Source organism: Peromyscus californicus, unplaced genomic scaffold (genome assembly GCF_007827085.1).
Source record: "Peromyscus californicus insignis strain IS unplaced genomic scaffold, ASM782708v3 Scaffold_12__1_contigs__length_115047231, whole genome shotgun sequence".
Taxonomy (NCBI): Eukaryota; Metazoa; Chordata; class Mammalia; order Rodentia; family Cricetidae; genus Peromyscus; species Peromyscus californicus.
The window spans coordinates 112,948,080-113,020,168 of NW_026294413.1; positions in this window are offsets into that span (position 1 = coordinate 112,948,080).

The window sequence follows — 72,089 nt, forward strand, 5'->3', positions numbered from 1 at the left end:
AGGACAACTGGAGGTAGTTAGGTCTCTCCCTCGACAACGTGGGTCCAGGAATCAAACTCAGCTAGTCAGGTCCGGCAGCAAGAACTTTTATCCACTGAGCCGACTCTCCCACACCGCAGCTTAATGTCCTACTTCTTCGATGTAGCAATCTGTCTCCCTGTGTCCTGTGTGCCTTCATGTTATTCCTCATAATTTTTATTGCTATCAATAAAGTTACAATAAAAATTCTTCTAAAGCATACTTACATTTTTATGCTTTGATTTTTTGAGATAGATTTTTAAGAGAAAATTGTTCAAAGGCATAAACATTTAACATTTTAATAAAGATGATAAGGTTATTTTTCAGCATGTTTTTACCTATCACATAATTTCTAGCAGGATACAATACTGCCTTTTACTCACCTCGTTAAAAACACTGTTCTTATAGTGTCTGTGGGATTTTTCCCAACTTGATGAATAAGAAATGGTCTTTAAAAATAATCCTGAGTGAGGTAACCCAGACCTAGAAAGACAAACACGGTATGTACTCACTCATAAGTGGATATTAGACGTAAAGCCAAGGTTAATCAGGCTACAATCCACAGCCCCAGAGAAACTAGGTAACAAGGAGGACCCTAAGAGGGAAGCATGGATTGCCCTGGGAAGGGGAAATAGATGAGATCTCCTGGGTAAACTGGGGGCAAGGAAGGTGTGGAGGGGCGGGAATGGAGGATGGGAACATGAGGGACCTGGATGGTTGAGTTGGGGAGGGATGGAGAGCAATAAGAGAGATATCTTGATAAAGGGAGTCATTATGGAGTTAGGAAGAAATCTGGTGCCAGGGAAACTCCCAGGAATCCAAAAGGATGACCCCACAATAGTGGAGAGGGTGCCTGAACTGGCCATCTCCTGTAATCAGATTGGTGAATACCCTAACTGTCATCATAGAAGCTTCATCCAGTAACTAATCGAAGCAGATGCAGAGATCCACAGCCAAGCACTGGGCTGAGCTCCAGGAGTCAAGTTGAAGAGAGGGAGGAAGGATCATATGAGCAAGGAAGTGGTCAAGGTCATATGGGGAAACCACAGAGACAGCTGACCTGAGCTTGTGGGAGCTCAAGGACTGTAGGCCGACAGCCGGGGATCCTAGGCCCTCTGCGTGTGGGATACAGTTGTGTAGCTTGGTCTATTTGTGGTGCCCCAGCAGTGGGTGCAGGATCTGTACCTGGTGCATGAGCTGGCTTTTTGGAGCTCATTCCCTATGGCGGGACACCTTGATGGGGGCTTGGTCCTGCCTCAACTTGATATGGCATGCTTTGTTGACTCCCACTTAAGGCCTTACCCTTTCTGAGGAGTGGATGGGGGAGGGGTAGAAAGGAGGTGGAGGGAGGGAACAGGATGAGAGGAGGGAGGGGAAATTGTGGTTGGTATGTAAAATAAATTTCAAAAATTTAATAAAAAAAAGAAATGGTCTTCTTTTTCCCTATTAATTGAGTTTTCCCCCAATTGATGATTTCACACATTCATACAATGTATTGTAATCATTCATATCCTTACCTCTTATTCCTTTCCCATCCACTGACTCCATCCCTCCTTCCCAACCAGTGTCCCTTCTACTTTCTAGTTTTTGTGTGTGTGGAGGAGAAGAGGGCTTGCCATTTAGTGATAGCTGCTGTGAGGGGTACCTTGTCAGTGACAGCTACTTGTGTGGGGGGGGGATCTTGTCAGCTGTAGCTACTGTGTGTGTGTGTGGGATCTTGTCAATGATAGCTACTGTGTGTGGGGGATCTTGTCTGTGATAGCTACTGTGGGGGAATCTTGTCAATGATAGCTACTGTGGGGGGGGGATCTTGTCCATGATAGCTACTGTGGGGGGATCTTGTGTGTATGTAGCTGTAGCTACTGTGTGTATGTGTGTGTGTGTGAAGGGGGGATTTTGTCAGTTAGCGATTGCTACTGCATGTTTAACTCAATATTTTTATATTTCCTGGTTATTTTCATTTAACCTTTTATGAACTACTTATTTGTAGACACATTTTAAGCTGGCCTTGTCTTCCTATGGATTTGATGAGCATTTGTTTATCTTTTTATACATACCATGATATCTCTTACAACATGTGGATATTAGTCTCTCTCACTTGATGATGCTGAGCACCTGACTTAGGAAGCCCCACCCCCAGAGTCAGCAAGATGGCTCGGCAGGTAGAGGTGCCTATCACCAACCTGAGTTCCATCCTTCCAACCAAGTCCTGCAATTTGTTCTCTGACTTGTACATGCGTTCCATGGCAACACACACACACACACACACACACACACACACACACACACACACACACACATTTTCAAAATGGGGACACTGAGATGGCTCAGCAGATAAAGGCCTTACCTCCAAACCTGATAGCCTGACTTAGATTCCAAGAATACACATGTGCTTGGAAAGAAAGAACTGGCTTCCACAAATTGTCCTTAGCCCTTCACATGTATGCTGTTGCATATGTGTGTGTATGTGTGTATGCCACACACAAGCACAAAATAAATAAAGGTTAAAAAAAGGCAGCTCTATCCCAAATTGTGTGGGTTGTCCTATGTTTTTCTTCTTCCTTAAGCTTTTTCTGAATTAAGATGGGTGTTTTACAATAAAGTCAACTTCTTTCAAGTGTTCAGTTTGGTAGTGTTAGGGGCATTGACAAGCTTCTTTATCTAGTCTCCCAAAGAGACCTCCTTCTGACAAAGCAATTGTTCCCTATTTCCTCTGCCCCGTTATTTATCAATGGAGTACTGATCCATTCAGCTCCCTCCTCTCTGTCTGTATTTATGTATTCTGGATATTTCATCTCAAAGACATTACATAGTATGTATGGCCTTGTGTATCTCAGTATTTTACTTAGCATAAAAATTTCAATATTAATCTATGTTGTAGCATGTAACAGCATTTTATTCCTTTTTAAGGCTGAATAACATTCTCTGATATGAATAATATCCTTTAACTTCATTTTGTTTTATAACTGAAATCTATTTTTGCATGTGGTGTGAGACAGAAGTCAAATTTTATAAAGCCACAGACAGAGGGATATAATGTAGATGCCAATACCCAGGAATAAATTGAAATGAATCCACATTCAACAAGTACATTTATGTTTATTTCTTTATTTGCATTAACCTAACTTCTAAGTACTTTTAACACATCTGATAGTGGTACCTGCCAGAGAAGAAGCAAGAGCTTAAGGCAACAACCAACCAGCATTAACCCAGAAGTGTATGCAGCCAATGCTGTGGGCATTGGCAGGTCGGTGGGGTAACATTTAATTAATCAATGGATCAGCATTACATAGCTCCTCTTAAAAGACACAGTATTCTATTTTGAAGCTGTGTGAGCTGGGAGTTCAGAAATAGCATGGGGACTCTAGCTAATCTATTTTCTAAATGTTCATTCCAGAGTGGTGGCAACTTTTGACCTTGATGCTGATTATGATTAGCATAGCAATCACTCTTCTATAATTAAAAGCCAGACGAGAATTCTTTGGCTTGTTTATTAATTCCCTTATGAATCTTGTTTTATTTTCCAACTATGAGGACAAAGTGTTTCATGAGTGAGTGTGGGTGTAAGCCCAAAGATGGAGACCAAGGCTGCCTTAAAAAGTAACCACTGCCTCCTGAATGTGACCTCAAAAGTGCAGCACGCCCCTGCCTCTTTCCCTTCTCACTCTCCTTGGCCAAACACAGCTACTAGTTTTCTAGAAGATTGGAGAGGAAAGCTGAGACTCCCTGCAGGACCAATAGCGGGAGAAACCACTACAGTGTGTGGCCATCCTTTCCCAGCCCTGCTTGTACTTGGCACAGCAGCACCAAGTTCCTGCTAAGTGCCAAGCCTCTGCCTCTCTAAGAACAACTTGAATTACAGCTCGGAATCAAATTTTGAGTTTCCATTTTAGTGAGGCTTATTACTTTCTGGTCACTTGATATACACAGGTACCATGCTAAGTGTTCTTGGTGCCTTGTCATTCAATCCTCCCAACAGCACAATGAGGTACAATTATCATTCCTGGTTTTCAGAGGAGGCAACTGTGGCCTTGAGGTGGGAAATAACTTGTTCAAGGTCATCTGATAATAAAATGGGATCCAGAGAGACTCTCATGCTACCTGGGCCCCTGTAGTAAGTAAGCTATCTGGCTCCCTGAGGTTTCATTTCACCACTTGCTTCTTACAGGCTTGCTTCTCATCATGGATGTTGCTCTTACGGTGATGATGTAAGCATGGCAACAAGATACCAGCAAGCCCACGCACCAGACCCTTCTACACCCTGTCATTTCTGCCTGACTGCTAATGCTATGGGTGACTCTGTCATGATTCCCATTTCACATGTGAGAAATCAAGGCCCAGAGAGGTCTCATAGCAGGAGAGCAGCAGTGGTTGTGGTGGGAGCTTCACAGTTGTGTCAGCTCCCTGTCTCATTACCATACATTGCTTTGCAGTTCACTCCAAGACAGTACACTTCCTCTTGTCTTGTATCCCTGCAGGAAGTGGCTCAGCAGCTCTTCACCTCCCGCTTCCTCTGTCAAGCTTTGTTTTGAAGCTCTTCTCTGCAGGATGTTCTTGTCTAATAATGCTCTCAAACAAATAGCCAAATGAATGGAAACACATGAACTATGAACCAATGGCTGAGGGGTCCCCACTGGATCAGGCCCTCCGAATGGGTGAGACAGTTGATTGGCTTGATCTGTTTGGGAGGCATCCAGGCAGTGGGACCAGATCTTGTGCTCATTGCATGAGTTGGCTGTTTGAAACCTGGGGCCTATGCAGGATTGTTTGGCTCGACCTGGGAGGAGGGGACTAGACCTACCTGGACTGAGTCTACCAGGTTGACCTCAGTCTGTGGCTGTGGAGAAGGCTTTGCCCTGGAGTAGATGGGAATGGGGGGTGGGGGGGTGGGGGAAAGGTGAGGGGGATGGGAGGGGGGAGAACAAGGGAATCCGTGGCTGATATGTAGAACTGAATTGTATTACAAAATAAATTAAAATTAAAAAAAATGTATGGGCTCTGGAGGAACCAAAGTCAGGAAGCACAGAGGTAATTGCACATCCTTGTTTATTGTTGCACTATTTACAACAGCCACAATATGGAGCCAGCCTAGATGCCCATCAGCACGTGACTGAGTAACAAAAATGTGGTGCACACACAGAGCTGAATTTTATACAATCATAAAGAAGACAAAGGTAGCATGACATTAGAGGGAAACGCATGCAACTGGAGACTCAGAAAGATCAATATGTTATCTTTTCTACATGGAACCTAGATTTAAAAGTATATATGTGTTTGTATAAAAAAATGTAAAGGTAGGTCCTGTTAATAGTGCTTGTTGTCTCAGGGTTCCCTGTGATGCCCAATTGCTCTCTGTGAACAGCCATCTAAGGACTAGAAAGGAAATAGAAAGGGAACAGATTGGTTCTTTCTCACAGCTGAGGCACTGATTCAGGAACTCCTTTGGAGCAAATGTCCATCAAAGTTTCTTGTCAACCTTGCTATCTTGAACAAGAAGAATCTACTGACCTGTAAGAATAGATGTCTGAAGTTATGTGCTGAAGTTAGAATAGTAAGTGTTCTGATACATTCCCAGAATGGCCTCACATAGGGACTCCAAAGTACACATTGATTGTCTTGCCTTAAAGTAACCATGTACCTAAAAGAAATAAGAATAATGATAAAACTACCCCAAAACAAAATATACTGAGCACTTATATTCTATTATTTTAAGAACCACAGATGTATTAACTCTATTTTTGGGAAACAAGTGCTATTATTTTCTCTAAATGCAAGCAGAGAAATGAAGAGGAAGGAAGGTTAAATACATCAGCTGCCATACAGGAGGGCCAGGACCAAGATTGTCTGTTCCGGCTCTCTGCACAGCCCACACATTTACACTGTTTGTTCCACTGAAATCCAGGGCTTGAGGAGAAAGAGTTGCTCAGATGAGGATGAATAGGCTTTCGAAGTTGTGCCAGTTGCACCCTGAAGATGCCAATGGCTTCTGCATATCATCCCGTTTAGTCCCTACAGCCACATTTTGAAGACTGTTCTACTATCATCTCACTATAAGTGTCTGAAACTAAAGTTTAGACCAAGTGAGATAGTTGTTCAAGACAAATAGCTGGTGAGTAGGCAAGTCAACAGTGGAGCCCAAGGCCTATCTGGCTGCAAATACAATTTGCAAGACTGTCTTCTGATGTGGTTTTACTGCACAGAGAGAAGAGATGGCTCTTTATGTGGATTGAGCCTCATTAGAAATCTGACTGTTGACCTCCCTCTGCCACCTTGTGATTGTCACATGCTTCCTACCTTGGCCTTCTTGGCTTCTCATTTCTATTAGAAGGTATATTGAGAAATCATATATTTATTCAGATTTTCCACTTATGAGGAGTTCAAAAAAATCCTTCTGATCTCTCCTTTCAATATCCTTTTTCTTCCTGGACTATCAGCCATCCCCAAATTTCAGAATATAGTCCATTCCAGCCTTAACTCTTTGTCTTATCACTAGTGTGTGTGTGTGTGTGTACATGTGTGTACATACATGAGTATGATGATGAGAGGTCAATATTGTGTCTTGCTCAGTCACTCTCCCCTTTATTTTTTGAGAGGCAGTCTCTCCATTCAGATAGACTGGCTGACCAAAGGACAATAGAGACCCACCCGTCTTCAGCTCCCCAATGCTGGGGTTGTCGATGTATGCTGCCACACCTGTCTTTTTATATGAGTTCTAGGGACCAGAACCCAGATCCTTATGTTTATGCATCAAATATCTTACTGACTGATTCATCTCCCCAGAACCTTTGTCTTTAGTTTTGATGTCTAGATAAACTCAGATATCTCTCCTAAGATCCAGACTTCATTTCTATTCATCAGTTGGGCATAACTGATATTTGGGAAATGTCCAACCATTTGGGGCCTTCTCTTAATTTTCTAGCTTCTGACTATGATTTACACATTCCTGGTCATTCAGGCCTAAAACAGAAGGACTTTTATTCTTCTTGAAAATCCAATTCATGTATTTACCTATTAATTATGAATGAAATGATATAGTGATATGGGACTTCACTTATCAAATTCTACATGTTAGCTACTACACCATGGACACAAGGCCAGGTCCGACAAAAGACGGCAAGTGTAGGTCATGGCAATATATGCAACAGTAAATAGACAAGGGTAAGTGAACAAGGGAAGGCTGGAATGGACTATATTCTGAGATATGGGGATGGTTGATAGTCCAGGAAGGAAAAGCACATCGAAAGGAGAGATCAGAAAAAGTTTTTGAACTCGTCCTAAATGGAAAATCTGAATAAGTTTTTCAAAGTAGGGACTAGCAGTCGCCTTCCCCACTTCTCCTTCTCTCACAGACCCAGTAACCACCGTATCTCAAGTACAGAGAAGAGATGGGAACTTGAGAATCTCGCTCTGGTCCCAGGCTGCACCACATGGCATTTAAGTCCTGCACCACCTCATTAAGGTCTCCATCTTTTTATTTTCTCATCTGTTTAACAGCAAGATTCTGAGAGGGTGTAATCGGTGATGAGAAGCATCGTCTTCATAACCTTCAAAAACTGGTTCTAGATTTGCACAAGGACTGGATTATGGGACAGGGGGATAGAAGCAAGAAAGCTAGAAATGAGCCCACTGAGGCAGAGCAAAATGAGACTGGAATCTTCTCCATGACTGAGACCTGAGGTTGCCAAACTATATACAACCATGAGCTAGCTTTGATTCGTTGCCTATTTTTATAAATAAAGTTTTACTGGAACACAGGCAGGCTCATTTATATACATGTTGCCCATGGATGTTTTGGGGTGGAACAGCACAGCTGAGTTCAAAGCATGGGGGCTGAGGAAACCAAATTATATATATTTTTTTATTTGTCCTTTGATAGAAGATGTTTCCCAGCTGTGGTTGCAGACACACAGCATTTCCCACACCAGGCATACAGGTGCTTCTTCCCTGGCCTTTCTACATGGCCACTTTCCTAGGTTTAAGACCTCACATTCAGTAACAGGGAAGTTTGTGGAGCTGAAAAGAAGCCCCTGTATTTGATCCCCACTCTTAGACTCTTTCATGGCGCTACTGTAATCTGCCCCAGATTTCATCACATATGTATCTTCTCCTGGCTGATGGTGGTACCCAGTGGACAAGAGCATGTCTGATCTGTTCATCAGCATGTGTCAAAGAGCCAGTTGTCTCTCCAAGATCAGAGGCCAAAGAAACGTTCTTCTGGAGAAGGGGTGATGAGGGAAATAACATCATGTTGTGGGTCATTTAATAGGTTCTGGATTTCAAAATGAATACTAGAAATATTGAAACTTAAAACAATTGCCCAGGCAACAAAACAGGAGCAGAAAATAACTTTCCAGAGACCAAGGTGTAAGCTGAAAACAAGCAAGTGCTTGACCAGGTACCGGCCCTGAAAAGGAGTGTCCAAATGGCCAAGGAAAACACAAAACAAGCTTCAACTTCACTATTTGCAGAAAGCAAATTAAATCAAGTTCCAAGGCAAACCGCAAATGAAAACACAATAAATTTAGTAGAATAGCTAAAATTAAAGACAGAAAAACTGAAGTATCTACAAGCAGTGGGCAGAAACTGCTTATACTGCCAGTAAGGTATGCTGATGATACGTGGGCTTTGAAAAATGTTTTGGCAGTATCTACTAAATCTGAGTTCATATATGTTCTGTAAGGCAAGATAATTTACACAAGAGTTCACCCAAAACACCATTCAGAATGTTGACAACATACTGTTTGGAATATTCCCAAATACCTAGGAATAAATAAGTAAGTGGTACATTTATCTGTACACACACACACACACACACACACACACACACATTGGGGTGGGAAGAATAGTATACAGCAATGAAAGTGTACTGTCTGGTATCATTCTATACAACAAAATGAATGAGTTTTTCCTTTTTGGTTTTAACAGAAAACACTAGATGTAAAATGAGTACATTTATCTGGATTTAAGACATAGGTAAAACATTTGTACTGTTAGAAATTATGGTAGTGGCCCTCCTTGGGTAGATAATGGCCCTCCTTGGGTAGATAGTAGCCCTCCTTGGGTGGGTAGTGGCTCTCCTTGGGTGGGTAGTGGCTCTCCTTGGGTGGGTAGTAGCCCTCCTTGGGTGGATAGTAGCCCTCCTTGGGTGTGTAGTGGCCCTCCTTGGGTGGGTAGTGGCCCTCCTTGGGTGGATAGTAGCCCTCCTCGGGTGGGTAGTGGCCCTCCTTGGGTGGGTAGTGGCCCTCCTTGGGTGGATAGTAGCCCTCCTTGAGTGGGTAGTGGCTCTCCTTGTAGGGGTAGTGGCCCTTCTTGGGTAGATTGTGGCCCTCCTTGGGTAGGTAACGTCTCTTTTTGGGTGGATAGTGGTTCTCCTTGGGTGGATAGTAGTTCTCCTTGGGTGGGTAGTGTCCCTCCTTGGGTGGGTTAGTAACTAGAAAGAACAGAATGTATGCTGTTGGAGAGCTGTTAGTGTTCTATTTTTTTTCCAGAACACACAAAGAAGTGTGTTCTGTTTATAGAAACATACCAAAATCACATTTGGATACAGAAATATGTTCAGTAGAAATTGGAAGTGGCCGATCATTTCCTATAGGAGAAAGATAAAATGTGCTTCCTGGAAAGCCTTGAATGAAGGGCATCTAAAAATCTATAGGTCTGCTGCTCCCCACGTACAACAGAAGGCCTTCATTGATTTGCTCAATTACTGTAGGAATGGACAAGCTTATTTTGCATCACGGGCCATTAGTGGTTTATAGAACACATTAAGAGCAGCATCCTTGAACACTGGGTAAGTAAAAATAAAACATCAATGCTATTTTATAAGTTTTAAAACTATACTTCTGTAATTCTTCCAGTTCTCATACAGAAACACTACTGTAAGGCTGTATGGCAGGACACCCCATAGCACTGATCAGGAAACTGAGGCCTAAGGGAGCATTCTCTAAGTAGTGGCAGAGGTGGGCTCCAAACCTGTTTCCTTTCCTCCTTTAGACGGGGAAAACTTCCTGGAAACCTTGTGTGACATGAAATTTATATACACATAAATAATATACATGAGAATCAAACCACTGCCAATTTAGTAATGTTTTAAAGCGAGTTTGTATTTTACTATCATAGCTACACATATGCTTGAAAGTGGGCATGAAAATGAACCATGGCACACATTTGTACAGACAATGCTCAGTGTTTATATGAATTCAAGGACATCCAAGCTGTCCAAAGCTCAAGTGTCCCAAGGGTAGAGGTAAGGCACGGTGTGAGGGATTTACAAAGCCCCTGGACCTGTCTGGGACTTTGTTCAGTTTCCCAGAGTCCAGCATTCCCTGAAGATCTCTAGCCTTACTGCTTATCTTTCATCTGACTTGATACCATGAAGGCTGGCACTGCTGTTTCCTCCGGCTCATGCCCCTTCTGTGAGTGGCACTCTCAATTCTCACAGACACTCTCAATTCACATCCCCTTCCTGGACATAAGGACAGGTACAGTAGGGTAGGGTGGGGGAGACTGGGCCAAATAGGGCCGAGTGACAGTCAGAGTGGACAAAAATCACTGGGAAGCTGGAGTTGTCTGTCTCCTGTGGCTGACAGCTAGCTTGGTGGTCAACTGGATACCATATGTAAAGGTGTTGGAAGCGAAGCTATCACAGAGAGAAAACAGAGTCTAGACATGGTTGGAGAGCCTGATAACAGCTCTCAAACATCTGGATTCATCTGTACCTGGATGTGATGTATCTTAAACTTGAAAGTTAGTCATTAAGCTGATTAAGTCAGTAAGCTGATTAAGTTTCGTTTGTCCTTAGTCCATTGGTGAGGTCTTTTCAGGTATGCAAGTGAATGTGTCCAGACAAATATCCTCAAGCAGTAACATCACCTCTCTGTACTTCAGTTTGCTCATCTGAAACACAATAATAACTAGGTTCTCTTCTCAGAGAGTGAAGATGAGGAGCAGAGGAGAGAGGATAGGTGTAAGAGCAGTCAGCAGATTATAAACCAGAAGAAAATGCTTCTTCATGTTAACTGGACTCTTAGTTGTCATGTGGAGAGAAGATGACACGAAGCTGTCCACTAATGTAAGAAGCGTTGGATAGCTCTTTCAAGGACTGCTCTTGTCCCAGATGCGTGTTGAAGATGCCGAAATCTGGAGTTGGGCAACTAGAGAGGAATTAAAACACAACAAGTTGTGTTTTTGTTATTTCCTTGTTTTGTTTTTAAGACAGAAAATAGCACTATGCTAATGAGGTAGTGAAGGCACATCCTAAAGCCCACCCATGACCTCCATCTGAAACTGCCTTTCAGATCTGGAGGATCTGCCCGAAAGAGCATAAGGAACAAAAGCCATCAACTTCCAGTGCTAGCCACTCGGGGCTCTGCTGAGCACATCTCCAGCCATAGAGGAGCATGGAGGTGACATTAGGACTGCATTTCCAAGAGAGGTTGGTCATTCTCTAGGCAGCTGCCCATTTAGAACTCCCAAGACAAGTCTGGAGTCCCAACTGTGCTGACAACTAACTAAATGACGGTTCTTTCTGGAATATCCACCTCTGGTATATTAGAATACCTCTTTCTAGAAGGCAAGAGCTGAATCTGACCAGCCATCAATACACACTTTTCTTTTTAAGAATGCAAATAGTCTTACTTTCTTCTGGCTTTAAAAGTGTTTTCCAGATGGAAAGAGAAGAAAAAGAAAAGCATTCATATATTCTATAGATTTACATGTAAATCAATATATGCTGAAAGAGAGTGTGCTGGCTAGTTTTATGTTAGCATGACACAAGCTAAAGACATTTTGGAAGAACCATAATTGAGAAATGCCCCCACCAGACTAGCCTGTAGGCAAGTCTGAACAGTATTTTCATGATTAATGACTGATGTGGGAGGACCCAGCTCACTGTGGGTTGTCCACCCCTATGCTGGTGTTCTTGAGTGTTCTTGGGAAGCAAGCCCATAAGCAGCGCTCCTCCATGGCCTCTGCTTCTGTACCTGCCTCAAGGGTCCTGCCTTCACTTCCCTACAATGGACTGTGGAGCTGTAAGGTGAAGTAAACCCTTTCCTCCATAAGTTGTTTTTGGTCATGATGTTTTATCACAGCAATATAAACTCTAAGATACAGAGGGAAAATGAGAGAGAGAGAGAGAGAGAGAGAGAGAGAGAGAGAGAGAGAGAGAGAGAGAGAGAGAGAGAGAGAGAGCTTTATGAGATCTAGTTCTCTTTTTAAAATAAAAGCTGTATTGCATTGGCTATATAGTTTTGTAATAAGATTTTGTTACATAATATGCCAGCATCAACTTTCCTTTTCAATATCAGTAAAAGTAAGTAAAAAATGTCCATTCATTATGGTCTATACTAATAGGCACTTAGGGACTCTTTCTCTAACATTTTAATTATTCTGAACAGTGGATGAGGTTGAAATCTGCAGTTAAATTACAAAATTTAGCATAAATATTCAAAGTAATATCAGATTAAAGTAAAAATCATTAAGGTAAACGTTTAAAAGGCATCACTTTGTCACATGGTCTTTTAAATCAAGCTATTATTTGTTACACATGGATAAATCTCTGTAGGCATACTTGCTTTGGGGAAGAATAGGAAACCAATAAAGGCAATGGCTTTAGGAACTGATTGGGATGTATGTTGTCACAAGTCTATAAAATAACCACAAAACACTTGTAATAATTTGACTCCATTTGCCTCACCCTTTGGCAGCTTCCAGGTTTCTGGGAAACCTAAGGTTTGAAACCACTGGACTTTTCATAACTATATCAATGCCAGGAGAGCCTTTGTACTTCTTGGAAAGATCTATATCTGTCATTCTCCACAGCCTGACAGAAATTTGGCATCTTCTGCAAAGCCTCCTCCATGCACTGAGCTTACCATGTAGCTGTGTGTGTGTGTGTGTGTGTGTGTGTGTGTGTGTGTGTGTGTGTGTGTGTGTGTGGTCTTCTACTGGACTGAGAGAGAGGGGCAATGTTTATACTTTGCTTCTTTCTAGTGTCTCTTAACTATGACTTCCTGCCTGGCATAAATGATCATTGAGGTCAGTGTGGAAAGTAAACAGCAAGAAGGTATCCACCGATAAACACTGAATGAATGTTGACCATATTCATTTACTCCTACTTTGTTTCTTTCCAGAGTCTTCAAATCCCAAAAAGTGGATAAGTAAATGCAAAATGAACCCATAGGGCCTCATTATTTTCTCATTTTATAGATAAAGGAAGTAATGGATGAAAACATAGGGAGTCTCTAAGATTATGTAAACTGTCCAAGGTCATAACAGTAAGGAATGTTTAAATTTAAGTTTGTAGTGTTCAAAAATTATGCTCTTAATAATGAGGTTATCTCACCCTCCATCTCTAACTATTTGAAGAGACTAATGCTACAAGATTTGAAATCCATACTGAGTGACATTCAAAACTGAGCGCGAGAGAGAAACGTTCATGAGAGGCTGAGGCGAGGCTTGGTTGATGAAGTGTCAGCTGCGTAAGTGTGAGGACCACATGGTGCCCAGCATGACAACACAGTGCCAGGTGCGGCAGTATGTCCTGTAATCCCGGCCTGGCAGCGGGTCTGGGAAGGCAGAAGTAGAAGCCTCACTGGGCTTGCTGTTCAGGCAGTATAGCTGAAATGTCAAGTTCCAGGCTCAAAGAGAAAGGTGAAAACCAGTTGAGGAAGACATTTAACATTAACCTCCAGGCTCCACACATATGCATAAGCACATGCAAAAATATATAATAAAAAATATACAAAATATATAAATAGGATATAAAAGAATAATGAAATATAAGAAAGAAAAATCTATAAGAAATCCATCCAATTTTTCAACAGTCTCAGTAAAAATGGATTCTCTGTGACAACTTGTAGAGGACCACCAAGATATCTACTAGAAATGTTCAGTGAAAAGAACCGTCAGAATCTGCCTTTTCCCTTTGTGCCCTAAGGAGAGTCTCGTTGGGTAGACAATGGAATAATATTTTCAAGTATATAATAAATATACTTAACAAATTACCGTTAAATCCTTTCATCATCAAATCAGCACATACAAAATTAAAATAAATTAGACTAGGAAAGGATAAACTTACCATAACACAAATGCTAGTTAAATTAATATTGACAGTGTTCTAGGTGAAGGCCAAAGGGGAGCTAGCCTCTACTCTCCATGATGAGCCCTGGCAGAATCTAAAACCACGTGGAGTTGAGTGACTCTGTGGATGGAGCCAGAAGCCATTGAAACTGGCAATGACTTTTGACAAGACTGTCAAGAAGACCCACTGCCCCAGTCCCTTCCTCCTCATGAGTGGCAGTCCCACCTGCCCTCACTCAGAAACACACTGTCCTCAAGGCCCCTGCAACGCTCACTCGGGTTTTTTCACCTCAGCATCCCACACCATGCACAAGGCCAGATCTGAACTCATGGCTCCTCTCTTAATGGCAAACCTTGCTTAATCTTAGTTCTTATTCCTGTGTACAAGAGTTTTATCATGCACACATTCATTTATTCAAGAGTTTATGGAATCTTCACCATGAGCTTATCACTGGTACAGGCACAGGGTACCTCTGCTTTGTTCACAAAGTGTTATTGTCTACATAGCAGACATTATAGTGAAAGAGAAAGTGGATGAACGAAGAAATAAATATACTGCCTAGAGAGAGAACTCATTCCACAAAGTACTTGAGGACTTGAGTTTGGTTCCCAGAACCTATGTTTATAAAAACAAATAACAAAAAGTAATCCTAGTACTGGTAAGGCAGATAGAGGCGGATCCCTGAGGCTCACTGAGCAGCCACCCTAGTCGGGAGGGAGGGAGAGAGACAGGGGAAGGGTGAGAGGGAGGGAGGGAAGGAGACAGGAGGGGAGAAGGAGGGAGGAAGAGAGAGAGGAAGGGAGGGAGGAGGAGACACTAAATGTAACTTTAAGGATTGTTGAATGATTAATATGAACACAAATACAGGAAAAGCTGGAGGTAGCAAAGGAGGGGTGCTGTGGGACGGTCTTTCTGTATGCTGTGAATATGTATTGCTACTATTGGTTAGTAAAGAAGCTGTTTTGGCCTATGACAACCCAGGATATAGCCAGTCAGGAAATCTAAGAAAGATATGGGGAGAAAAAAGGTGGAGTTGGGGAGATGCTGCGAGCCATCAGGGGAGCAAGATGTAATAAAATACAGGTAAAGCCATGAGACTTGTGGTGATACATAGATGAGTACAAATAAGTTAATTTAAGATGTTATAGCTAACTATCAATAAGCCTGAGCCATAGACCAAACAGTTTGTAATTAATATTAAGCCTCTGAGTGATTGTTTTATAAAAATGGCTGCCACCCAGGTGGGACTGGGTGGGACTGAGACACTTCAGTCTACATTTGTAGTAGGTGAACTAGAGCCTACTACTAGGAAAGACTTTCAGGAGGAGGTGGTACAGCAGCAAAGACTGCAATTACTGAGAAAAGAGGTCATGTGAATCTCTAAGGAATATGTCCAAGATAGAGGTGAAGGCACAGGCAAAAAAGGGGTACATACCTGCAAGAGAAGAGCCATGGTGTGCTGGGGAGCAGCCAGACCTAACAAGTGAGCAGGTCAAACAAAATTTGGAGTGGGAAAAGAGAAGAATTAGAAGACGAGATGAAAATGCCTTTTGGCTCCAGCAGGGCAGAGAAGGAGTGATAAGAAGGCCCCTCATTTGAGATCCATTTTGAAGCAAACCTGGTAAGGATTGCTGGTGAACTGGCTGCCAGGGAAGACAGTGTCTGAATTGATCAGATCCTTTTCATGCTAAGGAATTCCAGCCAGGGTTTTCATGCAGGCACTGAACTCCAGAGTTGAGAAAAATCCATTCAAAAGGCACAGAGGAGTATAGCCCCTTCCATCAGTCAGTCATTTCCTTCATCTAAGGTCCTACAAAGGGGCTGAGGAGAGTGGGCATGATGGATTCTAGAAACAAGGAATTCACAGGGAAAAGGTGCTGATAAAGACAAACAGCACTGGGAGAGAATGTGCTGGATGTAGCTAAGGCATGGAGGAGGATGCTTCTGGAAGTAGCTAAGGCATGGAGGGGTACGCTTCTGGAAGTAGCTAAGGCATGGAGGAGGATGCTTCTGGAAGTAGCTAAGGAATGGAGGGGTACGTTTCTGAAAGTGGCTAAGGCATGGAGGGGTACGCTTCTGGAAGTGGCTAAGGCATGGAGAGGTGCACTCCAGACACCAGGAGCTTGACCTCTTCCCATAAGTTCACAGTGACACACTGAGGCCCTCAGGTGCATTGGAGATATTGTGCTGGAAGAGAATGTGCTGGAAGTAGCTAAGGCATGGAGGAGGATGCTTCTATACTCTATACTCTTCCTTGTGGGTAGGGTTGCCCACTGTAGGATAATTAGCACAGGCTTTGGCTTCTACCCATAGATCCAGAAAATACCCTTGCCTCTGCCCCCAGATGTTACAATCAATGTCTTCAGGTTTTGCCTAACATCTTCTGGAGAAGAAAGTCCTCAAGTTAATAAGCACTCCATCAGAGGGTATCCCTCAAGCCTTCCCAGTGGGGACACATGCACATATGTCATGAAGTGGCTTCATAAATGAGCACAGCCTCAATGAAAATGCTTTACAATTCTTTTGGCAGGAGATTTTGTTTACTACCTTTCCAACTGGAAGAGAATGCTCCTTCCCTCTGAACCTCTGGCAAGCATGTCCAACCTGTGATGTTGCAACAGGATGTTGTCATCTATGAAGGTCACTCTGGAAAACTGGGAACCAACCATATGCAACCAAGTTACCAAAAAAAAATACAAAAAGAAAATCTCAAAATGTTGTAGGTAACTTTATAGTTTTGTGTCAGAGGACATCAGTTTCCATAGACAACATGAGGCCCTCGAGCTGTGGGCTGGACACTCATGCTGGAGCTCTCAGCATAGGCTGCCTGTGACTAGCAGTCCTCACAAACCACCAGCTACTTCGGTATCCCCTTGGGTAAAACCCATTGCATCATTCAGATCTCAGATCCGTTATACTCCCTGGGAAACTTTCTGTCACCATGATTGGCTAAGATCTCTTGAACCTTCAAGAGTATCTATCTCTGCTTTTTGTTGCTGTTTGTTTTGTCTTTTTTTTAAAAAACAATGTCTTCCTAGTTTGCAATTCTAGTTCATTTGAAGAATAATTTAATTATCCTTTTCCCTCATGGGAGAGTGGCCTTCACTCTAATGCAGGTGGAACTCTGGCTATCTCACACTGTATTAAACTTCAGTCCCTCATGCAGTTCCTACATGAGACTCAAAGCTTATTGAACAAATAAATGAGTAGATAAATTAAAATATTTGTAAAGTACCCCCACAAAATGCTGTCACAATAAACAACAAATGGTTGTGGCATTATCATTATTATCTTCAGCAGACTCATGTTCAATGATTCATTTCCTTCCTCATTCCCTCTTTCTCTTTTTTTTCATTTCTATTTTCTCCTGGTCTATAAAAGGCCTGGAGCTATGCAAAGTAAACTCTTCTTATAAAAGGTTTCAGGAGAGACTAAATCTAAAAGTCTCATAGACCCTACGCTACCATTTAAACACATGATGTTTGTCGTAGGTTTTTCCAGGTGCAAATGTCTGGGCTCTGGACTGCCCTGTGTTAAATTCCAGAGCAGATATACAGACAACCTGAGCCACAAACTAGCTTGACCTTAGGTTTTTTAGGTGAGTTCACTTGTAGGATGAATGGCTAAGGACAAGATAGATGTCTGAGGGCTGAGAAGGGAGACAAGGGCAAGGAAGGCAATCCTGGAGCTTGGGTCTCCTTTCCAGAGACAGTTCCATGTCACAGATGATTGGATTGAGTAGAAGTACAATCCAATTGTCTGTGACAATGGAGCCCATTTGAGCTGAGCAGTCCTGCTGTCTCCAAGGGATGCTTCATCTTCTCAGGAGTGACCCAGGCCCTCTCCTTTCCTTTTGACTTCTTTAAGTAATCCATTTGCCTAAGGTATGTGCCATCCAAAGATGCACAAAAACGCCCGGAACTCCACTTGCAGCCATTGGCATGGTTGACAGTGACTAACTCTGGTTGGGTAGAGTGGACAACATTTCACACAGTCTGTTCCTGACACCATATCTGGATGCTGTTGGCATGGTGATAATGCTCATAATCAATCCACAGAATGAATACCAAATACAGGAGTATTTGCCATATAAAATCCAAATCCCAAACCCACCTTGGGATGAATAACACACCAGGAATTTTAGAAATCTTCCCTTCTTCCCCATCTGGGTCTATCTAAAAATACCTGGAAAAGTAAATATGGCCACTGTGGCCATAAAACCAACTGTAAGAGACCTCTGCTCTGAGCCCAACTCACCATAAGGTGATAGGACAGACGAGCCTTCCTGAAATAAAAGCAGCTCACTACGCAGGGGCTTTGTTTGCCTGCTTACTTGATACCAAGCACAAACTATCTTCCATTGTATTTTAACCTGACATTCCCCCACCCTCCACTGCTCCTAAATACAAAGAGCTGCACATTGTGCTGGATATGATGGCTAAGCTACCCTTATTTCAAAGAAAATCTTGACCTCTTCCTGATTCATTCCACACAGCAGCTCCACAGTTTGTTGAGAACATGAGAGGTCTGGGAGAGAAGTTTTGAAAATACTGTATTTCTTAGAAGTCTACGTGCATACACTGCCAGAGACCATCAGAGCCTGAGCATGTCCTCAAGGGGGTGGGGAGCATGGGGCCTCCATCAGCTCTACTGGCCATGATTTGTTACAGAATCAGAGCTTCAGATGTCTCAAATCTTGGAATCATGACCGGGTATGGTATCTTGTGTGGACAAGGGTCTGATCTCTCCTTTTCCCCCTCAAAGATGTATCTCAACGAAGACTTCTTATGACTAGAGACAGGGACACACTCCCCTACTTTACAGAAAAGCACATGGCAGGCAACAGCTTAACACTTGAGCTCATCACCTCCTCTTCTCTTTCCTTCTGTCCTTCCCTTCCTCCCTCCCTTCCTTTCTTCCTCTATTCGGGATATTAGACCTGGATTATAGTGAGAAATCTCAAACATAGTAAAATGAACCTAAGGAAATGGAGAAGAAAAGTAGCACAATTGGGGGATGAAGGTCAGATCTGGGATGAGACTCAGGTTCCAAATCCCAGATGCCTTCTCCATGCAAACCTGAGTTGTTCCTACTCTCTTTTAGACAGACTTGATTGTGTTATTTTGTACATCTGCCTACATGGGCCATTGTCTTTATGCAGATGGATAGAGAAATGGAGTAATGGCTAGCCTATAAGTTCACTAGAATAGAATGCCCTGGTGCAGATGTAATTTCTATGAGGCGAGGTCTTTCCAGGCCGCAGTGAGGACCTGCCAGAACCTGCAGGAAGGCTACTGAATGCAACTGAATGAGCTCAGCTCACCCCAATGACCTCACAGGGTCTCCCTCAAAAGGCAGAGCAGGGGCCAGCTCTGCTTGGGGAAATGACCAGGCAGAGGTGAAAATCTGCTCTGCAGAGTTTTAATTATTCTTTAATTATGCTCCATACCCCTCCTTAGCAGGGACTCAACCAGACCTGTGGCAGCATCCAGGAAAAGGAAAAAGGCAGAAGGGAAATGAAAGGACTTTCTGCCTGGATACCAGGTTTCCAACGCTTTCTGATCAGTCCAGTTGGGTGTGAAAAGATAGAAAAACATCTCTGTCTCAAAAGCCCACTGGAACAGAGGCAGGAAAGAAAGAGGAAAGAACGGAGACTTTGAAAGTGATAATTAAAAGAAAAATCCAGTCCAGGCTTTTCAAGTTCTCTTGGGCTCAAGATTCCTTTTTCTTTCCTCCAGAACACTCTGCTTCTCCAGGAGGCTGGAGAGAATGCCTCTCGGGGCGGCTTTTATGCTGTGCAGCAGCTCAAGCTAGTACTTAGCCTCAAAGGAAAATTCTTTCTTCGGATGGGCTCATACCCAAGGCCAGTCCTCTTGGGGACCAGACATGCTGGGCTCTGAAGATTAGCCCTAGAGTAGAGGGATTTGAAAGTAGAAAAGTCTAAGGATTCCTCGAGCCAATCACTCATAATTCTTTGATATATTTGAAACATCAAAGCCAGCTTCCTTGAGGGTTGGACAGGCACACAAGCTCACACTGTAGTCCAGCCTCACACTACTTGGGTGCATACTCCCTATGACTGTTTTTTGTTTGTTTGTTTCCTTTCAAATCCATTCAGTATTACAAAATAGCTTTAGACATGGATTTGAATCATCTTAACTCCTGTCAATTGGTGGTGTGACCATCAACAAGTTGGTTGATGTCATTAACCTCAGTTTATTTTTCTATCAAAAGACCATTCATATACTTCTTACTTCTTCACACATTATGAAGATGTTGTAATGATGAACTTTTTGATATGCTAAACACATCCCATTGTGTCTCATATATGATGTATAGAATATTCTACAGCAAGCAGTACCTGTATATCACTGCTTAATATAGCACCATTCACAATGACAAAGTATTTAGGATTAACTTAGGCTTCTGCAAACAGAAGAACAGGTATAGGAAGCATTGCATTTAGTTATTTATTTAAACATTTTTAAGATTTACTTATTTTATTTTATGTGCATAAGGTTTTGTTTGTATGTATGCATTCATACTACATGAGTGTCTGGTGCCTATGGATGTCTGAAGATGGCATCAGAATACCCTAGAAATGGAGTTATAGATGGTTGTGAGTTACTGTGTGAATGCTGGGAATCAAACTTGGGTCCTCTTCAAGAATAGTGTGATGATTTGAATAAGAATGGCCCCTGTGGGCTCATATATGTGAATGCTTGGTCATCAGGGAGTGTCACTACTTGAGAGGGATTAGGAGGTGTGGCCTTGTTGGAAGAAGTCTGTCACTGGGGGTAGGCTTTGAAATTTCAAAAGCCCAAGCCAGTCCCAGTGTCTCTTTCCTCTTGCTGCCTGTTGATCCAGATGTAGAGCTCTCAGCTACTTTTCTGGCACCATGTCTGCCTGCGTGCCACCATGCTCCCCACCATGATGAAAATGGGCTAAACCTCTGAAACTATAAGTGAGTCTCAATTAAATATTTTCCTTTATAAGAGCTGCAATGGTCATGGTGCCTCTTCACATCAATAGAACATTGAATAAGATATAAGAAGCAAGTGCTTTTAGTCACTGATCCATATCTCCAGCCCAGAAACATGGTACATATGTGTTGTTATACATAATGACATCTCATTCAGCCATAAAGAAGGAGATGCTGGAAAATGGATCCAACCTGAGATTATCATATTAAGACAAACTCAGAAAGACAAATGCGGCAGGTATTCTCTTTTTTGTGTATCCTAGGATTTGTATGAATGCATACAGATGTATAAGTATGAATAGCATGTAAGTATAAGGAATGTCTAGGGAAAGGAAGGATACTTCAAGGGGGGGTGAGGAGGAAGAAAGGAGAAGGTAGAGATATGAGGATTCTTGGTCAAAGCACATTATGTAACTGTGAAAATGTTGGTATGAAACCCAGAACTTTGCCCAGTGCATATTTACTGATAAAATTTTTAGCATATAGAATGGCGACTTCAAGGATACCCTAGAAGGCCTACTATCCCAGGACTTTGGAGTCTGTAGGAAGCAGAGACAGGAAGAGAGAAGAGAAGGCACTCTGCTTCTGAGAAGTGGCCCCATGTTGAGCCAAATCATCTCATTGATTTTCTGTAGCCACTTCCAGAGAAGGCATAGGACCTCTTGTACCACTTCCCTGAACCATTTCTGCAGGTTGAACTTCCCAGCAACTTGTCCACATTCATACCTACCTTTTTAGCTCCAGAGGACTGTGGTATCCCTAAAATTACATGACCCTGAGTTGCACTGGATCTTCTTCCCACTGTGGCCTGAACAGGGCTGTTTCCAGAGACTCACCGGCTATAGCCAACAAAGCCAACACACCAATAAAGTATTTAGTACCTGCTCTGTTCTGGGAGCCCGTATATATCTTCCCAAATAGTTAGTATGTGCCATGTAGCTTGCAATGCACTTATTTTAATTAAACTGAAATACTTTCATTTTACTTGTTGATATAAAGCAACAAAGGGGAAATTGGGTGTCCTATTTTGTTTTCTGTTGCTGTGATCAAGACCATAACCAGAAGCAGATTGTAGAAGAAAGAGGTTTATTTCGCCTTAGAGCTTACAGTCCATCATGATAGGAAATCAGTGTAGGAGGTCAAGGTGGAAAGCTGGAGACAGGAAATGAAGCAAGGCCATGGAGAGACACTGCTTACTGGCTTTCTCCCCATAGCCTCCTTGGCTTGCCTTCTTTTGTCATCAATAGCATTACCTATTCAGGGTGGTGTGGTGGTATTGTGTTCCCCAAAATATTGTGTACCCTAATAAACTTATCTGGGGTCAGAGAACAGAAAAGCCACTAGATACTTAGGCTAGAAAATGTTGGCACTCACACCTTTAATCCTAGCATTCCAGAGGCAGAAATCCATCTGGGATCTCTGTGAGTTCAAAGCCACATTGGAAACAGCCAGGCATGGTGACACACGCCTTTAATCCCAGGGAGTGATGGTAGAAGGCAGAAAGATATATAAGGCGTGAGGACCAGGAACTAGAAGCATTTGGCTCGTTAAGCATTTGGCTGGTTAAGATTTTAGGTTTTGAACAGTACAATTCAGCTGAGAGCCATTCGGATATGAGGACACAGAGACTTCCAGTCTGAGGAAACAAGATCAGCTGAGAAGTTGGCAAGGTGAGGCTAGCTGTGGCTTGTTCTGTCTCTCTGATCTTCTAGTATTCACCCCAATAACTGGCCTCAGGTTTGATTTTATTAATAAGAACTGTTAAGATTTCTGCTATAGGGTGGCATTACTTTCAATGGGCTGGGCCGTCCTACCTCAATCATTAATCAAAAAATGCCCTACAGACTTGCCTACATAAAATCTGATGGAGGCATTTTCTCAATTAAGGTTACCCTTCACAGATAACTCTAGCTTGTGTCAAGTTGACAGAAATCCATCCAGGACATTGCCCTGTGTATTTCACAAAACTAGGTCTGGGATGGCAAGCTGAGGGAATCTATTGATGCTGGAAAATTGAAGTCTCATTCCTTCATGAACTGGTCGAGATTGTACCTACTCGTGGACAGTTTGGCATAGGCACAAATTGTAGCAAATCCTTGAATACTACAGCAGCTGTGTCATTTGAAGATGCTTTTGCTCACACACAATCCACATATTATCATTGTCACAGAGATTCTAGGTCGAACTTGGATGCCCATGCTGAAATGTTCACCATTGAATATTCTTCTCCAAGTGCATGAGATGATCCTACAACAAACATTTCAAAGTCATGTTCGCATGGAAATTGACTCAAATTAAGCCAAAGTTTAAGGGTAAGAGGAGTCATCTTTGAGTGTTGAGTGCATAGGAATATTGGGTAAGCACAGAGAGCATCCAACTTGAAGGCTGACCTGGGAGTCTCAGGAATGGATCTAAGCGCTTTCCCCAGAACTTGAGAGACCCCAGTTCTGCAACCATGAGTCTGGATCATTCTACTGTGGAAATCTTGCCTGGATTTAACAGCCCCTCAAGTTTCTTCTGTCTGACTTGAATGATTGAAGGGAGACATGGAAGCTGCCCATTGCAGAACTAGAAATATGTATTCTCCTCAGGCCTGGGTGCTGCAGAGGTTTCCAGCTGCCCACTCTCTTTCTCTCCCTTCTGTTTCTTCAAATGCTTTGTCAACATCAGGAAGGTTTGAAGCACAAGTGCTCTATGATTCCTCAATTGTGTCTAAAAGACATCAGCTTTCCTTCCGTGGCTACTTGGTTAGCAGTAATGCAGACTGCCCATGAGCTTTTACCTACAGCCTGTAATTATTCCACTTAACAGGTTTTCTCCCTCTGTGAAACACATTCATTCTTAACAGGCATGTGAATTTCCTCTTTTACTTTGAATTTTATTTTAAATGTTCTGAAAGTTTCCTTGATTTAGAATGATCTTCTAGCGAATAATATTTTAAATACAATCAATTACTTGCTAAATCTACACCATCCAATATGTTACCCATTGGCCACAAGAGCCCACCCAACTTTTGAAGTGTAGCCTGTCCCACCTGAGGCATGTTTTTAGAACGACACTGGAAAGCATGGGGAAAAATTTCATTAATAACTTTCCTATTGATTGAATGTTAAATAATGATATTTTAGATATATGAGATTAATAAAATATAGTACTAAAATGAATTTTCCTTGTTCCTGTTTCTTTGTTTTTTAGTGTGGTGACGAGAATATTTAAAATTCTATATGTGGCTTGCATCATATTTGGACAGCAGGTACCAAAATAATTAGTTTTATAACCTTGGATTTTTTTTTTAAAAGCCAATATTTTTAAGGGGCAACCTGCCTGTTCTCAGAAAATGGATGTAACTTTTAATGTATGTAGACGCTTGGGATTTAAAGGGACTATTTACATTTAACATTTGATCAATTGATGGATTATTTAGTATAAGCAGAATGTGGTGCCCTATAGATTGACTCTTGATCCCAAGGAGTTCACAGTTAAGAAGATGGATTAAGGTCATCAAATATATGATTAAGCAAAAATGCCAGCATCCTTCATTATTCTGAAACTTCATAAGAAAGAAAACATTTTGAATGTTTTAAACCTTCCTAGATAGAAGGATTCTAAAACTCTGAGTTCAGGTCATTGATAGCTATATACAATCTAGAAGGTATATAGGAATTGCTGCAGATTTATATCTACAATATAAAAAACAGTAATTAAACCATAAAATATTCTTTTAAAATTATATTATCAAGGGCTAGGAGTGTAACTTAGTGGTAGAGTGTTTGATGAACATAAACAAACCCTGAGATATGTCCTTGACCGACAAATATTCTTTTTTATAAATATATATTCTAAAATTTAAAAAATATGTGTATGAGTGTTTTTGCTTGCAGGTCTGTGATGTGTGGGCAGTGCCTGAACAGTCCAGTAGGGGGCATTAAATCATCTCTAACTGAAGTTACAGACAGTTGTGAGCTGCCATGTGGATGCTGGGAATCAAACTCCTCCTTTGGAGGAGTAGCCAGTGCTCTTAATTGCTGATCCATCTCTCCAGCTTCATGTACAGTCTTTCGCATGATATTTCTTAAGAAAGGAAGTCATCTTCCTCTAATTGCCATATGACTTGTAGTGGGGCAAAGGTTGACACAATGACATGCCATCTCACCAAGTCAGTAAATAAATCAAATTCAAGCACTCAGACATGAAGATACATGGATATTATTCTGACCTTCAGTGTAGTACCAAGTTTGGGTAAGTAGAACTCTCAATTTCTCTCTTTTTTAACTAAAAGATTGTTCTAGAATATTATTTTAAGGTGTATTACTTTTGTTTATGTTGCATTTGTTTAACTCTGTGAAGCTGTGTTACTGTGCCTGTCTACAACACCTGATGGTTTAATAAAGAACTGAATGGTGAATAACAAGGCAGGAAAAAAGATAGGCAGTGTTGACAGGCAGATGATATATAGAGAAGGATAAATTTGAGAGAGGAATTAGCAGCCAGAGGAAGGAGAAGGACATCAGGGGCCAGCCACCTAGCTACACAGCAAGCCACAGAGTAAGAGTTAGATTGACAAAAGTAAGAGAAGAGGAAAAGCCCACAGGCAAGAGATAGACAGGATAATTTAAGTTAAGGAAAGCTGGCAAGAAACAAGCCAAGCTAAGGCCAAACATTTATAATTGAGAATAAGACTCCATGTGTGATTTATTTGGGACCTGGGCAGTGGGTCCCCTAAAAGAAAAAAACAGTAAAAAACAACCAACAATATTTTGGTGTACCAATGTGGCACTCGAATTTCCATAGTGCCTGAGAAAGGTTTTAAAAAAATGGCTCTTTTAAGAACTTCTGCTGGACAGTTTTTGCCAGACAGTGAGCCTTTGAACAGCTATACATTAAGAAGGAACAAAAAACTAAGTAAAAATGCCTGTCACAGCATAAGTATTAGCATTCTAGAGCTCTAGGAAGGTTGAATGCAGTTCTTGGCACAAACCTCTGACCGGCTCATGAGCTTTCAGCTTGGCTTTCCAGACCCAAGAAGTGGACAGGCAGAGCCACAGGTAGAAATTCAAGCTGCTTAGCAGTTTAAAGCTTGCTCATGCAGTCAGAGAAGGCTGAAGCTGCACAATAAAAGAGGTCCAGATGGAAAAACCTCTAAACAGATTGCAGTGTGTTTAATAATGTGAGTAGGCTTAAGACAAGAAAAAGGGTATAGTTGTAGAAAGAAACAAATAGTTTAAAAATAATCAGTCTTTAAAGAGAGAGTGGAGGTAATATAAAAGAAAAAACGCATAAGATGGGGAACATGCATGTATGTTACTATGTTGATTTTGGATTTTTTGATTGTTGAAAAGCAAGGGACAGCTGCAAAGTGACCTGGAATTGAAAGAGGGACTGCCAAAATAAATCAGTCTACATACTTTAGGACTGTCTTAGCATTTAAAAAGTCAAAAAACATATTTGTCAAATGGAAATAAAAAATGCTTTGAAGTTTTGTTCCCATGGGAGATGAGAAGCTGTGGATTCCTTTGGGGTTAATATGGATCAGGTGTGACCAGGGAAGAGCTCCTGAGACTTGACAGGTGATATCTATCAGCAAAGGTTAATGCTGGTCTTCCCAGGTCTTGGTCATTATCTCAAAATTTTCTCTCTGGGACCCTAAATATACTTTGTTCACAGAGAGCAGGAAGCAGTTTAGAGAACACAACGCCCACATTCCCAAGAGTGGTGTGGGAGGCTTTTGGTTATTTGATGGGTTATGGATGTTTGTTATCATCTAGGGGAATAAAGTATATTGATACAAATTTAAAGTTATTTTTGTTACACTGTATATATGTTCCTACTCTTGTTTAAAGGTTTTTTGTATATTGATGCAAATTTAAGGTTGTTTTTGTTAGCATATATTGTATATATGTTTCTATTCTTGTTTAAGGTATTGTACCTATGCAGTTAAATTCAAAATGTGAGGTAAAATTCTAGTTTTTAAAAGCTATTATTGTAGACTATTTAGGATAATCAAGAAACATAGGTCAGTAGTTAGTCATTTATAACAATCAAACTTGTAGATTTGTTAGGTATGCTTTCCAGATCATTTAGCAATATGTTTTAAATAGATAGATGGTCTCCAAACCTTTCAAAGACCTACAGAATATGGCATTTAAATGTTTTATTAACTTAAGATTTTTCATGACAATAAGATACATCTGCTCCTGGCAGCACCCATTTACTTCAGAGAAGATGATGGGCATTGAAAAAACTCCTTATGGAGTTTGCTTTTATTGTGGCAAGGTTAGCTACTGGGAAAAGAAACTGTTCCTGCCTTTGACTGCTGACAATGTGCTATGCAGACTGGACATTTATGACACACAGAAAAAGACTGACAAACTTTGCCAAAACAAGGCAGGACAATCCTTCAAATTTCTTGCTTCACTGAGGAGTCTGCCTGATACTCTAGGCCTGTAGGCTGAAGATGGATGCCCCAACATTGCAGAGGAACTTTGGGTGACTGTCCAGGCAGTCAGATGTCTCTGTCACTGATAGAGTCTTGGAAGTTGTTTGCAATGCACTTTTTGTTTACTCAAATCCTTCTGAGGTCTTTGATGGAGTTGAAGACTAGATAATTATAGTTTGTAGCTAGAGTTTTCCTGCCTGTCCCACAGTCAGGACAAATCTCTCTCACCTGCCAGTCCCACAGCCACTCAGACCCAACCAAGTAAACACAGAGACTTATATTGGTTACAAACTGTATGGCCGTGACAGGCTTCTTGCTAACTGTTCTTACAGCTTAAATTAATCCATTTCTATAAATCTATACCTTGCCACGTGGCTCGAGGCTTACCGGCATCTTCACATGCTGTTTCTCATCGTGGTGGCTGGCAGTGTCTCTGACTCAGCCTTCCACTTCCCAGCTTTATTCTCCTCCTTGTCCCGCCTATCCTTCCTCCTGCCTGACTACTGGCCAATCAGTGTTTTATTCACCAACCAATCAGAGCAACACATTTGCCATACAGAACATCCCACAGCAATAGTTGCAGTTTTTCTTAGAAAATTATGATAGTAAGTTAGGTGTAAAACTTTGGATTCACTAAATTACGATAGATAATGCATCATTTTCTTTGGATATGCTAACTACAAATGGACAGAATATTGTAAATGTAATTCCTACTTGATAACTGTGTATGTAGTTATACTATGTTAAAGTTAAAACCTTTTTATTTAGAAAAAAAGGGGAAATGTAGAATATTATTTTCAAGTGTGTTACCTTTGTTTATGGTCTAAAACTTTTGTTTGATGATGCAATGATGTGTCTGATTAAATAAAATTTACCTGCGGTCAGGAGGGTGAGTCAGCAACTAGCTGACAGGAAGTGGTAGTGAGGAGTCAGGTGGAGAAGGGTTTTTAAGTAGAGGCGAGGAGAAGCATGAGGGCTTTTCCAGGGAGACATGAGCAAGGAGAGGAGGTGAGCTATCTCCTATTCAGCCTCTCTGAAGAGCAGAATTCCACTTCAACCTTTGAGTCTTGAATTCTTCAGAGGGATAGAGATTTAGATAAATTCCCTTCCTAGCTTTGAAAGTTCCAGTCCCTGAGGGAATAGAATCCCCTCCAGCTATGGCCCTTGCACCCAAATCACTGCTAATAGTGGTGGAGTTGCAGCTGTTGATTAAGACAGCCTGGCTTAAAAGGCAGCAATAATTTTTTCAAAAGGACAACAAAAGATGGAATAGAAAAGTATGATACACACACACACACACACACACACACGTACTATGGTGTGGGCCAGATTTATGCTACTCAACTGACTGACAGGAGCTGCACCAAAAATGATGACCTCTTTTTCTACATTTGGCACTGGAATATTGAGTAGCCTTAAAACTGAAAACTAGGGAAGGGCCTTCATATATCAAGAAGGAGAAGACAGAGAGGGTAGCCTGCACAGGAACACTAGGAAAGGTGGCCTGAGGGCAGACACTCACCCAACTAACCCTTCAACCTGGGAAAGGAGAGAGCCTAAGGTGTTTCCTTCTAGAAAGCAACTACCTAGCAAAGTTTTCCCATGGCTTCAGCATGCTGAAGCTGCTGCAGCTGTGGCCCCGGGTGGCCAGTGTCCATCCCAAGCAGGTAGCAGAACTTAGTGGTGTCCTGCATGTGATACTGGTTTTGGAAACTGGAATGATTGAGGAAGTCATAGAATCTTCCTCCATGGTTTTGGACAGCCACTGAGGCCAGGACACATGTGCCAGGGTTAGGATCTTTGCAAGGAAGCCCCAAGAAGCTTTGGTGTGAGGCTGTAAAGGTGAAGCCTAGGTTGAGTTTGTAGACACAAAGACGCTGGTAATGCCAGAACCCTGAGACGTCTGCCAAGAAGAGCTGCATGCAGGGAGTGGAACCAACCCAAGGACACATGTTTCGGGCATCTGGAGGGAGAACCATCTAAGTTCTTTGAAACTGAAGCCCCAGATACCGGATGTGGAACCACAGAATTTGAGGTTCATCCTAGTAGACTTCAGTCTTGCTTAAATCCAATCTTTCCTCATTACTCCTCTATTCCCCCTTTTTGGTCATGTTTTTTTCATCACAGCAACAGGAAAGTAACTAAAATGCTGCCCCATCTGTTTGTGAGAGCCTTAAGGACAGGCACTACATTTTAGTCATCCTTCCCACCACACTTTTCACAATGACTCTGGTAACTCCTGGGAGTTAACAAATGCTGAGCGCTCTTGCTTCACTTCAAACTTTCTGTTCACCCTCTAGTTTCTACTCCATCCCTCTTCTTGCTAGATTCTGTTTTGCTGCTTTATACATATGACCCTTTTGACAAAAAGCTTTTTCTGACAGTACACATTTAGTGTTGCATTTTTCACTTTCACAAATGCTAAAATCAGTCATCATAACACAAAAGACACCATAGACAATTCTTAAATGAATGGGTATGGATGTATTGTGATAGGAGTTTATTTGCAAAATCAACTGAGAGGCTGGGTTTAGCCCATGGGCTATAATTTGCCAATTCCTAATCTGGAGGAAATAGCACCTAAGATTTTAAATAGCCTGAAGTCACCAATGAAAATAAGCTTGTGTTTTCTTCATTTCTGATTTATCACTGAAGGTAATCACTGCAAACATTTTTCTATGTGTTCAAACAGAAAATTCCACATGTATATGTATACGTGGGGTGTGTGTGTGTGTGTGTGTGTGTGTGTGTGTGTGTGTGTGTGTGTGTGTGTATTTGAGGAATTTTGTTTGAACACATAGAAAAAATGTTTTTCCATGTTTTGAGCATGTAGAAAAATATACACATACAGGCTCATACTTACATATCAATCATAAACACACATGGTACATTCTTACAACATTCTTTACCTGGAAGCCACTGTTGAGTAATTTGCCTTGAAAACCTTTCCCTCATGCCATACAGTGAGCTATCTCATTCTTTAAATATGGCCTGATCACTATGTAGACGGATGTAGTTAGCTGGGTATATGGCGCACACCTGTAACTCCAGCACTTGTGAGGCTCGGGCAGTAGTATTGATGATTCAAAACCAGCTTTGGATAAGAACATATTGTACACACATGTACATGCCCCCCACACACACACACACAGGGCAGGGGGGTGCATGCACACGCACAGTGAGACAAAGGGGGTTAATCAACTCCATTAATCAATATTTAATTCTTTCATAGCCATTTGAAAATATAAACAACATGTCAGTGAAAACTCTGGAACATGTGACTAAGTCCATATATTGAGTAAATTTCTGGAATAGGAATGTTTGGGTTGAATGTATGTGAGCTTTAAATTTTGCCATGCATTTCCAAGTCATCCACCAGAAAGTGCTGACAATTTATGTTCTCACTAGCAATATATGGGGAAAGAAAGGCATTTTATTTAAGGGGCATAGATCTCTGCCAGATGAAGAGATAGTTTTACAAAGAGTATAAATAACCCATAGAAAAATAACTGCAAAGCTACATTAAATAAAAAGCCTGAATTTTGTATAACTGTTTCACTCATCTTTTAAATTTGTAACAATTTATAATATTTTTGTAAACAAAAATAAATACCCTTTTATTTTAGGGAAAACAAAAAAATGTTATAAAGATAGAAATAAGGAAAACTGCAGTAAAATAGGAAGGGAGAAGTCTGGGAAGAAATAACCTGATGCCAGCACAAGACAATATGTACATGTATCAAAACACCACATAATCCTGTTAATAGTAATATTTTCATGCGTCCAATGAAAAATAAGTTTAGTTACATAAAAATTAAATTAGAATAAGGGGGGGAAATGTTACCTGAAGCCTCAGCTGCAGTCACCTGAGGACTTTTGTCTGAGTCCTCGACTACACTGAGAACCTGCAGGTGCTATGGAGGGCTGGTTCTTGTGGTCGGAAGTTGCACTTTGCTGATACCTGTAGACTGAGGTTTTCCTGTGTCCTGCAGCTATTTTGTCCCAAATAAACACACAGAGGCTTATATTAATTACAAGCTGTTTGGTCTATAACTCAGGCTTATTGCTAGCTAGCTATTACATCTTAAATTAACCCATTTCTATTAATCTATATTTTGCCACATGACTATGGCATTACCAGTCTGCTGGCACCTTGTTCCTTGGGCAGCTGGATGGCATCTGCCTTGACTCCGCCCTTCTTCTCCCTATATCTCTCTTGGATTTCTCACCTGACTATAACCTGTCTTGCCATAGGCCAGAGCAGCTTCTTTATTAACCAATGATAGCAACACATATTCACAACATACAAAAAGACCATCCAACAGCAGATATCTCACATAGACATGCCCTTGAACATGGACAGAGTGTCTCAAAGACAGAACCTCAAGAACCATTGAGCTGCAAATAAATATCCAATTGTCCACTCAACAAAGGTGGGACAGAAAGCCAGATCCAAAGTCCCTGCCAACATCCTAACTGCAGGTGCCTTGGTCCTACTGCAAAAAGACAGCATGAAAAGTCACACATAGTGTATAGCTTCCAAAAAGTATTACTCCCACAGTGAAGTTCCCTGAGGAATGCAACTTAGATGAGACACAAGATAATGAACTCAAAATAGCAATTCTAAATATGTGCAACCAATTCAGAGAGGATATGAATAACTGCTGGAATGAAGACCAAGAAAGATCTGTACAGAGAAATGAGACTGACATTGAGAAGAAAGAGGTCTAGGGATTCACTGTGAGCTGGGACTGTTGCTTGTCTACCAAGCACACCCACATCCTCTGCTTGTGTTTCTGGGCTGTTGGGTGCTACAATGGCCTCATGCCTTCAGCTGTCCTTCATCTATATTTTTGCTGTAACCCCATCATGGACAGAGTGTCCCCTTGTCCCCCCATTTCACTGTTGTCTTCCCAATGGTGCAAATCCAGAGGTGTTATTGGGCCAGTTCTGAGCTTGCCCTCCTAGAGTTCTGGAGTTACTTTAAACAGAAGATGTCCTGGAAGACTTACTGGTCCAAGGAGAAGAGAAGAGTAGAACATAATTGGGGCCACACCAGCTGAGCCACGCTAAATTAGGCAACCCCAAGCTGACCTGCAGATATGTGATCCAGGCTAGCCAACAGCAGTGAACCCAGTCTGCATCAGCTGACTCTCCGTTAACCAGCAGTCCATGTACATGAACAGGGATAAAGGGCTGTTGCTTACAGTACCAAGTGTGGGACAGTTTGTTGCACATTAATATTTCATTAACTAGCAGTAATATAATCAGTGGGGATGGGTTTGCTCTAACTCCTTTTGTTTAGTACATGTTTATTCAGACCTACTATTCACAGGCACTAAGCTAAGTCCTGAGGGATATACTGAATTCAGGTGGAGACCAGACCCCTGGTGTGAAAGACTTGAGTCTCAAAAGGAAAGATGGCAACAAATGAACCAGCCAATGAAGGGCATGATCATGAGATTGTTTCTCAACATGACTGCCTGTTTGCTTTCAGTCACATCAACAATGACAATGTCTCCCAAAGATGAAATTTTGTTTCAGTCCAGACTTGCTGGACAAGAAGCCAGCTTTAAGTCCCTAGAGCAGAACGTTGCAGGTAGAGAGAAGAACTAGATCAGAGACCTAACCTGGAGAAGGACCTGATCCAAGAGGAGGCTGGTGCAGGAGGAACATAGGGAATTCTTCCGTGTGGAGCCTTTCTGCTTCTCTCAGACACTTGGTACCTCCCTGCGGCTGGGAAAACGTGCAAGTCTATTTGCTCTCCTGCACTATTTTCAATGGTATTCAGCAATGATCTGATTTTCTTTAATAAGCTTGGCTTGGATTTCAAATAAAAATGGAAACCAACCTTCACTGTGTCCTTTAAAACAGCTACCAGCCCTGACCCTCACTGTCTATTAACCTAGACAGCGGAAGTGGCAAGATTTCAGATTCGGCATCCAGAGAGACAGTGAGATATCTTCTTGTCTATCATGTGGTTTGTGCTCTCTGATAGACTTTCCTGTGTGTAGATTTGAAGATGATCTCACTACGTAGTCCAGGCTGGCCTTGAATTCACCATCCTCCTTCCTCAGCCTCGAGAGTTCTGGAATATAGATTAAATTGATTCTACATTTAGCAGAAAGACTCTGTATCTGAACTCTGTAGGTTTGCCCTCTAAGGCTAAGTCCTTCCAGAGGCAGTAGTGTTCCAAGGTGGGCTTTAGCTGGAGAATGGTGGTGAATACAGGTGCCTTTACAACATATCAGCTTGTTCAATCACCAAAAATAAGCCTCCTATTTAAATTCTATGACCTTGAGTAGATTATCTGAACTCTGTATGCTTCGGATTTATTTATGAAATGATGACTACCACAATCAGTTATAGGTTGATATGAGGGTTAAATATAATGTTCAATGTCATGTTTAAACCACAGAGTCATTCAGTTGTGAAGAACCCTGGTTATTAAAGATGACATGCACCTCTTTCCTTCCAGGGGCACTGGATGGTTCCTGATCCACACTGAATATTTTTATACTTACATATAACATTTTAAAGTAAACATAGCATATACTATTATTATCCAGCAACTGCATCATTTTAAGACTCTTAATTAATGAAGCCTCCAAAGTCTCCTGGGGGCAAATCACCCTGTCTTTGCTATGATTTTTCTGCAGGCATACATGGAAGCACAACCAAGACTTTTCTTCCCTAAATATTCCCATATAGAAATTCTGATTACATCCCATTATACATCAGCCATGAGTCTAAAATATGCAAAGTGCAGCATTTATCTTGGGACTATATTTCTATTTTGTTTATGTGATAGTCTGACATCTGAGCCCAAAATAAATATTTTAGAAATCTCCTCCATGCCTCATAATCCACTAATTGATCCTTCTCCAAGCTAGTGTCTTTCTTTCAGCATTAAACCTTGAATATCTGAATTATAATGAGCACTGCATCCATATGCCTTCCCTCATAAGCAGAGGGAGTGAAGTTCAGTGATAAGTTACAGCAATGCTCATGCATGGTCCTGATTCTGGAAGACTGCAGAAGCTGGGATGTGACATTCTCTCATACTTCTGGAGGCACCACAAAGGACAAATTGCATTCTGGTCATTGACTTTTGGATTTGTAAAAATCCCAAGGGTCAGCCGGGCGTTGGTGGCGCACGCCTTTAATCCCAGCACTCGGGAGGCAGAGCCAGGCGGATCTCTGTGAGTTCGAGGCCAGCCTGGGCTACTAAGTGAGTTCCAGGAAAAGGCGCAAAGCTACACAGAGAAACCCTGTCTCGAAAAACCAAAAAAAAAAAAAATCCCAAGGGTCACATGCATTTCCTTCAATAGATAGCACCAAAAAGGTAATACCAATGTTGCTGGGCAACTCAAAAATGCATGATGTAAGTGCCACAGTTCCATTTTAAGTGATGCTATCTACATAGAATATGCTTTCCTAGGCTGATTTTTAAAAATATGATGGCATAGCTAACTATCTGGCTAACTGCATATCTCAGCACATCTAGGGTAAGGAGCAAACTGGACCCAGCATTTGGATCTGTCGATAAGTAAATGGAAAACCAGTGATGGCTCCCATTGTGTTGAGATTTTGCAACAGAATTCCTGTGTAATCCTGCTTCAGCTTCCCAAGTAGCTGGGATTGGAGGTGGTGCTAGTGTGCTCAGCTACCAAGGGGCCCTGTGCTGAGATTTACTTGACTGCCTTGCATCTGAAAGTAGGAATCCTCACTCCTGCCTTTCTCTAGAGTGTGTGGTGGGAGGAGCTTGACAGGTGTTTCAAAGCTGAAATGTCCCCTGCTGGCTCCTGTTTTAATGTTTTTTTTCTAGCATCTGGTACTGATTAAGGGGCTATAGAAGGTGGGGTCCAGACGGAGGAAAAGGTCAGAAGAGCGGGCCTCTTCCGGTTATGAGCCAACTTTGGTTCTCCCCTCAGTGCCTACTTCCTGGTCTCCTGTTAATGATGTAGATGGCCTGAGCCCCACTCCCACATCTGTGGCTGAACTTTTCTGCCACGTCTTCCCCATCACAATGCACTGAATTCCTCTCAAACCATGAAACCAATGTAAAATCCCTCCCACTTAATCTGTCCCAGCAATCTAAAACTGCTGTGTACTCAGTGGATCCCTGACATGCATGTACTGAATGATTGGATAAATGGAAAAAGATCATTAGATGAGTAGGTAAGTGGATGAAATAATGAGTTATCAGATGGAATCAATAGGATGGCCATTTGTAAGAAGACTTTCTGGAATTAGAAGAGAAAGAAATCTCGCTAGCTCATAAATGCCAGGGAGACAGTGGCTGCTCCCCTGTACCCAAACCACCGGCACAAAGGAGGAAGCAAGGGATCATCCTCAAAGGTCAGTGTGTCATCTCTTTGCATTATTCTTCAAAGGGCAGAGTAGACAAAGAGCTGAAAACTCTCATGGCGAATCACATCTTCCCTCCATCGAAACTTGTTAAGTCACCGATCACTTCCACACTGTACAATTCAGTAACCTAACCCCAGCAGTTGCATCTGGTATGGGAGATCACTCACACACCTTGGCCAATCTTTCTCCCTTGGCTTTCAGGAAATCCTTGTGATCTCACAATGCATTGTCTGCTAAGAGCCTCATCAGCCAGTGTACCTAGCCATACTGGACTATGTGTTGCTCCCAGAAAACCACTTCAATTCAAAGTTGGGTGTAATCTTCTGTTGATTATTCAGCCTAAGGTGATCTTCACATTTATTCCCTTCCTAGTAAAACACTGTTCATTCTTTGAGATTCAAAAATCTCTAGCTCCACATCTCAATGCCTCTTAGGAATCTTCTTCCTACCGTCAAGTTCCCTCTTTGACTTCATTTCCACCCCTGTGTAAGAGTTATAACGGGAGTGATCTGAATGATTATAGAGGGGATGGGAGCAGTAATAGGAGTCATAAAAGGAGAAGGATGAGAATACGACAGATTTATTGAACATTAACTATTACCAGGCACTGGACTAATTCCTTCCCATTTACTATTTTATTGAACCTTGCAAGGGCAGTTATCATCATTACTTTATAGACGAGCCTGGGGCTTTGAAATGGTACTTAAATTACCTGGGATTACCTAGCTAGCAAGTTGTAGAGATGAGATTTGAAACACAGTCTTAATACAATCCAGTTGAGATGAAAAGCCACACTCCCTGCTGCCACATCACATTGGGTGACATTTGTTGGTGTCTCTATATTCCCTACCCACTCTCTCAGGGTCAGGAAGCAGCTCTAGGAACCTAAAGCATGACTGTTGTGTTCAGTGCATGTTTTGTTAACTGCATAAAAGAAGTCAATGTGTTTCCTAGGGTCATAATATGCATGGAATGATCAGAGCTGTGCCTTTATAAATCACGCTGGATGTTGCTAGTGGCAGCCATCTGGTCTGTGACCTAACCCCAAATGGCAGGGAGTATCAGGGGAAATTATTTTGCTGTAAAATTAGTATTAGTGTTCCAGGGTAAAGAATCCTTTCATTCTGGATCTTTTCCAATTTCTTGGCTGTATTTCCAGCTGTGGGACAGGTTTAGCTGGATGTTTACGTAGCAGAGTTTACTCTAGTGGAAAGTGTGTGTGCCCTTTCCACAGCAAGTCTCTGAACTGACTGAGACCAACACCAGTCAGATTTGATCTGGGTGGCTCTTTCATCTCCTGGTGGCACCCTGAAAAGCTTTATTTACACAAAATGATCCATGGCTTTTAGCTATTATTGGAAAATATACCACAATCTACTGTGAATCAACAGTCACAGTCAGAGCTAACTCAGTCCTCACTCCCACTCCCGCCAGCTTTCTCCACTTGTCCTCAGTAAACATGCTCAAGAATGTCACTACCAACCTTTCTGTAGCATTGAACAGCCTAGTGTGCTCCCTCAGCTCTCCTTCCGTCTGAACAGTCATGAAATCAACTCATTTTGGCCACATTACTCTAAGTACGAAAGACAAGGCAGGCTGTGGGTCCTCACTTGCCAAACACCTTTCTGATTCTTGTTTATGGCACTTTTCTCAAGTGAATACAACAATTCTCTTGGAGAAAATCCTTTTTGAAATGAAATATTTTATTTTCTGTTCATCCAATCCATCATCCCCCATTTCCTCCCCTTCAACTCCTGCCCTGTGTTCTCCCACTTTTCTTTTCCAACTTCATGCATGTTTCCTTCCCTTCCAACTGTACAAACTGATGAAGTGACCACTCCATGGTATGGTTGGGGGAAGTCTGGGAGGTTTCTATTGTAGATATGAGAGAGAGAACAGCCAGAGGCATCTGGAAGAGTCCAGAGCAGAGAAAGAAGTAGACTGAACATGGCCATTGGAGAAGCAGGAGCGGAGCAGAGAGAGAGAGCGAGAGACAGAGAGAGAGTACGTGGGAGCAGAGAAAGGAAGGAGGGAGACAGAGAGACAAAGACAAAGAGAGTGAGCATGGCCATAGCAGAATTTAAGGTGATGGAGTAGCTGGGGTAAGGGAAGCCTGTGAGCTGGGGGCAATTAGGATAGGAGCTAAGAGCATGAACTTTGAAATGTGTAGCAGGTACTTGTGATACTGGGAGAGCCCAGAGGCCAGTGTGTGCTTTGGTATGCTAATAGGCAGCAGAGTTACCAATTTGTCGTTTTTTGCATTTTAAGATTTGGGAAAATAGAATTTCCTTTGAACCTGGTGTACAACTCCCCCCAAACCGTGTGTCTCTATCCCCCCTCACTTGATTGATACCCAGAGTCCACTCAATACTGCCTGTACATACATGGGTTATAGGACCATCTACTGAAGCCTGAGTAGCCTCTCTAGGTCTGTATCCATGACAAAACTAACTCTTTCTCTCCCAGGAGCCATCAACTGCCAGTAGCTCCACAGAGAGGAGTGGGACTTCCCGAGTACCTCCCCTATCCAGGCTGGGATTAGGACTGCTTTGATTTCATGCAAATTTTGTGTATGTTATCCAAGATACTGTGAGTTCATGTCTACAACTTTGCTACCATGTCCAGTAAATACAATTTTGATATAGAAATCCAATTCCTTTGATGTCTACAGTCTTTCTGCCCCCACTTCGGTGATGATCTCTGAGCCTTGGGAGTACTGGTAGGGCAAAATAGATCCAAATCAGCTTTAAAAGGCCAAATTTCAAAGGTAAGAAGCACAGGACCTGAATTAAAACCAATACTTCCTTTTCCTTTTAACAGTAGGTGTTAGGAACCTACTAATGTCTGTTGGTATGTTCATCTTAAGACTACAACTGTGCCTGAGACAAAGACATTACAGATGCTAGTAAGATGCTCTTAAAAAGGTAAGTTTGTGAGGAAGTATGAACAAGAGTCCTCACTGTTGGGATGGCTAGGAAGACATGAGTGACAGAGAAGTGCCCCTCAGTATAAGGACAGGCACTTGCATAAGATCCCTGGGACAACTGGTACTTGGATGACACGTTGTGGGCTGGAGGAATATGACAGCAGCTAAAACCCTGTTCCTACCCACAAGGTACTTATGATCAAATGCTCAGAATGACAAGCCATTGCGTCTACCCAACAACTGCATCAGAAAGCCATAGTCTTTAGAGTCTTAACGCTCTCCCATTTAACTGCCATTATCATGACTTTGTGCTCTGATCATTCCTTCTTGCCTATCAGAGATTTGGGCATGTGTCGCTCTTTCTGTGTCAACATGTCTGTACGCCTGACCCTCAGCTTCTGATGTTATCTTCTCCAGTGAGCCCCTCCTCTACTACCTACCTGTCATCTACTGCCAAGTGTACCTTGGGCCCTGGAATCACTTAAAAGGTCTCCATGGTCACAGCCTAGGTTTCAGCTTTGAGCTCAGACTCCAGAGTCATCTCCTTCCATGGACTTTTAACCACTAGCCCTATGAGCAGATGGGGTCAGTATTCTGTCTTCCCAGCTATCCTGAGCACCATTTTGTGCCTAGTACTTATATTAGTAGATGTTCTGTGGAAATCTCCCATGCTCCACAAATGTTTGTGAGGTGCCTGCTGGGTGCTAGGCACACAGATGGGCTCAGACATTTCAGCCTGCTGGGAACTTAACATCTGGGTCCTTTTCCTCTAAAACCAGTCTGCTAAGAAGCTGCTCTTTGGAAATGTAAACTACTTCTTCTCTAGCTAATTCTCTTTAGGCTCCTATTATTATTTGTACATGTGTTTGATCTCTTTCTACTGAGAGCCATGAGGATAAACAAGGTACCTGTGCAGGTACCTTCTATTAAAGTAAACCCTTCTTTCACCGCTCAGAACAGTTTTCTATACTTGACATATTGCCTAAAACTCTTCAAATTTCCTATGGAATTGAAGGATTCAATATGCCCCTAAGAGGTCTTCTAAGTGATAAATCAGTCAAATATATTTCTAAAGTGGATCCAGGAAACCCCAGGAACTTGGAAAATACCAGTATATATATCTGGTCTTTATAGGAACTGCCATGAGCATGCTGTTCAGAAACAGCAGTGAACACATTTTTGTTTTACCACAATGCTGGAGTTGGTTTGGATAGCAATGAATTAACAAGGAACAGAGGTGTCAATGACAACAACTTGTCAGATATTCCTGCTTTCCTGGATAACCAAGGCCAAGCTAAAAAGAGATTCTTTTATTCCAATCTTATTTACTTATATTAACTCTCAAATGATGCAACACATGGTAAACGTAATGTTACCTATTTCTGTCTGTCTATCTGTCTGCCTATGTCTGTCTGTCTATCTGTCTGCCTATCTATCTATCTATCTATCTATCTATCTATCTATCTATCTATCTATCTATCATCTATCTTCCTACCCACCTACCCATCTACATGTAGCTTGCAGAGTAGCTGTAAAAAGGACTAAAGAGAGAAAATGTTCAAGGATTTTCAGAGGTCTGCGAATTACGTACCTCCTTTACATGTAAGATTAAGTGGAGACATGAACAGCTGATGAGGATTTAAGAATCTGAACTGAAAACAAAAGGAACCAGACTGAGGAAGATTCTGGACTGCTGGTGTGGAGTGTGGCCTCAGGGTGAGGCTAAGCTGCAAGGGGAAGCAAAGGGTAAGATCAGGTCTGGCTGCACTAACAGGCACACAGATGGCTAGCAGGTCCACATGGGCAGACAGGTCAACAGGAAGAGGTAAATTTAAATATGTTGTGTCAACAGTGGCTACCAATTCTAGCTGAAGCTCTGGAATAGTCTGGAGTTCTCTGCCGTTGGTACTTGACAGACACACTGGGTGACCAGATGACTGGTGGATTGGGGCCATCGCCACCGCAGTGCTGGGTGTCTACCTCTTTATGGAGCCCAGGTGAGGGAGTTACACCTTTTCCTTGGTCTGGTATGTCTGATAAGTTTTGGGGCCTGGTTTTCTCATGTGATGGTAATATACACAAATGCTCTCCAATTCTCCAGAACAAATTTGTAGGATGTCTCCCTTCCTACACTCAAGAATATTCATTCATCAGTCTGTGCTGCATGAATGGAGCCTTAAGATAGTGCCATTCATGTGTCCAGCCAGGTGCAGAATCATCCTCCATTCTCAAAAATCAAGTAAAAAGGTATTTATAAAATGGAGTCTCCCAGTGAAAGACACAGTTTTACATAGTATGTGCCCTGACCAGCAGGGCTTCAATGGGTTCTCAACCACCCTAAGGACGGAATGATAAGGACAGGAGACACAAAGGAAATACACCAAGTCAAGATTCTGATCAAGGTGCAACTTTATTTTTCTCCAAGAGGGTTTATATAGTTCCTGCAGGGTGTAGGGGGAGCAAGAAGCTGTTATCTGCATAGGGTGGGGCAAGCTAACAGGATGTTTGTGTAGGATATTTACAGGGTGAAAAGGTCAAGGGCTCTACTCAATGTCCTGTTGCTAGGCAACCTGACTGTAAGATGATCTAGTTCCCTATCTTATTGGGGGTCTGTATTTTTCTACTAACTAGAGATTCTGTCCTTGTCCCTGACAAGTATACACTATTTTACACAGCATAGAGTAACTTAAGCAAGCATAGCTGAACCCTAATAGTGGCCTACTAGTATCAGTACAGCACAGAACCATTTCCCAGGAAGAGGAAAGGCTGTGTATAGTAATGTCATTCTTTAAAAGAGGATCAGAGATAAAGAAATGGGTCTGAGTTTGAGTCTCCCTATTAGGACACTTCAGCCACCAGAAAAGTCAGTCACAATTTTCAAACAGGCTGGGCATACCCGTACTCAGGGTCCACACACCTCCCTCACTGAAGTCCAGACTCTTGAGTGAGGGTTACAAGGATTCTGATTTCTCTCTGTTTTGGGTGAGTTTGCTCATCACACACAAGTCATAGTAAAAGCTTGCTCGTCATCCTTTAAGATAAGTTGTGTTTTAGTCTTCAGAGCCTTTGAACATACTCTTTCCTGATTGGGACTGGCTCACTCCTGCCTGACAGACCTCACCACCCCTACTTGCTCCTGTCTTAGCAGTTGTCCATTGTCATTCAGTTTAAGGTATGCCATACCTGCAATTGCTCTCTAGCATATTCATCTCTGCCACGTGTTACTCCTAGCTCTCCTTTAGAGTCCAAGTCCCTTGGGAGCAGGGAGGAGGCTTCTCTTGGTAATCACTAAGTAAGCATAGCCTAGAATAGTCCTTGGGACATGATTGATAGTCAGTATACAATTTTTGTAATCAATGAGTTTGGAAAAACTGAATAGTTTCTCTATCAAAAGTTTTTCCCCAAACAACAGCGTTTACTCCAAACATAAATGTGGCCTGTGGAGCAATTAATCACAAACCTTGCTTATTGTGTACCAACAATGGCAAGCCAATAGGGAATGCTCCAGTAAAATTCATCTTCTTATGCACCGTCCAGACACTGTTTGGGCTCTGGAGCACATCCCCAGCTACCCAGCAGGCTATACTCAAGAACAAGCTCAGTGCTGGCAAGGTTCCTGGAAGAGCACAGGCTGCTCGGCTCCTCCTTCTCTGAGTGCTTCATACAGATCCTTAGAAAACTGTGTAAATGAGGCTGGAGAATAATTTACCAATAACAGAGTCAAGAACTGTTGATATCGACATAAATGCCTTTTCATTGTGCACCATAGTTTAAAACATCTAGCTGTTGATCAAATGTCTAGGAAAGTCAGGATTTATTTAGCTCCACTGCAGCCCTGAAAGGAAATGTACTCTATCAAAACGTGTGTGTGCATTTGCAGCAACCACTGGGGACACAATACACACATTTTCAATACTGAGGATCAAACTCAGTGCCTAATACACGCCAGGCAAGCGTTCTACTGCTGAATTATACTGCCAGCCCTATTTTAACTTTGATTTTAAGAAAGGCTGTTGTTCAGTTGTACAGCATAGCCTTGAACTTGTCATCTTGCCACCTTAGCTCCTAACTGAGATGACTCGCTTGCACGACCATGCCCAGTGGCGTTAAATTTTTATGCAGCCCTTTAGACATACTGTACTGTGTAATGATGTTTTTTTTTTCTTCCCAGTGGCTAATGCAAACACTCATAGCAATCATAAATGCTTGGATTAGCATCAGTCAAGACATCTTGAACACATATAAATTTAAATGACTGCGGACTTCATTTCACTTAGGCTTAGAAAACTGGTACATCAGGAGTCAGGAAAATAAGTTGGTGTTTTTTTTTTTTTTTGTCTCTGGAATTTTGTTCCAGTGTCTAAAAAAAATCTAAAATTAAAACATATGAGCATGTATGAAGGAATTACTGTGTGTCGAGTTCTTTGGATGTGATGTTGTTTTATCTTTTCAAAAATCCAATGAATAGTCTCCTGCAAAGTACAGGCACAGGGTTCCCCAAGATGTCACAGCTAGTGAGGCCAGAGCTGGTTCTGCCAAGCAGTCTAACTGAAGAGCCCTTGTCTTAGTGATTCTACCCTACCACCTCAGGAGATCACAAGCCACCCTCCTTGTCACTTGTAGGTTCAGAAACACCTGCACATCCCATTGTGTTAGAGCATCCCCAGCATCTTGTTCCTAAAGCTAAAGTGCCACCATTGTTTATTGTCTTTTGCAGAGCAATCATAATGGATTGGAGCTGAGCCCCGTGACAGTGCAGCTCTCATTCTTAGGCAGTGACAGTCAGCCTGAGGGGATTGCGCATTTCTCCAGCCATTTACTCACTTGCTGGCTCAGTCAATAAACACCAGAGAGATGTACAATTTATAAAATGCTGAGAATATAGCAGTATTGAAGTAACCTAACATTCTAACATCTGACATGTACCTGCTAATCATTGACATATCCTGTGGCAGAATTCCAGCCTGTTGGAATACCTGAAAAGGGTGGGAGTGGCTAGAGGGCAGGGAAAAATAGTAGAGATGGTGTACCCTGCTGTAAAGAAAGCAGGGAGGTGGTCCTCAGTACCCTTCCCCGCAGGCTGTTCCCAGCACTTCCTGGAACAGCCCATCCAAGGCTTCCACCTACCCTGTTCCTGGATATTATCATGCACCCCTTTGTGCATATAAGAAACAGGATGCTCCAGATGAGGAGGTCCATTTTACCTATTGTCAAAAAGACAATAACTAGCAGATTTAGTCACATGCTCTGGCTCTGACCCTTCATTACTAATTACTTGGCCAACACTGTGAAAACACATAGAAATCATGGCCAGAGAAGTAACTTGTTGAAAGTCACATAGCGATGTGGAGCCAATCAAACTGAAGTAGGCTGTTTCCAGAGCCTGAGCACTAATTACAGTCTTTTGTTGTCTAAATGGCTAATTGTAGGTGCTAGCTCTATGGACCTCATGCTTTGCATAGGGGAAATAACAAACTGATTTTGCTAAGAGGGCTGTGCCTTCAGAGCCTACAAGAAAGTGTTGATGCAATACCTAGGGAAGGGAAACTACCAAGCTCTGTGACCCTCCTGACCTGAGGCCAACATGAGAGAGAGATGCATGGGCTTGAGCACAGGATGAACACAGCATCCTCTCTCTCTAGGCTTCAGCATGCTGTTCATGGAGTCACTCTGATTATCCACTTTTCATAGGAAGAACAGCATCTTGAAAGTCTTCCAACTTCTAACCCCTGGACCAGAGAGATGGCTCCAGAGCCATTAAAGCAATAAGGCCCAACTTTGGAAATGCTTTTCCTCCAAAGCACATGTTTCCCCTCTGTAGGACATGATAACCGCACAGGGTAGGTGGGTCCCTCCTGGGAGCCTAGCACTGGAGACGGCAGTGAGTCCTGTCTGTTCCCTTTGCCAGAAGTATTCTATTAGTCTTGATTGTTTATGGGCTAGGAGAAAGCTCCCTTCATGGGCATCTGGCAAGGCAGAGGACTAACAAAAACCAACAGAAAGTACAGCATGCTGCTTCTGCTGTCTCCTGGTACTCAGAGCCTGCCATGCAGGCAATTCTTGGCATCATTTTTGGGCAGAGGCTGTCATTCTCTTGGCCAGGATGCTAGGAACTGAGGCCTCTTTTCTGTTGCCATCTCAACTCATCTCTCTACCCCTCCACCATGTGTGTGTATGCATGTGCGTGTGCGTGTGCGTGTGCGTGTGCGTGTGCATGTGTGTGTGTGTGTGTATACACATATATAAATACAGGTGGGTTTCTTGTGTTTTTGCAGATATCAAGCAAAACCCTCTATGGCAAGTGGTTCCTGGCCTTTTCAAGCAGGAAACATCCTCTAGCCATAGATATCTAATGGCATCCTCCCAGGGTCCCATGCTAAGCCAAGCATCCTTTTAGTTCTTGGTATAGAGATTCTTGATTTTGCCACCTGGACTTGGGATTGTCCATCTCTCCTCGGCCTGGTGCTATGAAGCTCCATTTTGTCTCTTCCTCTGTCTAACTAAGCCCTATTGAGACACTTAGTCACAGCATTTTTTTCTACTGTGAGTTAGAGTAACAGCTCCCATCTTTTCCTTGGGCAAGGCCATGTTCATGGACCCTGAATCTGCTTCCTGCCCTCTAGACAGACCATACCATGGAGAGTTCTGCACCGAACTGTGGATGTGCAGGGCCTCACTCTAAAGCTGGGACTTGAATTACTGCCTTGTCTTACTTGTTTTTCTCCCCCTCTCGGTTCAGACCACTTTCTCTCTAGACAGAAAAAAAGGATTAAGATACATTGGCTGGGAGAGGACTATTCCATGTCTTGTCCCTCTTCCTCTCCAGTCTTCCAAGTCCCCCTGTTCTCTCTCTAGAATTTCCCTGAAGAGGCTGAATCTACTGTCCTTTACCAGAGTGAAAAGCAGGGAGTTCCCACTTAATAGCTGTTTATAGATGATTAAAGTGACAGGAAATTCTCTGTTATGATCCCAAAACACGCATTTCAACTTCAAGCTCTGTTGGGCTGGCTCGTTTTGAGTCAGGAGCTATCTCCATCCCTTGGTATCTGTGCACTAGGATTTCAGCCAATTAGAAACCAATCCAGTTAGATCATGTCACCCTATCCCTCCATTGCTGAACCAAGGGAATATGACAGATCTTTATCTGCTTATGGTCGGTTGGAGGCTGTGCCAAATCAGCAGTTCAGATGTCACTTAGAATAATAAAATAACCAAATCAGTCATTTTACCCTGTCATACCACTGCTGAACAGAGGGAATAAGGCAGATCTTGGAGGTCATTTTATGCAGCTGTTCTGTTTGAGGCTGGGCCAAATATGAAGTTCAAATGACACTTAGAACAACAAAATCATTGTCTCTTATCAGTGTAGGAAGCTAGCTGAGTGCAGAAATATGACTCCACCACGTGTCAAGACTTCCTAGGGAACAAGCAACCATTTCTGCACACTAGAAAGGTAACCAAGAACAGATCAAAGAAACAATTCCTTTAAAGTCCAAACTAGCAAATCAATGAGTTTGCTGGTGTTACTTAAAGGAGTAGGGGCTACTCAAAGGCGGTATCACTGAAAAGCCCACCTTAGCATGGGCCGCATTTTATGAAAGCTGCAATCCCCAAGCTCGCTACATGATGGGCAGGCAGCTTGTTTGCTGCTTACATAAACATAGGCAGGACCCTGCATATCTTACTAGTTTCCAAAATTTCTTGAGACTTGTAAGGTGTTTACTTCCTGAGTCTCCTTAGTCTCTGCCCTTCTCCTTGGGGGGTGGGGAGGATGCTTCCACTTAGAACTTCCTGACTTGCATGAGGCCTCTCTCCAGGATGAAATGTTTCAACTCCAGGAAACTGCTTCACAACACCAAGTTGTCATCTTGTGTTGAGAAGTTCCCATGCTTGCTTGAATTCTTAAGAACAGACATGACACAGGAAGGTTCAGACAGTTTCAAGGCAATTTTAACCCCAGAATTGAAGAAATGTGTTCATAATTTTAAGTCACACTAGAATGTGTTTGGAATTTATGTAAAAAAAAACTGAATAAAATGGACTGGTAACTTATAAATTGGTAGAAATTACTTGGAGGTCAGATGTCTGATAAGGGTTTAATATCAATGATATATAAACCCTTCCAAATCATCAAAAACTCGATTCAGTTAAAAGCAGTGAAAAGAATTCAATAGATATTTTTCCAAAGAGATACATAAATGACCACGAGAAACAGAAAAATATTCGGATGATCATCAGTCATTAGGAAGATGTGAATCAAGACTACAGCAAGTTGACACTTACACATTGATGGCTGAAGTAAGAAAGACAATACAAGATGTTAGAAAGGGTCAGAGAAAATTGTAAAACAGGGGAGCCATTGTAGTTATCAGTTCAGAGGTTCCTCAAAAAACCAGATATAGGGATCTAGGGAGATGGCTTATGCACACACACACACACACACACACACACACACACACACACACACACGCACACACATAGCACTGCCATATGATCTAGAAATCCCAGCCCTCAGTTTGTAGCTGAGACAGCAGAAGTTAGGATCCAAACATTGATATTCATATTAACCAATATTCATTGCAGCATTGCTGTGGCCAGAAGACAGAAACAACCCAGACATTAGGAGATGAATAACAACAAACAACATGAGGTAAACAATGCAGAATGGACTATGATTCAGACACACAAGGAATGGAATTCTGGAGCATGATATAATGCGGATGACACTGTATGAAGTAAGCCAGACAACAAAAGACCAAACTGTATGATTCTAGTTCCGTGAAGGAAATGAAACGCAGACAGAATGTGCCACCGAGGCCACCAGCTTCTGAAAGGTATGTGTGTTATTCCTTAGTAGATACAGAAAAGTGATGAGAAAATGTGGAAATATAGACATGTTCCTAATATCATTGACATACCCACTTAACAGTGACCAAGATGGCAAGTTTCATTAAATATATTCTGCTACAAAAAAAACATGGAAAAAAATACCATAAGAAAATAATAAATCTAGGGGCTGGAGAGATGGCTTAGAGGTTAAGGGCACTGACTGCTCTTCAAGAGGACCAGAGGACCTGAGTTCAATTCCCAGCATGGCTCACAACCATCTATAATTTGGTCTGGTACCTTCTTCTGGCATGTAGGCAGCACACTGTACACATATTAAATAAATAAATCTTTAAAGAAAGAAAATAATAAATCTGAATAAATAGTTGTAAATTTTTCTTCTATGATTCAACTAAATGTCAGTGTCAGAACTCAAGAGCTCACTTTCAGGCCAGGGCTTAATCCATTGGACCAGCCTGCCTGATCTCTCGGTTTATAGGATTCCTCTGCCCTTCAGTTCTGGGTTACAGAATGGTACTAAGTATTTAGTGACTAAAGAAATGTGATGAGGGACAGTGAGAGGAAGAGACTTGTCCATCTTGACGTCTGTCAGGCCCTGTCTTTAACGTTATTTATGGCATACTAATTCATCCTTGTGTGCCCAAGGGCAGCCACTGAGGGGGGCTGGGTAAACTTGCCCTTGGTGTAGGAAGCAAGCAGCAGCAGCTGGGTTGGAACTCAGATTTGCGGAACTCTAAGCTCTCTTGCCTTGCGCAGCTCCTGTTCACGTCTCTCCTCATTTCTTTGGAATACTGGCATTCCATATTGTCATCAGGAACCAGGTGTACCTTCAACAGAGGAGAGCTCCCTTGGAATCCCACGTCAAACAAGGCTATTTATCTTCCTGGTAGGAGCAAGGCTCAGACCACACTGCACCAGCTCTGCAGCTGGCAGAAGGGCCGCCCTAGGGCTATCTGCAAGTGTGACAACTAGAAGGTGCCAGACACAGGAAGCAAAAGGACACTGGGATCAGTGAGGCCAGGATTCAGGCAGCAGGTGACACTGCTTTATATAGGTCACCACATAGGACAGGGTTCAGGTCTGCCAACATTCAGGCCCAGCTCTGCATGTTAGCAGTATATTCAGAGCTCTTGTTAGCTCATTCTGGGGTTGGACATGATCAAGAGGGTCAGAGAAGGCCCTGGGAAGCCAGACCCAGTCCTGCTCTGCTGTAGTAAGTATAGCTGAGTGGGAGGATGGGATAAGGAAAAGTGGAGGTGATGGAGATTTCCTCCAAGGACCAGGATCTGGCCTTGTGGGCTGCTGCCCAGCTAGGCTGCCCCAGATTTCTGCTCTGTGCTGCTTCTTTTGAGACCTAGTTGATGAATCTGCTCTTCCCTCTGAGAATGCAAAGCTTGTTCCTGCATTCATAAAAGCTTTATTATCTCTGCATTTGGGGAACCAGTGTGTTTCCAGATCAGCACGAGGAGCCGAGCAACTCAGAAAAATGAGTCGTTCCACAGAATGTTCAGGTCATTACAAAACAGTTCGCTCTGCCTTCATTTACTTTGGCAGGTGCAGTCTTAATGCACCTTGCAGTCGACTGCCCATTAATGCCGCTAAGGAGGATTTGCAAACTATTTAAAGTCGGCTCTCTTCCTCAGGCTCATCCCCTGTGGTGCAGGCCAGTTTCTGGGATGAGGCTGGATCAATAAACACACTCTTTCTGTCTGTTGAGACTTTCTGTCTTCCAATTAGAAGCAAGGAACAAAACATGCTGCTTTATTATAGAGACAGCAGTCAATTCTGGCTCGGTGTGGAGTAGGAAATGCTGATTTTTCAGATGTTTGTGTAACACAAACAACAAAGCGTCACTTGGAAAGCAACAGGATTTTTCTTAGCCAAACTACATACAAATGGGTTCTTCCAGTGTTGAAAGGAAGGTAGAAGTGAGCAGGAATTGAAGTCCTCAGGGACCCTGGTATTAGCTCTCTCAGGCCTGAGTGTGTGCAAGCTGCAGCCTGGCAACCTGCCAGCCAGAGTCCTGACTGGAAATTATTAAAACTCTGGTGGGCCCAGGTGAGGTATGAAATCCCTACTAGTTCTGAATCCTTTGGGAGACTGGGCACTGAGATATACACACACCAAAATCAGGCAGCTGCCCACAAGCCTCTCCACTGCACACTGAAGAAGCAGGGCTTGTGGGCTCTCCACACACATGAACACCATACTCAGGCCTTACTTCTCAGAAGGCAATGCTTTGGACTCTTGAGGCTAAAAATCTTTCAGGTAGTATCTTGATCTAAGACTAAAAGTTCATTCCTAACATCAGCACACTGCTAGGAAGGAGGGAGAGGGGAAGAGAAGAGGGGCACAGAGGAGCTGACAGTCAGGAGGACTGAGTTTTATTCAGAACTCTGCGCATTCTCAACTAATTACCACTTGCCCCCCTTTTTTTGGATTGGAAACAATTCAAAACTAAAACTCCTTGAGGTTTTTCCCCTTGCAAGGGTCTGCAATGTGAAGGTCAAGTAAGACAAATAGGAACAGACTTTTTCACCAACATTACCCAAGTAAAACTGGGCCACCTAGACTTGGAGGCTAGTGTCAACACAAAACTGTGGCATATGCGCGCACGTGCACACACACACACACAGAAAGAGAGACTGAGAGAGAGACACAGAGAGAGAGACAGAGACAGAGAGTGGGTTTAATCTCCAATGTTGAAAAAGAAATCATGAAACACATTGCACATATTTTACCAAATGCCTAATCAAAGATGGCAGAGAGAATTTACACCACATAGATAATGCAGAAAGGGGCCCAATACAGAGGAAATATAAATGCAAACAAGAGCGATTAGTTCACACAAATTATCATCCCATCTCAGCTAAAAATGTTCTCTTTGAAGATGTGGCCCATTTGCTAAGTGTTTGGACCTCTAAAACACACTGAATTCTCAAGGCCATGAAGCACTAACTGAAAATCTCTGAGCCTCGGAGAAGAGAATTCACCGAATGAGCAGACATAATCCCATCCTCAACACCATTGCAAAGTTGTAATATTAGTGTGATTTCTGATGGGAAGAGGATGATCTGCATGAAGTGAAATATTTTTTCAAGCATGAGATTTGCCTGAAGGGACCGGTCCCCTGAGAGGATGCCTGGATTCTACAAGAATCAGGGCCATAAAACCCAGCAGCATCCTCCCAGCAGGTAGAGAAGGCCCTTTGGAATAGCTAGCTAGTTACGGGCAGATCCCCATTGCCAAGGCAGACTTGCACTTTGTGTCTGCCTAGATTCCGAACTTCACTATGAGAGAAGCAGCTTTGCCTATGGATGCCCACCCTGGCACCCTTGCACGTTTCAGATTGATCAGAAAAATCCCACAATTTCCGTGACTCTGGCAAGCTGCTCTCATGGAAAGGGCTGGAGATAAGGAACCTAAAGTGCCCACTGAGGATGCCTGCTGGTTTTCTTAGCTGGGCACCTTTTGTTCTGAATGACAAAATATCTAAAACTCAAACCAAAGTTTTCCAAGCCTGGAAACAAATGAGAAAAAGATAGAGGTGCTTTTGGCTTCAATGTGGACTCCTTGTTCACATCTCCTCTAGATTCTAGACATAAGTCTTTCTCTTACTTAGAAGGCCTCATGAAAGCCCCCAGCCATTGCTGCTTCTGCAGCGCAGCAGAGTCGGGGGCTATGTCCCTGCTCTGTGTTTCATGAGGAAGTAAGGCACGTGGATAGGGAGAAAAATGATGACCACGTAGCAGCAAAGGCTGTCGATGCTATACAAAGATTCAGACTCAGTATCACCTTGCCCCCCAGTGCTCCTGGGGGTGACTGAGTCCTCTTTGCCTGAGACTGCATGGCAGAACTGAGATCAAACATGAAAAGTGTGGCGAGTCAGACCATCACACAAGGGCTGGGGAGCATGTAGTGCCTGCCACAGAAGCTTTTCTTAAGGATGGTTTGACAACAGTGTTAGGAGGCGCCAAAAGCAATTCTAACAGGGGATAATCTAATAGATAATCTAATACAAGCGTGTTGATAATCATGATGTAAGTCATGGAAGAGTTTGAAAATTGATTAATGGGGATTTCTCTGTCATCTTTAAGACCAATGTACATATTTACTCATGTGCAAAGAGTCTTCCTCTGATGTCTTAAAGGAAAATAAGCAGGCTACCAACTACTTGTATCATAAGATCCAGCTGTGTGGCCCATGTGCCATCTGTACAGATGTTTATGTGATGTAGATTTTCCAACAGTCTCCAGTTCTAGAAAAAATTACAGGCGATTCTTTCCTTCTCTTTCTTTTTTTCTTTTTTTTCAGTTTTAATTGCTGTAAAATACATGTAACATAAAATTTACTATTAGCCACTTTAGGTACTTGGTTCTGTAGTACTTTTTATATCAACACTGCTGTGCACATAATCCCCAGAACCGTTTCATCTTGAAAAACTGAATCTCTCAGTGCTCACTCAACTCGTCCCTATCGCCTGACTGGTCTCCAGTAAGCACCTGCCTTGTGATGCCCACGCTGTGTCCTTCACACACCTGGAATCAGGCAGCCTATCTTTAGTAACTGAGTTAGTATGTCTTCAAGGAAGCAGCATGAATCATAGCTTCCTTATTATGTGCATGTGTGTGCGAGTGTGCGAGTGTGTGTGTGTGTGTGTGTGTGTGTGTGTGTGTGTGTGTTTGTGTATGTCTGAGTGTGTGTGTCTGAATATGTGTTTGTGTGTATGTCTGGGTGTATTTGTCTCTGTATATGTGTGTGTGTGTGTGTGTGTGTGTGTGTGTGTGTGTGTCTGTCTGTCTGTCTGTCTATATGTGTGTGTATACATACATATATACACACAAGTGTGCATGTGGAGGGTATAGGACCACCTTGGACAAGGATGGGTGTTAGTCCTCAAATACTAACTACCATATTTTTGAGGCAGGGTCTCCCCCCTGGTCTGGAATTTGCCTAATAGTCCAGCTGCTTGGCCAGAAATTTCCAGTAAGCAACCCCCCTCTCTCTCCCCAGTGCTGGGATTGCAAGTACTTCATAGTGGGGTTTATAAAGTTCAACATCTGGGCCAGAGCCAAGCTCAGAGCTGGTCAGTGCGTCAGAAGGAGGACTGGCTACTGTGTCTTCAGGGACTTAGGAACAGTCCTGCCTGCTCTGGAAACTTTTCAGAGACCTCTCCCGTGGTTTACTCTTCCATCTCCTTCTCCTTGAATTAAACGTTTCTTGCTTTTATGTTGCTATTTCATCCCAAGGGCCTCTAAGAAAATATTCTTGGCTTCCTTGGCTGGGTCAGCTCTGATCCTATTAATGGGTGGTCTGACAAAACAAAGCTTCCTTCCTATCAGTAAAGTTTCTACCTGTCCCTTTGTCTCTGCCTTAGCTACCTGGCTGTATGTAGCATAGAGTAAATGCTCAGAGGATATGTTTACAAATGGATGGATGATGTCTTGTGGAAATAAAATCCATCCTGATTCTCTAGGTGGGGACTGGACAGCCTGTGCTGGTCCACACCCCTCTTCCTGGCTTCCTCAGCCTCTATCCAAACACTCACCTCTACACTCTTCACCTTGGCCTTCTCTCAGGGCCTCATGCTTACAGGTGGAGCCTGCAGGAAAAGTGGAGGAGGAAAACACAAGCCCTGCAAAAAAACATAAAGAAACACTCACCTGAAACTGCACAGTTCATTCTGGGGGCTCAGCAGGCATGTGGCATTTGAAGGAATCACCCCTGAGCCTCCAGGATGTACTCAAATGGCCAAAAACACACATTGTCCTAACACGGACACATCTGCAAGCAGCCAATGAGCACAAGGAACTCCCCGGCAAGTGTTCTCATTTCTCAAGAGAACATCCAAGAATTTCCACCTATGAACGGCTTCTTGCTTCTCTTTGGCTCTAGGGCAATTCTGTCTGAGAATTTCTAAAACCTGATCTAGGGATGGGAGCTGAAGTCATTCCCAGGAAGTCTTCTGTGGTATGCCTCCTTACTTCGTCTAGCTCAGGATTCCACCTGCCTCAGCCATGAGCACCTTCAGTTTGTTCTTAGTTTATCATAAAGTTAATATGTCTGTGTCCACCCTACAATTGAGGATTGAACATATGCTTTATTGTATAAAAGAAGATAATATTGTTGATGATTTTAGTATTTTTAATATGTAAAAGTTACTAAAGGGAGGATCTATAAACTTTTTTATGTGACTTTGAAATTTAAACACCAACCAGAAACTATTTCATTCAACCCACTGACAGTGTTCTAAATAAGAGAGTTATAGTTGAGAATTTGACTACATCAAACACTTGTCTTTTTGATTCCTCAGGCTTATCATTAGATAATGTGTACTAGTGCTACCCCTATTTCACAGATGAGGAAACTGAGGGACAAAGAGGTAAGGAAATTTGCCCAGGCTTATACAGCCTGTAATCATCAAAGCAGTATTAAAAATGCAATATCAATGTACAAATTCTTATCATCTTCTATTCCTCTCAACCAGTTACCATCTCTTTGAAATAAATCATTGTCGAGTGCTTGCATGGCTTCGGTCCTTGACTAAGAGTGGTGAGGTAATGAAGAAAGGACAGACACTAAAGACGCATGGACACAGAACAACTGGAGTCAGGTGGGCTGTGTGTACTCTGATGGAGTGATACAAACCATACCCAACCTGGATCTTGAGTTTGTTTATCATGTGCAGCATAGGGGAGTAGTTAGCTGGCCTCATGGGAGGTCTTTGTGGGCACCAATCTCAGGCTGTAAACAGGAGGAAGAAGCTGCAGTTGCTGGTGTTTGCACACACTGATCAATTGTTAGTAAATACTTTTACTTGCACACACTGCCAACATCAGCACTTGACCAGAAGAAGGTTTTGCCATCCCTCTAAGTCTCCTGAAGTCTTTGCCATTCCCATGGGTTTGGGGCATCGGGTCCTTGACATGGCTATGCCCATGTCAAACAATATACATTCACTCAGGACTTCATCTGCTCTTTACACAACCAGTCGAGATTTCCTCAGTTCCCCACAAATCAGTCTTCTTCCTCCCTGTTGTTCTATGCCTCAAACTCTCCTCTCACTAACCTTTGCCCCTGAACTGGTCACTTGGCTTTGTGTTTGCCCCTTTGCATCTTGGTTGCTCTCCTCTAACTCTACCTCAAGCACTGTTCATCAGGTAACTTCCTTGATGGAAGGCCTTGGCTTACCATAGTTGTTCCTCCAGCATATCTCTCTCTCTCTCTCTTTCTCTCTCTCTCTCTCTCTCTCTCCTCTCTCTCCCCCCCTCTCTCTCTGTGAGTGTGTGTGTGTGTGTGTGTGTGTGTGTGTGTGTGTGTGTGTATGTGTGTGTGTGTGTGATCACTTTGAAAGAAGACAAGTTGATTTTGGCCCAGTTTCAGAGGTTTTAGTTCTCTTGGGGCTTGAGGAGAGAGGAGAACATCATGGTGGCAGAGGCATGTGGGAAAGGTGTCTGCATATTTCATGGCAGCCAGAAAGCAGGAGAGAAGACCTGCACAATCCCAGAAACCTGATTCCTCTAAGTAGTCTGCACCTTCTAACTGCCTACTCCATATGACCTCATCAGTAGATCAAGTCACTGATGAGGTCAGCACTTCTGTGATCCAATCACTTCTCAATAATATTACCACCATCCTATGGGAAACCAAGCCCTCAACCCACGAGCCTTTGGGATACTCATATCCAAGCCATAATAGGCTAGTTACCAAGGAAACTAAATGTGATAGGAAGTTTGGAACTTTCAGTCCCTTCTCTACAGGCAAGTGAAAAGGGCCAAAGGTTAAGTTGATCATCCATGACCAAATAGTTAATCAACCAGACCTCTCTCACAAAGCTCTTAATGAAAACTAAATAAATAAACTAAAGGGCAAAATGTAGAGTGCTTCCTGATGCACAAATATGAGATGGTGTCTGGAATGTAGGGCACCAAGGAAGGCACAGCAGCTCAGCAAGCCTTCTTACAGTGGTCGTACACCTCTTCTCTACCTGGTTCTTCATCTGTGTCCTTTATTTACTGTACGAGTTAATTTCTCAGGTCTGTTTCCCTGAGTTCAGAGAGACATTCTAGCAAATTAATTGAATCAAAGGAAGATATCACTGGAAATCTCAATTTATAGCTGGTCAGCCATACACACAGGACAACTTAGTATGAATCATGGGGGCAGTCCCAAATGCGTGAAATCACCACGTCTAAGAGGCAGGCTTCACCCCCAGGATTAGTTAGGCAGTACAGAACGCAATCTCTCTCTCTCTCTCTCTCTCTCTCTCTCTCTCTCTCTCTCTCTCTCTCTCTTTCTCTCTTTCTCTGTGTGTGTGTGTGTCTGTGTATGTGTGTGTGTGTGTGTGTGTGTGTGTGTGTGTGTGTGTGTGTGTGTGTACTTTTCCTTTGTTTCCTTTTGGTATTTTCTTTCTCATCTTATCTGTCTTTTGCTTATTTGTTTTGATTTTCCATTTTTATGGGTTTTTTCCTGTTTTTGTTTTATAAAAGAGAGATACAAAGTACATAAAGTTGGGTGGAAAGGGAGGTGGAGAAGAGTTGGGGGAGGAGTTAGGGGAGGAGAAATATGATCAAAATATATCATATGAAAAAAATTCATATTTAAAAGAAAAAAGTTGGATCTATTTCCTGTGCAGAAGTCAGTCCCAGAGGGAGGATTATTGGCTCCTGTCCCTTGAGATCTAGCAGTTGGGCTGAGAAACTGCAGAGTGAGAAATAAGTCATATGAAATAAGTGACAACTTGTCACAGCCCAAATGAGTGGCTGTTAATGAGCAATATCTGTCTTTGCTGCAGAGAAGAGACTTCAACGAGCCCAGTGGCCAATGGGCAGAGCAGGAAAAGTTGCTGGTGGAGTTTCTCATGCTCCCTAGTCCAGACATTCTGCTGTGATTTCTTGGGAACTGGAGACACATGCTGGAAAGCATCATTTGATTCAGGGACTGGCCACACATACAACACCAATTCCATGCAAGTGTACTTGAGCTAAATTCTCACTAGCTAGAAATGCTGTGTGATGCTAATGACACATCATGGCATTGTTCATGTGTCTGACAATGATAGCATAAATAGACCTATGGTGCTACCAAGCACTTGAAGGCATAGCACTTAAGGATTGTATAAAGCACATAATACTTGTTAATGTAAGAATATCACAAGTTAAGTATTTATTATATGACATTATTATGCATTATGTTAGAGTGTTCCTAATATTCATATTTTTAAACCTTCCTATAGAGCCAAGTGTGATGGCACACACCGATAATCCCAGCATTTGGGAAGCTGAGGCAAGATGATTGTGAGTTCACCCTCAGCCTAGGCTGCAGAGAAAGACATTGTCTCTAAAAGGGAGATTCACGTAAGATGAGTGTCCTGTATTGTCTAGATTTTGTGAACATACTCTATATATTAACTGCACAGGGAAAAAAATCAAGACATTTCTTAGAATGTATCAGCACTGATAAGCACCACATGACCACATTTGGTGACAAGGATCTGGAATGTCATAGTATTTTGAAGCTAAAGTGACTCTAGAATCCATGTGACCCAGCTTCTGCCTTCAAAAACTGGGAAACTGAGTCTTAGAGAGAAACTCCAATCTGTTTAGACTTACAGCTCTTAGAACAAATTGAAGAACAAAAGTCAAAACTCTACAGACCAGAACATATGAGTAACTTCAGGCCCTTGTTAAAATACAAATTCTGATTCAGTAGATGTGAGGTAGGATATGATGATATGTTTTTAGTAACCTCCCAGGTGATGTCAACACAGCTGGTTTCCACTCAAGTCAAAGGGCAATGGAAATTTAGATTTGATAGAGCAAACTGTGAGGTGATCTTAAAGCTAATCCCTTAAAGCTAATCATGAAGATGGAGCTCTCTAGAGGAGCCCTCACTGCAGGAGGCTGAAATAAAACTGCATTGATATGTTGCAGGATATTTATTTACACTGTGTGAAGATGTGTCATTGTGACTGGTTTAATAAAGAGCTGAATGGCCAATAGCTAGGCAGGAAAGAATAGGTGGGACTTCACGGGAAAGAGAGGAACTCTGAATGAATTTAGGCAAGAGAGAGATACCAGCGAGACATGGAGGGTCATACAGAATAGAAGAAAGGCAAAAAGCTACATGGCAGAATGTACATTAATAGAAACAGGTTAATTTGAGTTATAAGAACTAGTTTGGGAACAAGCCTAAGCTAAATGCCAAGCTTTCATAATTAATAATAATAATCAGTACTTGGGGCTGGCAGCTGAAAAGAAAGTCCAACTATACCGATGATGCTTAAAAAAACATCCCCTTGACCATGTTTTGCATGATCATCCAAAATATTAAAATGTCACCCTTCTCCTATACATGCTTTGCAGTAAAAGCATGAGCAGTGTTTCCTATTGATCCTGGTTGGTAGATTTGTCCCAGGGGATCATGTGTGAGCAAAAAGGAAAGGAAGCATTTCTTCTCATTTCTGACCATGTCCACACCTAAGTTTTACAATGGTTTCTGCGAAAAGCCAGGATGAGGGTGCCATTGTCTTCAGTGAGTCCTTCATGTTCCAGGGGATAGGTCCATGCAAGTTAAACTGAGTAGGTCACAAAACAAAAGCAAGCAAGCATACAAAGCAAACCATAGAAGTGAAAAGGAACTTGTTCTGAAGGGGAATTGACAGGGGTGGGAGTGAGATAATAGAGAATGATGGGGTGAAGATCAGAATGCATTATGTATATATATGAAATTGTCAAAGAATAAATTACAATAAAAATAAATTTTAAAATTGTTTATGAGTCCCTGACAAACTTCAACTAGAATCTGAATGAAAGGCAGTTTGGGAGAAATGCCGTCGCACCAGGAAACACAGATGTAGGATGACTCAATGAACCAGTCAAGGGACCACATTGCTTGGAGCTTAAACCTTTATCCCCAAGTTTGACATCCAACTGTTGGAACCTGCCCTTCCAAGGCACAAGCAGAATCATATTTGTTCTTCCCCCTGCCTTTCCTGAAGCAAGTCTGAGACTCCTAGCTGGCACAACTGTTCTCATCTATGCTTTACATTACAGCAGCTTTCCCAACTCACCTATCTTGAGCCCCATAAACACACTGCCTCTTTGCACCAGAACTCTGAGGAGGAGCATACTCAGGTGTGAGCCGCCTAACTACAGCCATGCTGGTCTTTTGAGTTGAGAGTTCTCTGTACTAAGGGACAGAGTATGTAGCAGCATCTCTCCTTTGTACACACCATTTATCAGTTGCAATACCCCCTCTCCTAAATCACAACTATGAAAAGTATCTCAAGGAATATCCAAAAGTGGAGTGTGTGGATGTATATTATCCTTGGTTGAGATCATTGTTAGTTCCCTACAACTGAACTGCAGACATTCAAATTCTTGTTGTTGTCCTTCTAGGCTGTGAGGACTGGGACACTTTACTTGTCTCCAGATGCCAGTTTTCTCAATTCTCCAAAGATGAGATGACACAATGATATCATTTGTATTAATACTGTTACTATTTTCCAAGATTGGTCATTGAGAGGATTACATGATTCATTTCCATGTCATTCCCAGAGCAATGACCAGACAGAATAAGGGCCTATGCACTATCTTCTGTGACTAGTATCTGTCCATCACTGTCACCAAATGTGATACAGACCTGTCACTCAAACTGCAAAGCGTATGGGGCCAGTTTGCCGATTTTACAAATCTCAGCATGGAAGCACCTAAGTTCTTAGTCTTTATTACCTAAGATCAGGGGAAGGGACCAGCATAGGAAATATTTTCCTTTCAAGTTCAAAAGGCACAGTGAGAAAGAGTATAGAAGTGGGAGCTGAATCTCTCAGAAGCCCAATGTGAGAGCTTCTCCTTAGATCTCAGGATTTTATATGTAGCTTCACTAGAAAGGTGGATGGATCATCTCCCCCAGCTCCAGAGCACAGCTGAATTATTTCTCTATTTTGGGCAGTAGACAAGAGTTGAATGATAGCACTCCTTGCATTTCTGGGATGAGTGGGTCATGGTTTGGACCATGAACCACCAAGAAATACTCAAAAGAATGCTTAAACTCCCCCTTCTAACCTCCCACCTTCAGTCAGTCTGTCTCTGTCTCTCACATGCATTCTCTCTTAGAAGAAGCCAAAAGCAGAGACAATCTAAATCAGTGGTTCTTAACCATCCTAATGCTGTGACTCTTTAATACAATTAATTCCTCAAGTTGTGACCCTCTAACCATAAATTATTTTCATTGCTACTTTAACTCTAATTTTGCCACTGATTTGAATTTCAATGCAAATATTTATGTTTTCTGATATGTAACAAGTCTTTCTCTGTCTTGCTAGCCAGCTCCCAAATAATTACATGGAGACTTATTAATTATGAAAGCTTGGCCTTTAGCTTAGGCTTGTTCTTAACAAGCTCTTATAACTTAAATTACCCCATATTTTTATTAATTTACATTCTACCACATGGCTTTTACCCTCTGTCCCATTCTGTGTATCTCTCTTATGCCTAGATTAAACTCCTACTTCCTCCCTCCCTACCCAGAAGTCCTGCCTATTCCTCTTGCCTAGCTGTTGGCCGTTCAGCTCTTTATTAAACCAATAACAGCAATATATATTCACACAATGTACAAACATCCCACAACACCAATGGTCTTAGGTGACCTCTGTGAAGGGGTTGTTGGACTTCCAAAGGGGTCACAACCTACAGGTTGAGAACTAATGATCAAGATACTTAATTTGCTTTGCTATCCCTACCACTGATCTGAGAAACCAGACTTTCATCAGTTTGTTCTGAACTTTGCTTTTCCCAAATGGGGAAAGCATTCTAAGTCATTTTTAGTTTTTCATGAATTTGTTTTCATTTGGCTTCTAGAATCAGTGAGTGACAGGGTAGCTAGAGTGCTGGTATTTAGGGCAGTTGTACAGCTAGAAGACATTAGTGAGTTCAGCCCTGAGGTTCTTGTCCCTCAATGCAGAAGCAATAACATAGCTGATGCTTCTATGTTCCTCACAAAAGCCTGCTCTCTATAAGGCACTTTCACATGCTGTGACACCCACCCCAGCTTAGAGCAGGGATCTAGGGGCTGAAAGATGAGACTAGAAACACTACCTGGCAGCATCTCCATCACAAGGCAAGATGGAAGGCCTGGGGAGTCACAAGGGAGCCTGGAAAAAATCAACACAATGCCTGAATGTATTTTCTAGATGGGCATAGTAAAAAGAAAAAAAAAAGGTTTAAGGAAGATAATGACCTGAGAAACCTATCAGCACAATAAAAAAGAGATTGCCAAGCTTCCATTGCAGGTTGGAGGTTAGGCAAATTCTTATACATAACAAACAAGTAATTTAAATGCCTCGTGGACAGCCTCTGAGGCATCATTTGAAGTACCATCTTGAATTTATTTCACAGCAGTTGCCATGCCAACGGAAGGACTGTATTCCAAAGGGTAACTGGACACCACAGGCACCTAAGCCTGGCAACCCTCTTGTTTTCTCACTGCTCCTGGCTGTGCCTTGTGTCTTCTCACACCCTGGATACTCTCCAACCTTATCTCTAGGGTGAAGCATCCTGTGCATTGAGTCCTTCCTGTTTTGAACATGCTCTTGAATATCCCTTGTGGAATCTTGAGCCAGATTGCATCACCTCATTCCAGCATGGTGGGGAGTTTCAGGTAACTCCCGAGTGTAGCCCACTGCCTGAAGACAGAAGGTGATGTGAAAAACTGAGATGTGAATATAAAAAATAGTATCTCCAGCACTATACCTAATGCACAATAGGGCTTTTGGGTCATTGTTAACACACGTACAATACGTCTGCCCATCAACACAGTGTGGTTAGTGTGTGCTAGTAAACCTTCAAAAGCCCATTTCCAAAAGCATTTCTGGATACATGCATTATAAGTCTTCACAAATTTTATGGATAGAAAAGACGTAGCTTGTAGCATAGAAATAATAATGAAATACACAAAAATCTTTATATGGTTTCCTTGGCGTTTGTGGAACTCTTGTGTTTGTATCCTTGAGGAAACAGAGTTCTAGTAAACAGGTCACTTTAAAGAGTATATCTGCTTTGTTAACAGTGGGGAGTCAAGCCCCTGCCTCAGCCTTTGTCACGTTCCTGGTGTAAATACTTCCCTCAGGGCCCAGTCCAGGCTGGGGAAAGAAAGTCAGTGGTTATGGAATTAAGACTTGGCAGTGGCATAACAACTTACTGCACACTGCACTTCCGTATAACTATAGCGTACACATTTCCTAAAAGATGCTATCCTAGAGTGGGTAGAAATAGACTAGACTCACAGACACTCGAAGAGGGAAGCACAGAGAAGACAGTGGGTGACCAAACATATGGCCATGTTTCAGACTAGTTTATTTCTAAGCCTTGTTTCCAAGCAAAGCTGTGTTTAACGTTCCTCAAAGTTTCCGTGTGTGCACCGGCAGGAGCTGGTTATACCACACTGGCACGCCAGTTTCCGTGTGTGCACCAGCAGGAGCTGGTTATACCACACTGGCGCACCAGTGCCTGGGAGAGAAGCAGCTGTCTGACCCACAGCTCCATGGCTCCGTGCCAAGGGACTTTTCCATCCGTGTGCTCTCTTTTCACGGGTCTCCTCACCTGCCTGCCCACACTCACCCATGCTCCCCCATTTCTTTCTTTTTCGTTCCTTCCTTTTTACTTCTCCACTTACAATCCTGCCTGCACCTTTGCCGCCCACTCCTCGGACCACCTGAGGGACCTTTAAATTATTATTATTAATTTTTTCTTCTGACTCTTCTTACATCTCTCTTACTTTGCTCCCCACATTCATTCTCTGCACATGTTCTTCCAGTCAGCTTTTTACTTGAAAACCCTCACTGGTCCTTTAATAACTTCAGGATTCAATTCCAAATCCTTGGAAATTCTGAATAGGGATGGTGACAATGGTTTGCAGAGCAATAGGGATGCACTCGATTCCATGGAACTGCACACTTGAAATGGTGAACATGCTGACTTTAGGCTAGGCACATTTTACTAGGTCCCATATAATCTGCCCTGTCTTTGAACTTAATCAATTTACCTTTCATTTCTCGTATTACTACTGACAAGTTATCCTCACTGCCATAGACTAAATGTTCTAACCCTGAGTTCTCAGGTTGGAATATAATCCCCAAGGGAAGCTATCAGGAGGCAGGGTGATAAGACCTTGCAACTGAACTCTCATGAATGGCATTCAGGCCCTTGTGAAAAGCTTCAGAGAGCTTCGCTGGCTTTTCTGTGAGAATACCACCAGAGGACACAGCCTGTGTATGAACCAGGAAACACACCCGCTCTAGATGCTGACTTGAACTCTCCACACTTTACAACTCAGAATAAATCTCTGTTGTTTTTAAGCTACACTCTCTATGGCAGTTGGTTACAGCAATAGGTAGGGACAAGCTCAGACATATACTGGTCATTGCAACATGCTGGACATGATGCTGAGCTGTCTGCATTAACTGTCTACACTTAACTCGATAAAGTAAACAATATTTCCATCACCAATTTGCTAATGAGAAAACTGAGTGATAAATACACAAGAAAAATCACATATTCCAGGATATTGATGAAATAGGATCTTCAGACTGAAAGTCTCTGAATCCTCACCCCGAGGGTCTCAGTTGAACTGCTGCTCAGTTCCTGTCTCCTCACACCTTATATACGGTTCTCCACCCAGCCATGTCACTTCCTGGGATTAAAGGCATGTGTGCTTCCCAAGCAAAGGCGTGAGATCTCAAGTGCTGGGATCTGTGTGCCACCACTGCTGACTCTGTTCCCAGTGTGGTCTTGAACTCACAGAGATCCAGACGGATCTCTGTCTGGGATCTCTGTCTCCTGAGTGATAGGATTAAGAGTTTGTGCCACCACCAGCTGGCCTCTGTGTCTAATCTAGTGGCTGGCTTTGTCCTCTGATCCCCAGATAAATTTTTTAGGGTGCACACTATATCACTTCAGGACAGCATCTGATACTTTATCTTTTTTTTTCATTTATTTTTGTCCTTCTCACTTCACACTAATGTAGGCTCTAATTCCTACAAAACCTTACTTTATCAGAAGAAGCCATGGTCTTTAGCTTGCCATTTTGAGTTTTAAAAATCTATAACTTTAGTATATTCTATTTTTAATTATTATTTTACTTTACAAATTATGCTGCTATTACATTTTGGAATATATTGCAATATTTTGGTATGTGTTGTAATATAGAATGATTAAATCCAACTAACATATGTTTCATATTAATTAAGAATATAATTTATCATAATTACTGAATTTCTTGGAATCTTCTTACATTCTGTGTCTGGGACACGTATCTCCCTTCCTCCACCTCAGTCCTGGCCATAACACTCTGTCAGCCAGGAAGAAAGGCCAAGGTCAGTCAGTCCCTCTTCACACATCTTCTCTGTGACTACTAGCCACCATATGGAATAATGTTAGACTTCATGCTGGCTTTGTCACAGGAAAATGTGGCTATTTGGGTACATGAGAAAATCCTTTCAAAATTTTAGTGTGTGTGTGTGTGTGTGTGTGTGTGTGTGTGTGTGTGTGTGTGTGTACCATTTACGTGTAGAGATCACAGAACAGTTAGTGAAAATTGGTTCTCTCCTTCACCACATGTATCCTAGGCGTTGAGTGTAGCATGAATCTTAACAGTTCTTATTAATAAGATCAAACCCGAGGCCAGTTATTGGGGTAAATGCTGGAAGGTCAGAGTACCAGAACAAGCCACAGCTATCTCACCTGACCAATTCCTCCGCTGGTTCTGTTTCCTCAGACTGGAAGCTTTTGTGTCCTCATCCCAATGGCTCTCAGCTGAACTGCTGCTAGAAGCCTGAATGCTTAACCAGCCAAAATGCTTAACCAGGCCCAATCCTTCTAGTTTCCGGTCCTCACGCCTTATAAACCTTTCTGTTTTCTGCCACCACTCCCTGGGATTAAAGGCTGCTTTCTGGGATTAAAGGTGTGAGTCACCATGCCTGGCTGTTTCCAATGCAGCCTTGAACTCACAGAGATCCAGAGGGATTTCTGTCTCTGGAATGCTAGGATTAAAGGTGTGTGCTAACATTTTCTAGTCTAAGTATCTTGTGGCTTTTCTGTTCTCTGACCCCAGATAAGTTTATTAAGGTACACAATATTTTGGGGAACACAATACCACCACAGTTGAGCTCAGGTCTTCGGGCTTGGAGTCAAGTGCCTTCACCTGTTCAGCCTTATCACCAGCCCCCTGGGAACATTTTAAAGAGGGGGAAGCATTTTGTTATTGTTACTGCAACCGGATGTTTCTAGAAGCTAAATTATGTTTTCATAGGTTAAAAGTTATTGAGACATCTGGTTATCATTATGACAATAGGAAAAGGGTTCGGCCTTCCTAACCGGTTTTCCTAAGAATTTAACAGTCTTATGTATCACTGGGATACTCAGAAAACATTAAGTCAACAGTGGTATGATCTTGATTTATTCCTGAAAATATAATCATTGGCTCCCAGCACTGATTAAATTGGGGAAACAGTGACCATCATTCAATGTTTCAATTTCAGAATAATATGGAGATGTTGTTAGCAAGGACTGCCTTCTGGTTGATTTGTGGTAAAGACATCTTGAGAGAAATTGAGTTTTGTATTTTGAGATAATCAAACATTGAGAAGACCACACACACACACACACACACACACACACACACACACACACACACTTGGAATTCAAAACAACTCATTAAATAAAATAGGGACCACAATTTTTTTGTTAGTTTACCAAAAGGTCAAGAGTTCTGGTAGCAGCATTAACTTAATTCTAGGCTTGGAGATTTGAATAACTTATTTTTCTGAGTTATGTCCAGGAAGCCCATGAGGTATACAGATGTGAGCTGTGCTCCCTAAAGAGGGAATCTTGGGAAACCCAGGACGTGGAGTTGACCAAAAAGAGGATCTTCCTGCTAAAACCACAAATAATAGAAGGCTAGCACTTGAAAATAACAGAGCAAACAAATGCCTATTCAACAGAGCTCGTGAGCAGAGCTGATCTCCAGGAGAAGACATAGAAGCCGAGATAATCTTTGAGGACCGTAGACTGTGAGGACCTTTTAGTACTGAAGGGCTGGGAGCTGGAACTGAGCCCTCGACAAAAGCACCGCAGTCTTTTTTTTTTCTTTTGTATGAGAGGAAGGCTAGAAAAAAATTCATCTGCTGACTCAGATAGTGATCACATAAAACTCACATCTATTTGAAAGTACAAGTACATACCATGTTTATCTTTCTGAGTCTGGGTTACCTCACTCAGGATGATTTTTTCTATATCCATCCATTTGCCTGCAAACCTCATGATGTCATTGTTTTTCTCTGCTGAGTAGTACTCCATTGTGTATATGTACCACATTTTATTTATCCATTCTTCAGTTGAAGGGTATCTAGGTTGTTTCCAGGTTTTGGCTATTACAAACAATGCTGATATGAACATAGCTGAGCAAGTGCTCTTGTGGTATGATTGAACATTCCTTGGGTATATGCCCAAGAGTGGTATAGCTGGATTTTGGGGGAGATTGATTCCCAAAGTGGTTGTACAAGCTTGCATTCCCACCAGCAGTGGAGGAGAGTTCCCCTAGCTCCACATCCTCTCCAGCATAAGGTGTCTTCAGTGTTTTTGATCTTAGCCATTCTGACAGGTGTAAGGTGGTATCTCAGAGTTGTTTAGATTTGCATTTCCCTGATGATTAGGGATGTTGAGCAATTCCTTAAATGTCTTTCAGCCATTTGAATTTCCTCTGTTGAGAATTCTCTGTTTAGTTCTATAGCTCATTTCTTAATTGGACTGTTGGGCATTTTGCTGTCTAATTTCTTGAGTTCTTTATATATTCTGGATATCAGTCCTCTGTCAAATGTGGGGTTGGTGACAAACATGGTATGTACTCACTCATAGGAGGATACTAGATGTGGAACAAGGATGACTGGACAGCTACTCACATCACCAGGGAGGCTACCTGGAAAACAGAACCCCAAGAAAGACACGGGGATCGCCCAATGACAGAGAAATGGATGAGATCTTCATGAACAGCCTGGACTTGAGTCAGGGTAATGAAGGGCGAGGGTCGAGGGAAAGAGAGCTTGGGGGAGCAGGAGATCCCAGCTGGATCAACAACAGAGAGGGAGAACAAGGAATAGGAGACCATGGTCAATGAAGACCACATGAGAATAGGAAGAAGCAAAGTGCTAGAGAGGCCCACAGAAATCCACAAAGATACCCCCACAATAGACTGCTGGCAATGGTCGAGAGACAGCCCGAACTGACCTACTCTGGTGATGGGATGGCCAAACACCCTAATTGTCGTGCTAGAAACCCCATCCAACGAATGAGGGAACTGGATGCAGAGATCCATGGCTAGGCCCCGGGTGGAGCTCCGGGAGTCTAATTAGTGAGAAAGAGGAGGGTTTATATGAGCGAGAATTGTTGAGACCAAGGTTGGATAAAGCACAGGGACGAATAGCCAAACAAATGGAAACACATGAACTATGAACCAATGGCTGAGGGGTCACCAACTGGATCAGGCCCTCTGAATGGGTGAGACAGTTGATTGGCTTGATCTGTTTGGGAGGCACACAGGCAGTGGGACTGGGTCCTGTGCTCATTGCACGAGTTGGCTGTTTGAAACCTGGGGCTTATGCAGGATCGCTTGGCTCGACCTGAGAGGAGGGGACTGGAACTGCCTGGACTGAGTCTACCAGGTTGATCTCAGTTCTCGGGGGAGGCTTTGCCCTGGAGGAGGTGGGAATGGGGGGTGGGCTGGGGGGAAGGGAAGAGGGGCGGGAGGGGGGAGAACAAGGGAATCCGTGGCTGATATGTAGAACTGAATTGTATTGTAAAATAAAATAAAAAGAAAGTACAAGTAAAGAGACACCTTGCAGAATCATATCAAAACCCACCGCTGTGATCAGGTCCAAATTAACATGTGGCATGGCAACCTCAACATAGGAAATCAACATGAAAACAAGCAAAGGAAATTATAAGAGAATGGAATATCCTCTATGGATACTTTTACAATATAAGACCTAAAAGATTTGCGAAATCCTGTCTCCATCCTAGTCCCAACCCCAACGACAAGGCTATTCCTTTTAATGAAATGATCTATACCAGCCAACTAAGTCCCACAATGGAAAAGTCAGTGATGCGACAGAGAAAATAGTTGGCATCTCAAGAACTATACGTATTCTTTCTGAAACTGTGAAACAAATGTGTTCAAATTGTCAAAGATAAGGAGATCATAAAAGCTCTAGAAAATGATTAGGACATTATTTTTAAAAGATGATGATATATAAGACAATTCATTTAAAAGATGATTATATAATACAACAGACTATGTAATCATACACTTAAGACTTCTGTCAGTAGGTTGAACAAAACACATTAGATACATTTACAAAAGAAGTTGGGGTCAGCTAGCTGGACTTGAAGAAAGCACCCACAAGGCAGTGCACCTCTAGAGCAGTCAGGAGAGCAAGGGAAGAGGCTGACAAGCTCAGCTCTACATTCCGTCAGTGCTCTACAAGGGAATTCCAGGAAGAGCCGTTTTCAACAGGTAAAGCTAGAGTGAATGCACACATTCAATGTGTTCAAACCTGGATAATTTTTTTGCTTGGTTGACTTTTTTTCCCCCAGGACAGGGTTTCTCTGTGCAGTTTTGTTGCCTGTCCTGGATCTCGCTCTGTAGACCAGGCTGGCATTGAACTCACACAGATCCTCCAGGCTCTGCCACCACCGCCCGGCAGCTGGATTGGTTTTTTAAAAAATTATTGTAAGAAATTCTTTTCTGCAGTTGACTGAGTCTCTAGGTAAACCCCAAGTTTGTTTCTACAGCAGTGACCCTCTTTCTTGAGAACATCATGACCCTGAAGGTTGGGACCCCAAGGGAAGGAGAATCAACGTCAGCCAGTCTGTAGGCACCAAAATCATATTCAGGAAGGCACAACATCAACACCAATTTGTGTTTTAAGTGCTGCTTGGGGCAGTGTGCTATAAAATGCAAACCTCTATACAGCATCAGCAATGTGGCATCACCAGTAGTTTAACAACTAGTAATTAGCATTGTGCAATAAGCCTGTTCTCATTTAATCTTTATAATAATCTTTTAATACATGTGCATGTTTTTAAATATGTATATTAAATATTAATGATTAAATGGAGACAGAAAATGGAAATATTTTGCCCAGGGTCTAAGAGAATATTGGAATAGGAATAGAGATGACTATTCAACATGCAGAATTCTAAAGACAATAGATTAAGACGCTGTGTAATGCAGCATGCAGAACTCATTGGAACACGGACACTTCCTGGACACCCCCGAACTACCTTTGAACACTGTCACTCTGAATCAAGAAGGGTATCTAGTGAAGGTTGGTCTTGCTGATAGCCAGTGACCTGGACTTGGGGGTCAGAGTGGACTTCTGGGAGCCAAGGATAGAGCCCTTCAAAGGAGGGAACAAAGGAGTTCCTCAGTCAGGACAGTTGTATGGCTGGTACAAACATATTAGCAATCTGATTTGAGAGGTTCATAAATATTGTTCGACAATGAGAGGGAAAGACAGCTTGTTTATTTTGAGCACGAAATGCATCACATTCATTTTTTAAAAATATCAGGCATATGTATGTAAGATGTGCCTGTTTCTCTAGCAATATGTTTTTCAAATACAATATTGAATTAAAAATAAATTGCTAATGGAGCTACAAGTGAATGAATCAGAAACAGTCAGGAAAATCGACGACTCGGAAGCTCAGCGAGCTTTAATCCCCTCAGTAGAGTCCAGCAGTTCTACACGAGCCCATGTGGGCTCCTTGGCAGGCGACAGCGGGCACTTGTTTTCAATATTCTCTCTCCACTCATATAATAAGGACCATTTTGAAGTTAGTACTTTCGGCAAGCCTCCTATTTTTCACTGCAGAAAAACCCAATTTATTCTTTGTTCAAAGTGAAAGTGGAATCGCAGCCATCTCGGAGAGAACTGATGAAAACATTGGGAAAACTTTCAGATGAAAGAGATCAAATTGTTTTCCAAGAATAAATAAATAAATAAATAAACACATTCCATCTTATTTCTTTAACAGAAGCTTGGAGAAAACCTAGTGGGGGCTGGGTCACGAGAGGCCTCTGACATTTTTTCTTAGAGCAGATAAGCCTTTCAAAACAGCACGTCAGCATTTTAATCATCGTGCTGGGTTGTCTGAAGCCAAGCATTTAACTTCCAGCTTGATTTTCATTTCTTCCGTCATTCCATAATGCTGGTTCCTGTGCTGATAGAAACATATTTCTGGCCGTTAAAAAAACCCTCAGGCATTCAAGGCCACCTTCCGGTTGCCCTTTGTTGGGGTAACATAATCAATGTTTTTAAAGTTCTTTCTTTTTGTGTGAGTTGCCCACATGCTTGGGTGAGGATTGTATTTTAAACTCCACTGAAAGTAATTGAATTAGTTTGCCCTTACATTTCTGGTCAGTACCCCTGTCTGTGGATTCAGGCTTCCCACTGGAGACTCTGCTTTCCTATTGTGACTTTGAGATATGTACTCAGATGGAAGGGCAATAAATTACCAGTTTGGAGGGAAATGGAAGTAGACAAAAATTTAAATGCCATTCTTAAGGTTTCTCTTCAACTTAAATTTCTAAAGAAATGTCAAGGGCTCTGTACCCACTCCCAGTTATCATATTTCAATATTTCTCAGTTCACCATGACCTCTGCTTTCTTTCCAAGAAAGGTTTTAGTATACAGTGCTCAGGATTTTTATTTTTCATTACCAGCATGTGATTACAGCCCAGAACTGCAGGCTGATGAGGGAGGAGGTAGAGGGCTCCTCTGGTGCCCAATGTATTTCTGTTGTCCTTTCATGAAGTCACTGGAGCTGGCAGAAGCAGGGATAAAGCAGAGCTCAGCTCTACATGATTGAGGCAACCAGCCCATGACCTAAAAGCCACCAGAATGTGATCAGTTCATATGCCAAACCATGGCATGTGTGATGCAACTCTCAAGCAGACATTATAATCAACCTCTAGACGGTTCTCCAACGAGTAGAGACTGGACCCCAATGCTCCTCTGCTGAGCTCTCTGCAGTTCTGTCCAGGAAGATTCACGGAGCTCATTTTTCTCCATGATGCAGCTCTCCTATATTCTGTCTTCACCTTAGAAGGTATCTACAGATTTATAGTGGGAAAGTTCTTGGATGAAGGGTAAAAAGTTACTGGGACAGTACTTCTGCTTTGCCGTCGGCAAGCTATGCCTCCCTTGGCCAAATCAGGTGCCTTCTTCTCAGCTTTGTTTTTGTTTGTTTGCTTTTTGTTGTTTTGGTTTTTGTTTTAACTAGAAACAAGTAGTGTGGGCTTGATCAGAAGATGTGCATCATGACTCAAGAGCACCCGTAGAAGCCACAGTAATTTTAAGGCCTTGAGCCCATGATACTTATTGTTTAAATATTTACTGAGTGACACCGTAACTAGTTTTCCAAAGTAGATGGAAGCAACTGCAGAGAATGAAATACATCTTTCCCTAAAGATCGCTGTAAAATTGGTAGTATTTTTTCATTATTTTCTCAATAGATATACAAAATAAAACGGTATTCTTCATCACTTCAAGTTTCAACATCTTCATCTCCTAAAATCATAAACAAAACCACCAAGTCTATGTCATGAGATGTTTGTGAAAAGCAGTTGAGACGTGTAAGAAAGGGATGTGCTCAGGCCCTGAATAGTCCTGAGGTCAGGCTCCACAAGGCAAACATAGGTGCAGGACATACCAGGATAAAGACAGAGAAAAGTGTTATCAGCCTGGGCACTTACTCTACCTTCTCTCTAGGATAAGAAGGCTAACGAGGAGGGTATGGCTTCTTCAAACACTCTTAAACTTAAGTGCTGAGGTAGTTCGGAGACATAGTTTGAAAGTAGGTGCAATGACTTACAAACATCCCAACATTTTCTTAACTCCACAAGGACTATAGTTTTATTTCTGCCATCCTGTGGGCACATTGCTTTCAACTGGCTTCCATATTATTGGCTTCATAAAGTTAAATTTTAATCTAATTTTAGTGAGTGTTTTGCATCTTTCTCAGTCTACATGTCTTTAAAAAGAAGCACATATGAGGATTTGTACTCTATTGTTAATGAGGGTTCCATGTTTTAAATTGATTTTACATTTTTTGTTTTGTGCATGCATGTGCATGGTGTGTGTGTGTGTGTGTGTGTGTGTGTGTGTGTGTGTGTGTGTGTGTACTTGCCTTGGTGCATATGTGGAAGCCAGAGGACAACTTGCAGAAATTGCTTCTCTCCTTCCATCATGTGGGTCCTGGGGATCCAGTTCAGGGCATCCAGCATAGAAGCAAGTGCTTACACTTGCTGAGCCCCAAAGTTTCCACATTTTAAAAGGTTGTAAACCATAGGGACAAAGAGACCTTTTCTTCTAGTT